Genomic DNA, 72,089 nt, shown 5'->3' with positions numbered 1-72,089 from the left:
CAATTGAACTATAGTAAATTGTCCTAAATATAATTTAGAAAGTCAATTCTGTGTGTAGAACATAAGTTAATATTGCCCAAATAACAGAATAATAGTATCATGTGAATAATATAAGTTGTATGGCTTAGAGTTTGTCATAAATCAACACTACTGGGTAAGATTGTGTAGGAAATCTTTGGCTAGAAAAACAAGTTGTTTTTCTGTTCTTCGTAGCTTGAACTAGATGTAGTTATATGGTAATTAAGGAATTCCATGAAATATGGAGCTCATGCATCCTACCTAATAGCTTCAGTTGTAGCAAGACTCAGTTGTCTGACAGAAAATATAAGTCAAGTAATTATTGGAAAATGAGTTTCTTAAATTGGGTGTTAACATCTAGTTCCTCACCTTGGTGTCATGGGACATGACCCAGTATGGGTATGTTTAATTCATGATAGTTAATTGAGGTATACCCTTGATTTGTGCATATTTCTGTGTAAGTGTCATACTTGGAAACACTTTTTCTAAACAAGATTTCTTTATCAGTTCTTGTCCCAAACCTTCTTTGAAGCTCTATATTACATTACAAATAAAAGCCTAGTTCTTATAATGGCCTATAAGGCCTTCCACAGTACAGTTTCCCACCACACAATCCCACTGCTCTCCCCTTTGCTACCTTTTCCAACCATGCAGGCTTCTTGCTAATCCTTGAACAACACCAACACAATTTGTAATAGTGGATTTTTTCCTAACTGTTCATTCTGGCTGGAAAGCTCATTTCTCAGACAGATGTTTGGCTAACAGCCTCATTTCCTTAGGTCACTGCTCAAATTTTTGCTTCTCAATTATGCCTACACTGGCCAGCTTATTTCATGTGGTAATCTGCTTCCTCCAGTACCACCAGTATCCCTGAGTCTTCAAGAATACTATATCATTTACTGTTTATTCTATTTATTATTTATTTGCTGGCTCCTTCCCCTAGTATATAAGCTCCTTAAGCAAAGATATTTGTCTATTTTGTTTCAAGAAGCCTCAACAAATCTCAATAAATTATTCAGCCGACTTCCACCTCAGGCAATGCAAAATATAGTTAAGTTCTATGAAAATGTCAAGCAAATACCATTTTATACAAACTTGCAGAAAAGAGTAAGAGTCACATATTGTAAAGTGGTTCAGGCACTAGGCAGTTAAAAAAGCAACAACTATCCAGTAAAACGAGAAATGTAAAGATGATATAACATTAGAAAACTTATTACTGTAATTTACGTCAACAAAGCAAGGTATAATCATTCCCTTCATTCTCTTCCTTACTACACGCTTGACAACTGCAGCTATACCCTTCTCTAGTTTTTCTATGTAACCTTGGTAGATTGATCTTAAAATTCCCAATATTGCTCTATGTCTTTTCTCTGAGCTACTATGACATTGCATGACCCCAAGTTCTTTATTTTTTCTTTTTACTTTTCTTTATTATTTATGTCTTGTGGCCACTGGACCTCTTCCAAGGACTTTCGTGAGCTTTAGAGTGTCATGAGCTCAGCACTTGGTTCTTTCTCTTTGCTCTCTTCTCCAATCATGGACCATTAGTCATTTTTCTCAAGTTCTAAATCTACTTTTCCAACTTCCTGGGGTACTGTAAAGAAAACTATGGTCAGGTATGGTAGCTCACACCTGTAATTACGACACTTTCCAGGGCCAAGGAAGGAGAATCGTTTGAGGCCAGGTGTTTAAGACCAGCCTGGGCAACATAGTGATACCGTGTTTTTACAAATTTAAAACAAGAAATTAGCTGGTTGTGGTGACATGTGCCTGCAGTCCTAGGTACTTGCGAAGCTGAGGCAAGAGGATTGCTTAAACACAGGAGTTCGACGTTACAGTGAGCTATGATCACCTCACGGCACTCCAGTCTGGGTAACAGAATGAGACTGTGTTATTAAAAGAAAAACATTATGATTTAGAGTCAAGCTAAAGAAAGAACTGGAAAGAAAAGAAAAGATTAAAGTTAACTCCAGGTTTTCCAGCATTGGAAAAAGCTTGGATAAGTAATGAGATTAAGTACAGAACTGTTGATGATCTAAAGAAGAGTCTTTTTTGGAGGGAATAGGATGATATCATCTTTGGATGAATTATTTAATTTTATGATTTTTTCATTAGAAAGTCCTTGAGTAATATTGTAACAAGAAATGTATATCAGACAAGAGGCTATAGATGGAAATAAAATTTGAAAGTCATCCATTAAGTGGTAATGAAGATATAGGAGAGGATGACATGATCAACCCAGTGGTGCCAAGGGTAATGTCATGAAGACACTCCATGTCTCCATGGAGGCAAGGGAAAGAGGAGGAGTCAGTAAAAGGGAAAGTGGACCAGAGAAGAACAGTTATGGGTATTAATGAAGTTCATCTGCAAAGAGGAACTGTTTATATAGCCAGAAGCCCTGGAAGGGAATTTCAAGAAAGATTAAACATGTCACATTTTTAAAGTATCAATAATATGATAACCGAGAAAAGAATTTTAAGTTTATAGATAGTAACAATCCTTTTTGTAGAAAAACATTGAGCTCCTGTATTTCAGGTTACAATGGTATGCCAATTCTTCACAGGAAGTAACTGAATACATCAAGTAGTATCTTCAAGTTATATAGCTGGTAGAAAACTCAAGACTAGAAATCAGAGCTGAAACAAAGTAAAAAATTCTCACTTTGGTATAATTTCATGTTTCTGAAAAAAAAAATCAAGTCATACAGTGCATTAAAACTTTTTTGATATCTCTATTGATAGAAATCTCATAGGTATATGTGAGTGTGCATGTGTGTTTGTGTGTGTATAGCAAATCACTTTTTAATACCTTTGATGTATTAAATGCAAGGCAAAAATTATTTGGAAGATGATATGTATAGGAATAAATTATAAAAAGGAATAATTGGATTTGTTTCGTGAATAAGTTGTGTATATTATTTTTACTATTGGTCTTAAAATAAAATCTCTTAAGACCTAAGCTGCTTTACTACAAGGAAGCTATAGGTTAGAAAAACAGGCAACAACAGGTTTTATGGTCTTCAAATTTAAAAAAAAACGGATACATTTCAACCCTGTAATTTTCTCCTAGTTCTTAGTAACCTGAATTTTAGATAAAGACATTCTAATAAAATTATTTTTATTCTTTTAAAAAGATTAAAATGGGCATTTTTTTCTGTCATGCATATAATACAAATTATTTATAATACTTCTTTTTGTTTTTATTTTTAAATTGAAAGAAAACTGAATTCAAAACAAATTACCAAAGGACAAATCATTCTTTCCAATAACAGAAGATTGTTCTTATGTTCAAAACAGCAACTGATTAAACAGACTGTAAAACAGAACAGACAGCCTTCTAGTCCAATCTCCAGAAATTAGAGTCCAGAGGAGCAGGCTGACACTAGAAACACAATTCCAGCTGTGAACTATTGTGAATGAGAAACTCCTTTTGCTTCTGACACAGTAGGCTTGGCAGAGATGTAACCAGAGCTCCGTCTTGTGTCACAGGAAAGGCTCGCAAGCAGCAACACTCATCATTCCCCAATCCAGCAGGCCAGAGCCTGCGACCCATGCATAAGTTATGATAGATCTTCAGATCATAATTACAGTGTCTGAACATGGATGTATGTGTACACAAGCATATGCACACGTGCACACATTTTCTCTCACTATAGTCAAAAAATTGCAAAAAAATTTTACATATTTACATACATAAAATTATATAAAACCATGTTTTAAAATAGTAAAGAAAATTCTGTGTGATTCATATTATATCATGTTTCAAAAGTAGTCCATGTTTTAGGAAAAGAGCAATGGCTAATACTTGATGAGCTTAGTTTTGACTTTCATAGTATCATCTACATTCCATGATTACATCTAACATTTTAGGCATCATGTCAAACAATGTTGATTATCTCTGCATTTATAATACACACAGATTGCCTCTTCCGTCGAGGACAAGACTTAGGACAAATAAAAAATTCATTTTCAATGCAGCCCTATAATAACAGGTGATACATTTCAACCACTTTCTTACCAGTATTTTCAATATCCTTGTCCAACCAACTCTGAAAATCTCTAACCTTGGGTTGACTCAACTTCTTGTATTTTTTTTTAATTGTACTTTAGGTTCTGGAGTACATGTGCAGATCAGGCAGGATTGTTGCATAGGTACATACACGGTAAGGTGGTTTGCTGCCTTCATCCTCTCATCACCTATATCTGGTATTTCTCCCCTCATTTTCCCTCCCCACCATCCCGATCCCCTGCTGTCCCACCTCTTACCCCTCCAACTGACCATAGTGTGTGATGCTCCCCTCCCTGTGTCCATGTGTTCTAATTGTTCAACACCTGCCTATGAGTTATAACATGTGGTGTTTGGTTTTCTGTTCTTGTGTCAGTTTGCTGAGAATGATGGTTTCCAGATTCATCCATGTCCCTATGAAGGACACAAACTCATCATTTTTATGGCTGCATAGTATTCCACGGTATATATGTGTGACACTTTTCTTTATCCAGTCTATCATTGATGGACATTTGGGTTGGTTCCAGGTCTTTGCTATTGTAAACAGTGCTGCAATGAACATAGGTGTGCATGTGTCTTTATAATAGAACAATTCATAATTCTTTGGGTATATACTCAGTAACGGGATTTCTGGGTCAAATGGAATTTCTATTTCTAGGTCCTTGAGGAATCACCACACTGTCTTCCACAATGGTTGAACTAATTTACACTCCCACCAGCAATGTAAAACTGTTGCTATTTCTCCACATCCTCTCCAGGATCTGTTGTCTCCAGATTTTTTAATGATTGCCATTCTAACTGGTGTGAGATGGTATCTCAATGTGGTTTTGATTTGCATTTCTCTAGTGACCAGTGATGATGAGCAACTTTTCATGTTTGTTGGCCTCATGTTATTTGATGTCTTCTTTTGAAAAGTGTCTGTTCATATCCTTTACTCGCTCTTGAATGGGTTTGTTTGTTTGTTTGTTTGTTTGTTTGTTTGTTTGTTTTCTTATAAATCTGTTTTAGTTCTTTGTAGAACCTGGAAATTAGCCTTTTGTCAGATGGGTAGATTGCAAAAAATTTCCCAATCTGTTGGTTGCCAATTCACTCTGATGATTGTTTCCTTTGCTGTGCAGAAGCTCTGGAGTTTAATTAGATCCCATTTGTCTATTTTGGCTCTTGTTGCCATTGCTTTTGGTGTTTTAGCCATGAAGTCCTTGTGTATGCTTATGTCCTGAGTGGTTCTGCCTAAGTTTTCTTCTAGAGTTTCTATGGTGTTAGGTCTTATGTTTAGATCTTTAATCCACCTGGAGTTAATTTTAGTGTAAGGTGTCAGGAGGAGATCCAGTTTCTGCTTTCTGCACATTGCTAGCCAGTTTTCCCAACAACTTCTTTTTTCTACACCTTGTTGCTGCACACTCCTGGAGAAGAGGCTTGGTCCCTGATCACCCCACAGCCATTATTCAAATGTTCTCTGCTCAGCTTCCCTTCTCACTACCCAAAATGGGACCTCCATGCCTTCACTACACTTCTCAGAATCTTAAAGCCCTCCTATGCCAACCACTGTTCTTCCACCAATTTGCAAGAAAATATACAAGTCTACCAATCATAAGCTATTCTAACTATACTTTAGGGCTACTGCTATCTTTGCCCTCTTGGCACTGTCTTTCTTGGCTGTCTCAGTGAGATTTCTCCTGCCTAAGGCTCACCTACTACCACTAGGAAAGCCCATATTCTCTTCTGACACTTCAACAATTACTTCTCTTCTCTCTCCTTTGATTTTTTTTTTTTGCCCTTATCCTATGAAACCACTTAAGTTATTACAGTTTCCTAAAAATTAGCCCCTTATTCTGTGTCTTCATCTAATCTTTATCATATCTGTCTTTCTGAAAATAATAGAGCATTTAAAAAATTTTAGCCAGATGAGTTATCCACTTCTTTAACTTTTATTTGCTCCATTTTTGAATGCTACTGTCTCCCAGATCTCTTTCTGACTCTGAATGTGACTTCGTTGAACGCCTTTACTGACTTTTCTTCCTCTCCACATTACTGAAAACGTATTGCTCCTAAACTCTTTGCTGTGGATCATTCAGAGACATAGTTCTCCATCTCATGGGACCAGCCATATGAATTGTGTCTCAAAACTGTGCTGCAAATGAAAGAGGAACAAATTTATTCATTAGCTCCCATCTCGCATTGGTCAAGGATTCTGCCACAATGCAATCACTTTCCCACGTCTCTGGTAAAACAGTCATGGACTTCAGGAAGAGTCCTATATCATGCCTTTTTCCAGAGAATTGTCTGTGCTAGGAGGCAAAGGGTTCAACTAGAAAAGAGATTGAGATTTGAGGTTTGGAGATGTGATTCTTCCATTTTTAGTACTTATCGTAATTATAAGAACAATGCAATAATTCATTTTACTCTCCCATTAATTGAGCTTGAGCATGCGCGTGCACACACACACACACACAAGCACTCAAAAAGGAATTAAATGAAAGTTAAAGAAGTGGATAACTCATCTGGCTAAAAATTTTAATTGTGTGTGTGTGTGTATCCTATGCTTAACTCCATGCCTATAACATAGTAAATGGTCAAGTAAATATATTTCTGATAATGAGGTGGGTTAAGTAGCATTTTGTACTTGTTAAAAAACTGGTTTGGAAATTTAACAAACACAATTTTGTACTCTTATTTCAGTCCTATTGTGTGATCTTGGTAAGTTTTTGAACACTCACGGTTCTCTTTTCTTATAAGTACTATGTGAAGAATACAAAATATAATGAATATTCATAGATTATTTTGAGTTTTAAATGATACAGGGTATGCTAATCTAGTTATACAAGGCTCTGTGCATAGTAAGTCTTCAGTTTTTTTTAATATTATTTTTATCTAAATTTTTGTAATTATTGTACCTAGATTTAATCTTAATTATTGTACAAGTGATAGATATACTGGTTCTAAAAGATCAAAGAGTACATTAGATTTTTAATGAAAAATAGAAACCCTTATTCCACCATTCTTCACTTCCCAATTCCATTAGTCTTTGCTATTTATTCCATTATTCAATTTTATATTTCTAAATTATATATTTAAACTGCTACTTTATAATTTAATTTTCAATGTTAATAAGCTGAGGAGGAGTTAGCATTCAAAACATAATTTTACCATCCATAACTTTTATCTCTTGTTATCCTCTTTAAAAAAAGTTATGTCATAGTTTACAAAATATATTTCTGTAGTTTTTTTTTTTCGTCCTTTCCAGTGTGTTTGCAAATTTTAAATTATCTCTGATTTTTATATAAGCCAAAAGGGCTAGGACATTCAGTATATGAAAATACTGAGTTAGATAATTGTTTAAGATATGATTGTTTATTATTAAAAATTTAGACTATTTGAGGTCAGGCACAGTGGCTCTCACCTGTAATCCCAGCACTTTGGGAGGCCAAGGTGGGTGAATGAATCTCCAGAAGTCAGGAGTTCGAGACCAGCCTTGTCACCACAGTGAAACCCCGCATTTATAAAAAAAAAGAAAAAAAAAATTATCCAGGTGTGGTGGCACAGGCCTGTGATCCCAGCTACTCAGGAGGCTGAGGCACAAAAATTGCTTGAGCCCAGGAGGCAAAGTTTGCAGTGAGTCAAGATTGTGCCGTTGCACCCCAGCCTGGGTGACAGAGCAAGACTCTATCTCAAAAAAAATGTAGCAACATTATGCATATTTGAGCTTTGAATGTTTTTAAAAATGGAAACGAATAACAAAGGTGCCATTCAGAATGAATAATTATCTGCAGTGTTTTCTGATGTGACATCACACATTTCCTTTTTCCTTTTTATCTCAAAAAAAATTCAAGAATTTCTAAATACCTCTCATGTTCCCTAGTTGTTAACTCTGCTATATATGCTTTTTCTTTCACTTTCTCTTAACATGGGTATATGTATGCATCCAAAATATATACATATGCTATGCAGGTAGGTATGTAGTTATTGACAGAACCATTTGAGAGTAGGTTGCAGATCTAATTACCCTTCACCTGTAAATATTTCAGCATATATCTCCATAAAACAGACATATTACATGGTCATAGTATACATATAAAATTAAATAAATTTAAAAATGTTGCAATACTTATCTAACATGAAATTCCTATTCAGATTTTACCAGTTGCCTCAATAATATCTTTTATAACCATTTCCCACACACACAAAAAAATGTAACACAAGATCACGCATTGCTTCTAATCAAGAAGCACAGATTGTCAGTTTACTCTCTTATTGGGTCCTTCAGATTTTTCCTGTGTACAGGAGTTTTTAAACCGACCTTTCTTCCTTCCTCCCTTTCTTCCTTCCTTCCTCCCTCCCTCCCTCTCTTTCTTTCTTTTCTTCTTTTCTTCTTTCCTCCTTCCCTCCCTCCTTCCCTTCCTTCCTTCCTTCATTCCTTCCTTCCTTTTCTAATAAATATTTTTTTGTAAACACAGGAAAAGTTTTTAAAAAGCAACAGGTACTTCTCAGAGCTGTCAGAGCCTAGCTTTCAGTATAATCAGTTTTTCTTGATTATGAATTTCATACTGAAAATAAATAACATACATTTAGTGTGGAAATAAAATAAAGGAAACACATTATAGTAAATCTAATAGTAAACATGCCAAATTGTTTAATTTGGAGATTTTTGAAAGAAGTTTGTCCCCTGTGTTGTTAAGTTATATATACAACTTGTTTAGGCAAAGAGCCTTTGTATATCTATGCCATATTCTACGTGTTGCTTAAAAAATAGGTGTGACATTTTCCTCTATAGTCCCCCAGTGAATTACACTGTGACTGACAGCTACTTTTAAAGATGAGCACATATTTCTTTCTTGAGCGTCTCGTTTCACGGAAATGCCACATAATTTTAATACAATTTAATCAGAAAGGGGCTAGCTGGGTTGACTTCATTATGCATTCACACATTCAATCACACCAACATCACTTTTCAAATACCATCTCTTACAAATGGATGCTGTTAACTTTCTCAACAGTAAAGGCAGGCATGTGATTTCTACCCATCAGTGGTGACTTAATAAATCACCCAACACATTACAGTTTCACGCCAACTTAGCACCTTCATCAGGGAATGAAATTAGCAGAGCAAATCCTGGCTAATTGTGAAAGATGCTAATTACCCACTCACCCTGTAAAATAAGGCATGAATGATGTGTGGTGAGCCCTGAACACAGTCATGAACGCTTGGAAATGCAACACTTAAATAAAGCTTGAAACTGCTTATGCAGAGAGAAATGGAGACCAGACAGAGAGCAAAAATATACAGCCAGTAGAGGGAGGAATAAAAGTGCAGAAAATTTTTTTAAATCTAATTTTAGAACTGTAGCAAGAGGACTTGGATGACTCCAGATATTCATTATGGAGCCTTTACTTCTAGGTCTTGAATGCAAAGCCCCATCTGATCATTACTGGGAACAAGTTCTCACTGGGTAATAGCTCTTCACAGCTGGACATGGGATAGCTATAAAAGAATTGACCTACATTCAGTTAATCCTGGGGGAAGAGGAGTCCACACTACAGACTGGCAGTAATTAGCTCCCCTGCTGGTGGTCTCTGCTAAGACTAGTAGCCAAACAGGTCACGGAGTGTGAATCCTGAGCAGGCATTTCAGAGGCTGCCAGTTCCCTTCTGATCTTGCCTGAGATGAGCTAGTGGAAGGGTGATGGGAGGATTTAGCCCTGTCACTGTCATTGTGGTCCCCAGTCTTTGGATGAGACACTGTGTTTCCTGAACTTGTCAATTTGTCACCTTTCAGAAGCATGAGGCTTATGGTAAGAGGGGAAGCATGTCTTTTTCTAATAATGTTGTTTAGGTGTGTGTTTAAAAAAAAAAAACAAGAAAAACTGCTACAAGATGTACAATCTTTCTGTACTCTTTCTCTCTTCTGAAGACCTGAGCAATCACTTAAGACTTCAGTACTACCAAAATCCAATCAAATAAGCAAAACCTACACTCCTGTCAGTTTGTCTCTTAAGACCCACACAGTAAATTTGCTTATGAAAGGCAATTATCACTTTACATTCAATAAAATTTCCCTGATTAATGGCTTGTGAAAGCCACTAAGGTGATTATTCCATTTACAATTGCAAAGGTAACCCTGAGAGAGTTTGTGTTATGGTTAATTTGTGTAATGATGCAAAGGTGATAAATTTCAAATCCCCAGAGAGGCAATATGGGGATTCCTCAAAAGATGAATTCAGTGACATAGTCTATATCAATATTAACAGGGAAGGGGAGGGAAGGAGATGGGAGGGGAGGAGAGGGGAGAGGAAGGAGAGGGAAAGGAGGGGAGTCAGGGAGAGGAGGGGAGGGGAGTCAGGGAGAGTGGAAGGGAAAATGGGAAGGTGAAAGGGGTGGAGGAAGGAGGAGGGAAGGGAAAAGGAAAAGGAAAAGGAAAGGGAAAAGGAAAGGAGAGGAGAGGAGTGGAAAGGAAAGGAAAGGAAAAGAAAGGAATAGAGAGAGAAAGAAAAGGAAAAGAGGGGAAGAAAGGAAGGGGAGAGAAAGAAAAAGAGAAAGAACAAATTGAATATTCAACAACTTTTGAATTATTTCTTTTAATAGAAAAGCATAATTTTAATAATGAAAATGTGTTTGTAGCATCACTTATAGAAATCCTGTATAATTTTCTTAATCACAGAAAAAATAAAGTAGAAAACTTTTGTTTTTAGGTATTTTAAATTTTTTTTCTAATAATAAATAAGAAGAAATTAATGACAAGTTCATGAGACCTACTCACTTCATTTCATTATTATTGTTCCCTGAATGGTTTAAATGTTTTTATTTATTCTTTACTGAGGTCAGTTGCTTCAACACAAATCTCAAGCCTCAACATCTCATGATCAGAGAAGGAACGTCATACAGGATCTCTAATAAAAAATGTTGCACATAGACAATCACCACATCCATTATTTTGTATAAAAAATAACTATTTGAGCCACTTAATAACACACAAAGAAAGATTATGACCCACTCTATGTTGGATCTTTCCCTATTAACAACCTGTACCCTTTAAAATAAAAATAATAATAACTAAATGTTTTAAATGGTAATCCTTTTCCAAAAAAAGAAAAAGTTTTCTCTATGGATCTCAACATTTAAGACATACTGTACACAAAGTATACGTTCCAGGGAAACTGAATTTTCTCTCTAAAATGCCCTGCATTTTACATACTATGTCATGTTGTCAATATTTCACTGTGGTACAAGCATAGTCTCCCCAGATTTTGAACTTGTTAAAATTCTCCTACTCCTCGAAACCTGTACAGAGAAGTAGATACTAATTTCCCGCAGCCCTGATCATTCTTTATGAAGTAACATAGATTTACTCTGAACTTCAAGAGAATTAGCTACTTTTATATTTTAACCAAATTTTCATTGTTTCCTTATATTTCTTCACCTCCTTCTAAAGAGTCTTACCATAGAAGCTTAAACTCTGTTAACACTCCCACACCTCACAAAAAGTGTTTACTAAAAATTGTAAAATAAATATATCCCTATGCTCTGTGAATTTGTTGAGAGTAAGCTTATACCAAAAAATCACTCAGCTGTTTAAGCAGACACTATTACCTGTTGAATGTAGAGAGAAATCCAGCTGGAACAATAGAAGTTGGAGAGTCAGGATTATGGAACCATGGACATCAAGAGAAGATGGCAGTTTGATGGTCAATTACAGTAACTTCATTTTGTAAATGGAAAAAGTAGTTTCAGAGAAAGGTGAAACAAAATTACACAGATGTGCAAATGGCAAACCAAGGACTTGAACCCAAGTGTTTATTTAATCAAAATCCTTTGACTGCCTCAAATGAAATGAAATGCCGTGATATACATACTTAGATTTCCAGAATAGGTGACAATCTATATTATTAAAAATCAAGCACTGACTAAACAAACATAGGGACATTAAGCTTAATGGGGCACAGAGGCAGGAAGCAAGAATATACATAAATAATGCAAGAGCAAGTAGTCTGTGGGCCAAGTGAGATGATATTTTGAAAATCTTAGAAGAGTTCTTATAAAAAAAAATCAACAATTTTATTTGGATTCCTTATGTCAGAGAGAAATTGAGTTGAACAATGGATGGGCAGTCACTAGAAAAGGACATATGTAGGTAGGTGAGGGTGAGGGTGCCAAAAATCACAAATTCAAAGAGTTAAATAATAAAACCATTGGCACCCAAAGTGTGTTTCTGTTGATTAAGCTGGATTGTGAAGTTCCTGGCAATGGGGATATTTGCTCTATGTTCTTCCAAATGCCTCCAGAACATAGTACGTTTTTAGGAAATTATTATTAATATGTGATTAAACCCATTAGAAGGGTAAGGGTTAAAAAAATCTCATCTAAAAATCTTTTTTAAAAAAAAAAACATCATTTTAAAAATTTCTTAAAGTTTAAAAAAATGTAAAAAAGAGCACACAACCTTTTCAAATGGTGGAGGGTATGCCGAACTCTGGGTGTGCCACTTTGCCAGTTACTCACCTCAGTATGCCAAATACTATCTTCAGTAACCCAGAGGGCTGATATGTACGTGAATTTATACTTTCACAGCATGTAAAGCTGCCATTTTTCCCAGATTAAAAAAAAATCTGCCTGGGACACCTTAGGGGGTCTCACAGGTATTGTAATAGCATTAAAATTGCTTTGATGTTTTAAAAAAATACATTTTCATAACCTTATTTAATGTCATGATTTGTTTGCCTCCTAAAAGATGTTGTTGTGAACATGCAAGCAAACAGGAGCAAATATTATCTAAACTACAAACTTCCTAAGAAAGCCAAATTGCCAAGTATATTCATGCAGTGCCATACAAAAGATATCATATTAAAATTAAGGATGTCAGTTATAATTGGTGATAATGTTGTAATTGATTGATTACTGATTAATTATTTGTAATGTTCTTGTTGCTGAAATACCTGCCTTGATAGAATATTGTGCATGTTAACATAACAGATTGTGCCAGATTTGGTTCATGCCTTATTAATTCTTTCATGTTTGTTTGTTTGTTTTTAATTTACTGTAAAAGCTGAATACTCATATAATTTACAAAGTTATCTGACTTTATATTTTCTTTAGGTAGCTCTGGAAAAAACTTAGTAGTAGAATTGAAAATACAATTTGGGGAATTAGGTAGAAGGGTGAATCTGTTCTCAACTTCCCATTAACCATAATTATTATTAGAGAAAGAAAGCATTTAATCTGCTATTCACAGCTGTAGCCTTCAGCCTGCCTCTGATCTCCCTCTGTCTTACGCAAACTGAGACTGCTTTGTATTTGGTTCCTAGAAGACACTAAAATGGCTATTTGTAGATCTACTTGTGATTTCTTGTTCTGACAAGAACCAGAGCAGCAGCAGTGGTGTCCTTCTCACCGTCAGTATCCCTGTCAGGGAAAGAAGGGTGCCAGCAGGGAGCAGTCTGCTCAGGCCTCTTTTGGCACCAGCAATCCTGGTGCTGACAGCTTCTTGGCTCACTGAACATTTTCAACACTCACCACAGAGTCCAGACCCTGAGGGCCTAAATAGGCTGCACCTACATTTTTTCTTCTGATTTAGCATTAAGTAATGTGTGCATAAAATAATTTAGCAAATGTTCTATAACCATTTAAGCTACTACAATAAATATCTTCAGATATAAAAATAACATTTCGACAGTCATCTGATGGGTAACTTTTTTCCCTAGAAATTCTGCCCTGATGGAAGAGCAGTGGTGCAATAGGTATGTCAAATCCTGCAGGTAACTTTTTTTTTTTTTTTTAATTTTTTATTGGATTTTAGGTTTTGGGGTACATGAGCAGAGCATGCCTGCAGGTAACTTTAAATGATCACACTTAGTTCCTGTCTTAGATTAAAATTCATGTCTATTTCAAGCACACAGCTATAGAGCTCTTAGTTATTAGACACATAGGTACATAGAAAATTTACTTGACTTTGAAATGAATACTTGAGAAATAGGTTGCTGTTTTTCCTCTCAGCTTTGGTCTTCACAAGACAGCTCGTAACATTGAAGATCCTTAAAAGCATTGATGGGTTAAGGGTTGTTAGTCTAGGTCAGAGAAAAGGTTGTTTAACTCAGTAAGCCTGGACACATAATCTTAATACTTTGCTTTTGCTTCCAGGAAGATTCAGGGCTTTATTGAGGGAGATTCAAATGCCGAGTTGTTTAGTGGATATATAACCTTGTAAAATCTCAGGCTCTTAACACAATGCAATCACCATCATCCATTCAATCTTGAAGGAGCTAATGGCTTCTTCTTCAAGTGAGGGGTGACCCTCTTGGGTAACTATATATATTTTGTTTCAAGATCAATAATGTGCTGTTTCTCTGTATCTAACAGTTATTGATACATATCCAACTGATTCTGTTTCATAGCCTTCTGTTTATTTTGGAATGCTAGTTATATTTTTGAAAACTTTATTCAGTCTTTTTTTAATTCCCTTTTACCATATTCTTTTATTTATGTTATCTCAAGAGTGATATCTTGTTGGGATGGTTCCATGAAATTAATGTTTCTTACTGCAACCATATTTTTTTTTGGAAGGAATTTCTTGGCCAGCTGATTGTTTTCTCTTCATGCTCACTTCTCCATCTTTGTTTGGTCTGTGCTTGCTTTTCTAGGACCCCAGGTCCCAGAACCGGTTTTCAGGTGAGAACCAGTTCTTATATGTCTGGTTCTGTATTGTGCTAAGAAAATATAACCAATACATTTTTCAGAGTCAGTGGGTAGCTTGGCCCAGACCCTGGTTGAGGGATTGTGATTACCCTTCCGTGACACTCCTGGGTTATTACTCATTACAGGCAACAGATCCTAGTCAGAGTCAAAGCAGTTTCCACTTCCCATTTACAAACAGGTGGTTTTCACTAAGTGCTCTGCTCCCTGGCAGTGGGTGGGGCACTGTTAGAGCTGCTTCCCCTGGGAGTTGAACTTACAGATAACATTTCCAGCTGTCATTTCCAACAGTGAAGCCCTATTGCCTTGCCTCCTCACGTGGCTACTTTGTTTTCATTCCATTTCTTCACCCCAGGTAAATTTAACCTGTTTCCAGGCATGAGCATGTTTTTATAAGTATGCACTAAAAATGTTTTGTCTGTCATGCTGTGTTCTTTGGGTATGGGGATACAGTGTTAACTAATTGTAACATATTTACCTCTCAAAAGCCTTTTTTAAAATCTATGTTTATGTAATCTTGAACAGCTTCATAATAAGCTATGTCTAATACAAAGTCCAAAAGAAGGAATATAGACTATATTAGCTCAGAACACACACACACACACATACACACACACCCACACACACCACTTAGCGTGTAGTTTCTACTCTCAAATGTGAAGAAAATATGAAGTTAATTTTTAGCATCAGTAACATTTTAGAGTTGAGAGAAAAAGAGAGCATGCTCATGGTTTAAGGGACTCAGACTTGAATATGTAATTCCTGGGGGTATAATATATCAACAAAAACGTGCTCAGCATGCTAATTAACCTTAGCCTGTAAAATATCTTATGCTACAAAATCTCTTACTCCATAAAATCCCTTGGTCTGTAAAAATTATATTAATGCAACATCAATTAATATTTGACACAAAAGTTGAATTTTTAAAAGATATTATGTTTCATTAAAAAACTTCATTGCTCAAATACAAAAATAAGCTTAAATTGGTAACATTAATATTCAGAATAAGCAATAGCATGAACCGTATTACTTGCTGGTTTATTCAGCTTGAAATTCTAGAAGCCAAATGAGGCAATAGACCTATTCGGTAATAGGTAGAATATTTTTTCCTCCATTGGAAATAATCCATTTATTTTAATTATTTACATATTAATCTTATTAATGCTAGTAATATTATATAAGCCTAAATATTCTTATGGCCAAACTCTCAAAATTTGTCATGATTGCTTTTCAATGTGAATGTAGTCATATGCATAAAAATAAATTTGAACCATTCATCTAGTGAGCCAACAAATATTTGTGTAGATGTTCTCTGTACAGAGAATAGCTAAGTTTTAAGTAGAACACACACCAAGTCACACATTTTTCTATAGTAACCCACTGTATTTTTGTCTACACAGCATCCCTTTCTTTGAAAGTTTTTTTCTTCCATATACCACCTGCTATATCAATTTGCAATGAGTAGAGGGATTCTCACACAAGTTGTTTTTATATATGTCAGCCAACAATGAGAATTTGACCAATGACCAATAAACACTCACTGAATTTAAGTAACTAGAGGAAACCTCCATCCTTCTGAGTTATTCCATTTTGGGGACTCTCAACATTCTCTTCTAATACCCTCAGCCACCAGGCCCTCACCTCTCCCTCTTCTCTCTCTCCTTAAATTTTTGTATTCTACTCTTAATAACACCTTTGGGACGTGTGGGTGACTTAAAGATGTGCACTTAGGTTTTCTGTTTGGTCATATGGCATCTACCATCATTCTACATGTATAAGGTAGTATCCTGCCAAGATTGACTCTAACAGAAAATGTCAGAGATTTTATGTGTCAATATTTCATCTAGTCCTTTTCTGAGACCTCCTTTTTCTCCTGTGAGACATTTTCTCAAAGCAGAGTAGTCTTCAATTGTCAAGAAAATGTTACTGTTGTTTCCAATTCTATCCAGTTTTCAATTCACTCTCAATTTTCTTTGTATGCTTATTTAACATTAAAACACATTTTTATAAAGGGGAGTTGTGTCAAGTTTATTAAAACTTGTGACATGTTTGTTATGTTTCTTAAAAGCCCTTTCTTCTTATTTAAAATACCCAGATTAACATATCCACATTCAGTTTAATCTCCTTGCTTTAATGATCCTAAATCTTTATGTATTAGCAACACTAGTTCCTTCCCCAGGTTGAAGGGTAAAGGTGGGGTGCTAAGAGTAACAGAGATCTTTGAGTTGACAACAGTAGCATTTTGCTGGCTATTGAAGACTACTCTACTTTGAGTAGATGTCTTAAAGGAGAAATAAGAAGACTCAAAATTTGAATTAAATTCACTTTCAACTTCATTATAAGATTATATGTTCTTATAATTATTCATCTCTCTCAAAAGCACTTGTAATAAATATTTTCTGTTCCCAAATCCTTACTAATTCATTATCCTGCCATTTCTCTCCCTTTTAGTTGCCATGCTGAAAGAAGTAAGTTAAAATTGCATGCAAATATGTCACTTCAGTAACTAAATTTTAAATACTCTGTTAGGAAATAATGAATACACTAATAGTAAAAACCCAAATCAAAGAACAATAAGAGCTTTCTGTAAAATCAAATATACAAAATGATGTAAAATTAAGATGTTCATGTAGTCAGTGTGGGCACTTTTAAAACCCTATTGAGAGATTAAATATCTTAAGTATTAAACTGTTTTATAAACTGTATAACAAATGAGTACACAACAAAAGGGTAAATTTTGTTAAGCAAAACAAATTTCACATGCTTGCAATAAACACAGTTAACAGCCATGTGATATGGTTTGGATGTGTGTCCCTTCCAAATCTCATGTTGAAATGTGATCCCCCGGTGCTAAAAGTGAAGTCTAGTGGGAGGTGTTTGAATCATAGAGGTGAGTACCTCATGAATGGCTTGGTGACCTCCCCATGGTAATGAGTGAGTTCCCATTCTGTTTATTCACCTGAACTGGTTGTTTAAAAAAGCCTGGTACCTGCTTCTCTCTCTTGCTCACTCTCTTCCCATGTGACTTGCCTGCTCCCTCTTTGCCTTCCACCATGAGTAAAAGCTTCCTGAGGCCTCACCAAAAGCTGAGTAGATTGGCATCACACTTGTACAGCCTGCAGAATGATGAGCCAAATAATTTATTTATAAATTACCCGGTCTCAGGTATTCCTTTATAGCAATGTAAAACAGAATAATACACCATATATCTCCAATTTTATGTATTTTAATTTATGTATTTTGGTCAATGCCTTACTTATTAAATAAGTAGTTTGACCTCTGTCAAAATGCTGGTGTCTAGACTGAAAAATGTTTAATATTGAGAAATAAAAATCCATAAGATAAGATTAGTGTTTTGCAGTAGAAAGACTGTGAACAGAGAACTTAAAAATACAACAACTGGGTTTGAATCCTACCTCGAGAATTTCATAGCTATGTGGTCTTGGGTAAGTAAACATTTTTCCTAATAAAATGAACCCACCACAAAGTTGTTGTGAGAGTAAAGGTCAAGCTATTAGTTGGATATTTGACACCAAAAGATACACAATGATAGATTATATCAGATTCCTTATTACTGCCATAAAAATGATTCCAATAATGTATGCTATTTCTCTATTCCTTCAATCAAAACTCAGATATTGAAATGTTCTGAATATATACGTTGCTCACAAAAGCATTTTGCAAAGCTGTTATGTATTCAAGATCAGAGAGCAAAGCCTTTAAACTGTTGGAATATTTATAAAGGCAGTCTTTAACACTAAATGTAAACTAGTGAGTCTCCACTTTACCATCTAATTCAGAAATGATACACATGTTTTTTGAATTACCTATAATGAAGAGTAAAATCCATGTTAGAAAGTTAGTAACTAGGAAAACCTCTCTGAACATACAGAAAAAACTTAGATGATGAAGTGAAAAATGAAAAGTCACATAATTTTTATTACCATTCTATTAAAAATAGATATGCAATGTCATTAGAGGACTGTCTCCTTAATAATTAGGCGTAGATAAGTTTCCTTTTTTTTCTTTTTAATTTTGAAGCAACATCTTTAAAGAGCAAAAAATTGAGGTTTTAAAATGGTAAATTAAATTCATTTTGCATACATAAAAATCATATTTAAGGTAAAGTATTTTAGAATTAGTTTCCCTAAAATAAGTGGGCTTCCTGTAACAAACTGTACGTCTATAACCAGAAAATAATTAGAAACAAGTTCTGGGTTAACTGGTCATGATAATAACATAGATCTCCACAGGCATAAAAGAACCATGACAAATCAGAAGTTTAATATCCTTCTATCCAGAATAAAGTTCACCTTTTCCAAGTTCTTTGACTATAAATCCTCTGAAGAGGCAGTTTACACATAGCACAGGTGTTAAATATAGTCTAGTCCTTTGGGTATTTACATTTAGCATCAGATATGCTCATTAGCCTAAGAAGAGAACAAAAGCCTTGGCTGCGTATGTGTTAGTGAGAAGAAAAGATGTTCAGGAGGGTATTCTAGCCGGAGTCAAGGTTAATATTCCTTGGCTTCTATTACTCTAAGGACTGCCAAATCTAGTGGGGAATATGACCTGCCACTGTGTCATCACCTCACATCTGCTAGTTGCTGACAATAACCCATTTTGGGGCTAAGTATCCTGACAAATAGCACTTTCTCATGATTTATTTTTGGCATATCTTCAAGTATTCATGAACACTGCCAGAAAAATATCAGTTGTTCCTATAGGAATTCTTAGAATGGAAATTAATTATTTCCTTACTTATGGTTGTTATGTACTGACAGAAGGTAATGAAGCAGAAAAATTCACAGGCAAAATAAGCTCTTACTGATGAAATATTTGTAAAATGTTAATCATGATTTCATAATGCGCCATTAGACAAGAAACAATCAGAAGAATTGAAACCTAAATAAGAGGCAACAGAAAAAAAATCCTTGCATGTGTTTTATATAGAAAGATTAAAGTTAATGTTAATATAAAGTTACTTCTTGGTTATTCTTTATTTAGACCTTGTATAAAAAAATAAAATCTGTTGGCATTTTGCTAAGCAGGAATTGTCACGTGCCTAAAACTTAGATCTCAAGAGAAAAGGAGGCAAAAACTTCTAACTTCTGATTTGACCCATTCAGTTGTTCAAATTTTTAAATCAAAAATATAATATCTCAATCTGTTATGTGAAAAATAGTAATTTACAGTAAGCTATAAAAATTTAAACATTTAAATATGAGAATTCCTTTGTTAAATATATCTGTGATTTGAGGGTCATTTAGAAAGGAATAATTTTTGTAAAAAATTAAATAGACTTTGAAGGTTTGAATTACATGGCTAAAGTATCTGAAAAGTTGGGTGGAATTTCCCTCCCCAACTTAAAACCTCAATAATTATACTTCGATTTGAGGCAAAATTAGGATTTACGTTATATCAATTCTTTTTGAAATCAAACATCATAATTTTGTGGCTGTGTATTGTTGAGTGACAACGGCACTCACCAAATATTCCATCTGCATTGCCATACCTTGCACCCACTTCCCTGCAGTTAATGAAACCACTGACCATCTCCAACCATTAGCTGTGAACAAATGTGATATGAGTTACTTCTGGGCCTACAAATAAAAATAAACTAGTAAGCAACAATATAGCAGCTTCCCCCAAAGCCATAGTGATTCAGGAGCCCACATATTCCAAATGATGAGCCTAAATTACTGCCTTAGTCACTTTGTGTGTATATGTTTCATTTAATGCTCACAGATATCCTGCGAGTAACGTTATAATATGTGTTTTATCAAGTAGAAAACTGAGGATAAAGTTGGTTAAGTCACTGGCATAATGGATATAGTGGTTAAGAATATATGTCCTGAGATCTGAGAGAAAATCATTCGAGTCTTATCTCTACCATTTATTCTTATGTGATCTTGGCCTTGTTATTTAATTCCCTAAAGTCTCACACCCTTCATCAGAAAAATGAGAATTGTGTTAGTACTTCCTAGTAGAATTATTGTGAGAATTAAGTGATAAAACACATGTTGAGCTCTTTGCATATTTTAAATACTCAATACTGGAAAGCTGTTTTTCTTCTATTATCATAAACCCCTAATCTTTAACATTTTTTAATAATTAGGTCAGGAGATATGGAACATCAGTTTTAAGTGAGCATATTCATATTATAGAGAATCCAGTGCAAACACTTTCTCAGCATATTGTAAAGATACTAGTTTCTTACACGAATACCATTCTTTCTATGGTTTATTTTTTTTTAAATGTGGTCAGCCAATACACATTACCACTCTTTTTTTTTTTTTTTTTTTTTTTTTTTTGAGACAGAGTCTTGCTCTGTTGCCCAGACTGGAGTGCAGTGGCACAATCTGGGCTCACTGCAGCCTCTGCCTCCCAGGATCAAGTAATTCTCCTGCCATAGCCTCCTAAGTAGCTGGGACTACAGGCGCCCGCCACCATGCCTGACTAATTTTTGTATTTTTTGTAGTGACAGGGTTTCAACATATTGGCCAAGCTGGTCTTGATCTCCTGACCTTGTGATCTGCCCACCTCAGCCTCCCAAAGCACTGAGATTATAGGTGTGAGCCAACCACTCTAATCCTAAAGTTAAAGCATTGCAGAACTAGAAGCTCTGCGTTTCATAGCAAATTATTTAGAAAATTTTTAGTTTCTATCCACTTGTCAGTCTTAAGCTGAACACACTTTAAGGCGGGAAGATAGAGGTGTGAGAGACGTTCCATCGTTAAGATTCCTTAAATTTCAAGAAGTCTTTGACATTATTTGTCCCTAAGAATTAAAGGAATGATAAAGATAATGTTTCAAAAATGAATATCTAAAACTGCCAATAGCCTAAATCTCTCAATGTCATTTAAAAAATCTCCTCAGAAATAAGGTTCAGATTCTTTAGCATATGCATATTTTGATTTACTCTCTGTTTTTAGGATCACCTCATCCTGTTCTAGTTTTAGTTCTGATAAAGTATATTCAGTTTCCCAAACTATCCTTATTCACTTTTTCCCTGGTCACCACACTTGCTGGGCTATGACACATTTTTTCATTGCAGACCTGGAAATTATTGTTTCCTAGGATAGGAATACAATTCTATTAAGAACAGTCATTTTCAGGGACAAGGAGAGGAATTGTTTGGAAGATGAACCTTCCTACTCCATAGAAAGAGACCCAGCAGAGACAAGCAGATCTGAGAGACTGAGAATGAGAAAGAGAAATAACATTTGAGCACCTGCATCTAGTCACATATGAAGTCAAAATCATCTCATATGACATCCTCTACACATAAGTTAAAAAATGTGACTTCTTCTGACTTCTTTTCATTTGCAGCTATACTGATTCACATGGATTTTACATTTTGGTCAAAATTTCCCTAAATATCCTTAAGGTGGAAACTAAATTTAGTGTGCATAAAATTCCCTAAAGAGGCTTATTAATGACAGATTTGTGGCTCTATTCCTAGAACTTCTGATTTAACAGTTTTGAAAAAGAACCCAGAACTTTTTATTTTTTAACCAATACCTTATTGTCTCTTATGCATCTGAAGGCTTTAATGCCATAAGAAAAACCAGCTAGAAGGAGTAAGAAATTATATGTTTTGGTAGTGCTTAGAAAACATCAACAATAATGCCTCATACAAATATTAGGGCTCCTTCTTATACCCACAAGTATACACACAGTAAGTAACATTTTCTCTGCTTAGTCAGATTACTGAAAAGATAAAATTAATGACCATATTCTTATAGAAGCATCATCCTACTCAATAATCACTGGTGTCTTTCCTCAACACTCGATATCCTTGCATACTAACAAATGATCACTGAAATTAAGGGCCTCATATTGTACTAGGTTCAGGACAGCTGTTCCAGAATCTTCTAACATGAACTTATAATACTTCTCACTGCTGATGGCTGCCATGGCCTATGCCATTGCACCATCTGCTCAGCTCTCACTCACCAGCAGCTGCTATTGTTGCTTTGGCACCATCTGCCTGGCTATCTCTTCATCCCATCTGTACTACTCGTTGGCACTGCTAAAATTACAACACATTTCGCCCTTTATTCCTAAACAGAGGAATTCCTGAGTCATTTCTCCTTTTAGATTTAGGGAAGCCCTTTGTGGAAAATCTATAAGACTCACTTTAAAAAATCTCTTTTCTCTCACAATTAAAAATTTCACACTATTAATGATTTCTTTTAATCTATAGGGAACTCTGTCTTGATTGACATAAAAAAACCACAGAGCTTCATAAACACAATTATAATGATAACTGATGTTTGATAATGTGTCTCCTGTAAAAAATTTTTAATATATATCCAAAAATAGAACAAACTTTTAGAGACTTTAGCAATTTACATGTAAAAACCAATCTGGTAACTATACGCTTGTCAAATATTTGATCAAACAAACAAGTTTGAGGAAAATATTCATACTATCAATGAGAAATATAACATTTGAAAGACATTCATTTGTAACTCAGCTTGTGAAATAAAAATGAATATAAGTGATGGAAATATAAGACCCAGAATGACTGATTGAAAGTTGTTATTTAGAAGAGTTAAACCTTCTCCCCACCACCCTTCTTCGGTGTCTTCCTTTACTTATGCAGGCAGATGACTCCTCCTCTTAAGAAAGTAGGAAAGTTAAAAATTGAAGAAACTAAAGAAGAGCTTTGAAATTAGAAACCAAAATTGAAGCAGAGGGCAATGAAAAATTGCAAGAAAAAAATGATAACTTATTGCTGAATCAGAATTCTCAGTTCTAACCTTCCACTCTGCTCCTATAATACCAGCAACCAGGTCTTCAAATCTTTGCTAATTTAAATTAAAGAAATTTTTCCTGGTCAGGGGTGAGGGGCTCCAAATTTTGACATCTGAAGTGCTCAAATAATTTTTTCATAAAAACAGAAAACCATGATTTTATATAAATATAACATGTACATATCAAATGTGTCAAATAAAAAACAAAGCCAGATTTAGTATAGACATTTATTTGAAAGGAGTATTGCATAGGAAGAAAGGGGCTATTGCAACAGGAAAGAGAGACCAGAACTAAGTCTGAACTAAATTATGCAGGAGCAGAAGGCTGAAGGTTTTTAAAGACTGGGATGACTGGTGGAAAAATATTTTTAAAATGTTAGAGTGCAGTCACAGGGCATCTGTGTTTGCTAATTGGCTTTATCCAATGGAAAAATAAATTTCTCATATCTTTATGACAGGAGGAAGTTTTAAAACTTGGAGCAAGGTACCTACCAGAGTTAGGTTCCAACCTTTTCACAGAAAATGAAAGATAGGGTTACTATCTTCTTTGAAATAAACAAAAACAATTCTGGTAAGATAGAGATTTTTTTCTGTGTAGGCAAATTTTGTAGAATCTAAAGGATAATCTTTCATATTGAAGGGGAAGAAATTAGCCAAAACACAAAGGCATAAGCCCATCAGTAATAAGCCAAACTGTAAAATTTTTAATATGTGTTATGGCTTCTATTTAGATACAGCTAAGATAAAATCATCCTTCTTTAGATGTTCATTGCTATATATGTTTTCATATTCTAGAAGAAGCTAATACTTTGAGATAAAATTATTCTGTATCTCCTTGGGAAGAAAGAGCGCACACACATATTTCTGCTCATTATATCAACTCCACTAGCAATATTAACTATTAACTTTGAACAAGAATGATCTAACTTACATAGTACATTAAAAAATCACGGGTAAATAAATGGGAATTGATTCATGCAAATATTATAAAATATTAACCAAGTACATGTAACTGTCAATGTTGAATTTTATCTCAGCCCTGTGTTCCTAGAAAGCAGCAACAACAAAGAGGTCCCCCACCCTTGTGATAATGTGCTTCATGGCTAAGAACCATCATCTCTCACATATTTTGAAGTAAAATACTTCTCCCTCCTTATTCATGACTTTCATATGCTTGTAGATTACTCCTTCGTTTGCCAGCTTCTATTAAATCCGATTCTTCTTTTTCTTTTGGGACGTTTCTCATTAATTAGCAATCTCCCTGTTACAATCAAGTAAATAAGATCATCTCCCAAATTGTCCTGTGCATTTTTTCTTTTAAGCAGCACAACATTCTACAGCCATACACATTCTTTTATAATAATTTATTAATATATTCTGGAAGCAAAAAAAGACATTTTATAGTCAAAGGTAAATATCAAAGCTTTCTTGTTTATAAACTCACAGACAAGCACATAGAGAGCTTGTATTATAGCTTCAGCTCTACAGCTTCAAGCACAGATTACAAATAAATGCACACACACAAAAATCACACATTTCTTCCCAGGGAGCATAAAATTATTCATTTAATTGAGCTCAAAATAGACAAATATATGAAAAATATTAACAAACTGAATTCTTCATCATCTCTCATGGGTGATAGAACACACTTCTGTCTTCCATCAGCCGTAGTCATGAAATGATCAGATGATAAAGCCAAACTATTCCTAGTTATTGCTACTAATGGGGAATAATTTAGTGGTTGGTAACGAACAAAAACAAAAACACAAAATCAAAAAAGATGAAAAAGTTTAGAATAAAAGATAGTCAGCAAAACTAAGGTTCTGTTGTCACTTGGAATTTTAACCAGGAGCCAAAAAAAAAAAAAAAAAAGACATCTCTGGGCTTTAGCATCCTGTTAGATACCCTTATTTATCAATACACTTTACCTGTCAGAGCCAGATAAAATGTATTGATATACAGCTTATACAAAATATAAACCACATCAATGTCTGATTAATCTATGGTAACGTTTACCAGTTTATAAGACCTGACATCATGTACTTCCAATGAGTGTCTGTAGGGCTTCACTGATAAAAGTGAGCTGATAGCCAAGGACCAGCAAATGTTTTAGCATCAAAATAAAAGGTACCAAAGTCAGCACATAGGTAGAAATATTATACACTAAGCAGAGGTAGTTCAGTTTACATCTTTTGAAGAGAGAAAAATGACTACATGTTCTTAGATAAATACACTCATTGTATTACCACTCCTGTCAGAAATAGCTGTTACATGATTTACTCAACAAAACAAATGCTGATGTTCCAAATAAGGTTTAAGAGGTAAAGAAGGCAAATGAGCACAAAAGAGTTAGGCAGAACATATTCTGAGGGAAATTATCTGCTGACCAATAATATAAAATATATCATAAAAGCTATGAAGAACTGCTGGAGGATACTATGTAGGAGAAAATAAAGTATAAAGTGCTTTCACAAATATTGGCATTGCTGAAACTTAACACACCATAGATTTACTTGAGGATTTTCTGATGTTCATCATAACTTTTTAAATAACAAAATCCTTACAATAAGCTACATATTATTTAATTCCAGTTCCTTCTTTTCTAGAAATTAAAGTTCATTATTCTACATTCTAGAGTTTTAAGGTCTAGAGTTACTTGTTCCAGTGCCATGTAATCCATACAAGGTATGTCTTTGTTTTACTAAGTAAGGTTGATTAAGGATGATGAAAGAGAAGATGGGGAAGTACAAAAGAATATGCCTATGATAGCTCCAGTTTTGTAGGTTTTCCTATCTAACTGCATATCTATAGGAAAAGAATCATTTTCCTTGTGACTGTTCAGATGTTATCCATTTACCCACCTGTTTTGTGCAATAAGAATGTACAAAGTTCATGGATTACTTGGCAGAGGCTTAAGGAATTTTGTTTGTTTTTCCATTTTTAAATTAGCACTTTCAAATGCATCTCTTTGTTGTTGTTTTATTCTGATTCTCTAAGTGACCTGTGTCTTCCTCTTGTTATCTCTCCTTTAAATGTTTTCTCCACTTGTTCTCCATTACTCCTTGAAAATCAATTCTGGAACACTTGACCTTCTTGTTTATTTCATTCAAGCATCCTCTGTTTGTGAAATATAAAGGATGACTTTTTATACCCAAATTGTTGCTGTATCTGAAGTGAGGAGGACTGAACTTGTCTTCAATAGAAAATGGTGACATTTTAAAATTTAAATAAGCCCAGTGTTGTGTTGGGAGAGTTATATTCTTGAGTTCACTTTAGTCTCATTCTCCTTTTGTCTGTTGGAAATGGATGTCATAACATCTGACCTAAAGTATTCCAGGAACTGGAAAGGTAAGGAGACAGTAGGAAGGTAGTATAAAAGAAAACTTGCATGTATTACATAATAACATAATACTTGTTAAAAAAAAGACACTAAAATTAACACCAGATAGATTACGGATTTAAACATAAGGCTTAATACCATAAAAATCCTAGAAGAAAACCTAGGCAAAACCATTCAGAACATAGGCATACACAAGGACTTCATGACTAAAATACCAAAAGCAATGGCAACAAAAGCCAAAATAGACAAATGGGATCTAATTAAACTGAAGAGCTTCTGTACAGCAAAAGAAACAATCATGAGAGTGAACTGGCAACCAACAGAATGGGAAAAAATTTTTGCAATCTACCCATGAGACAAAGGGCTAATATCCAGAATCTACAAAGAACTAAAACAGATTTACAAGAAACAAACAAACAAACCCATCCGAAAGTGGGCAAAGAGTATGAACAGGCACTTTTCAAAAGAAGACATCTATGAGGCCAACAAACATATGAAAAAATGCTCATCATCACCGGTCATTAGCAAAATGAAAATCAAAACCACATTGAGATACCATCTCACGCCAGTTAGAATGGTGATCATTAAAAAATCTGGAGACAAGGCTGGGTGCAGTGGCTCATGCCTATAATCCCAGCACTTTGGGAGGCCGAGGCTGGTGGATCACGAGGTCAAGAGATCAAGACCATCTGGTCAACATGGTGAAACCCCATCTCTACTAAAAACACAAAAATTAGCTGGGCATAGTGACGCATGCCTGTAGTCCCAGCTACTTGGGAGGCTAAGGCAGGAGAATTGCTTGAACCCAGGAGGTGGAGATGGCAGTGAACCAAGATCGCCCCATTGCACTTCAGCCTGCATAACAAGAGCAAAACTCCATCTCAAATAAAACGAGAAAAAAAAATATGGAAACAACAGATGTTGGAGAGGATGTGGTGAAGTAGGAACAATTTTACACTGTTGGGGGGAGTGTAAATTAGTTCAACCATTATAGAAGACAGTGTGGCGATTCCTCAAGGACCTAGAAATAGAAATTCCATTTGACCCGTTACTGGATATATACCCAGACGATTATATATAGTCTATTATAAAGACACATGCATACCTATGTTCATTGTGGCACTGTTTATAATAGCAAAGACCTGAAACCAACCCAAACGCCCATCCATGAGAGACTGGACAAAGAAAATGTGCCACATATACACCATGGAATAGTATGCAGCCATAAAGAACGATGAGTTCATGTCCTTTGTAGAGACATGAGTCATTCTGGAAACCATCATTCTCAGCAAACTGACACAAGAACAGAAAATCAAACGCTGCATGTTGTCACTCATAGGTAGGTGTTGAACAATGAAAACACGTGGACAGAGGGAGGGGAGCATCACACACTGGGGTCTGTTTGGGGAGGGCTAGGGGAGGGACAGTGGGGGGTAGGGTGGGGAGGGATAACATGGGGAGAAATGCCAGGTACAGGTGATGGGGGGGACGGAGGCAGCAAAACACCTTGCCATGTATGTACCTATGCAACAATCCTGCATGATCTGCACATGTACCCCAGACCCTAAAGTACATTAAAAAAAAGACAAGGAAAACTTTATTCAATACTATTGTAATAAGTGTTAAAATTATATTGCAATAGGAAAGACAGGTTAAATTCAACTCCACTGAAACAAAACGCTGGAAGATTTTAAAACACTGGAGCCAGCTACTGGAAAAGTACTGTAGGACACTGAGGGTATCTTGGTCCATGTGAGTAGGTCATCCATGTTTACTGATTGTTAGGTGAGGTTAAACTTCTCTTCCACAGGTTTAAAAGACAGTCTCTAGGTTCTATATGATCACAATTCAAACTGATGGTTCCAAAGTTTTTGAGAAAGATGTTCCTGGGTTATATAAGATTTACACCTCAAAGGGCCAGAGAAAAAATTTACAGTTGCAAGTTTTCCCAAGTACATGCTCTAAGAAAAGGTAGATCAGAAGCCTATAATCAGGAAGAATCCTGTCTAAAAAGCAGGCAAACTGAGGGAAACATTAAAGCAGTCAATAACATTCTAAGAAATGAGTACTTAAAATCCTGTGCCCAAATGTGCTATAATAATAAAAAGAAGTGTTTTTTTTCATCCTCACTTTTCATTTTTTTCTTTCTTCAGTAAATCTTTACTGTACACCTTTTATTTTTTAAGTATCTTGTTTGAGAACCATGAAGTACACACACATTAAAAAGGAATGTAAACTGTCAACAGTGTGAATTAAGCCCTAGAAATTAAGACTTTTGTTCAGATCTATCAAATACCAGGGCAAATTTTTGCTAAACAATATTCAGATGAAAAATTGATCCAGAATGGTAGATTCATTGGCAGAAATAGGGTTCTTGGAGAAACTATCAATAATTTCTCCACATAATTACATTCATTTTACTAAGAAATTATAAGAAAGTCAAAGAAAGGTGGGCACCAATTCCTGCACATAAGAGCTGCTTTTTAGAATGAGCAAAATATAGTGAGTCCTTGAACAACCACAGGAATTGGAGGCATCAACTCCTTGTGCAGTCAAAAATCCATGCGTAAGTTTAGCTCCCCAAAACTTAACTTCTTATAACCTATAATTGACTGGAAGTCATATGGACAACATAAACAGTCAATTATATGTTGTATATTATATGTATGTTTTACTGTATTCTTACAATAAAGCTAGGAGAAAGAAAATTTTATTTTTAAAAATTGTAAGAAAGAAAATATATCTGCTATTCAATAGTGGAAATGGATTATCCTAATAGCCTTCACCCCAGTTGTCTTCACTTTTAATATGCTGAGGTGTAGGAGTAACAGAAAGTATTGGTCTTTCTGTCTCAAGAATGGCAGAGGCAAAGAAAATTCATGTGTAAGTGGATCCACACAGTTCAAATCTATGTTGTTTAAGGGTCAAGTGTAATAATGCTTCATTAGTAACTCATTTTTAAATTAACATTAGGACCTCCAGTACTTCGTTTTAATTGAGAGCCCTTGTATTTAGGATTTATTACTTGAAGAACAAAAAAATGGCAAGTTTTAACAGCTATTAGCGTTTTTTGTTTAGTTGTTTTATTTTCTCTTGTTCACAGTAACTAATCAGACTATTTGATATTTTTAGATAGTTGATCTGTCAGGAACAGCAGAGTCCTTAGATTATCAAAATTCGATTTAATAAACAAATAACAAACACACACATAATAATTAGATAGTATTTATATTATTCTGCCATTTAGTTGGTTTTACAAGCATGATAATTTTTAATTGCAACCATGGTGACTCTATATTGAGGCAGTTCTCACTACATAATAGAAAAGCTAAATAAAAACTTAAGATGAAAACAACAACCAAAAAAACCTGCAAAAACAAAATCTAACTTGGATAAGGCAGGAGGGAGTCATGGAATACCTCACCTTCGAGACTGGATCTTGAGGGCCTGGAGATGAAAGCAGACCATAAGGCAACTGTCAAAAATTAGATTTGGATCATATGGAAAATCTCTAAAAATGGTGGTGTAGCAGGTTAAGTAAGCAGTGGACACTGCAAAGGTTTATTTATCAATCGTATAATTAGATCACTTTGGGCAGCCAGACCAAATAAATATGTCTCTTTACAATAAAGGAAAAACTCCCTCCTGTAACAATCTAGACTGAAGATTTTTCCTTTTTGTCCAGAGCAGATCGTCTGACGGTAGGTGGGTAGAAAATGAGAATAGGAGAACCATGCTGGTATATATAGGACAACTGGATCTAGGAAAAATTATGGAAGCAGTAACTGAACTAAGTTTGAATGTGACCCAGCAATATGATTTCTATACTCAGTAGGAAAATGTGCACATGTGTCCCAGAGAAGTATACAAGAATTTGTAAGGCAATTATTAAAAATTATAGAATTACACAAAATTATCTAACGCTAATAAAAATGTTCATTGCCAGTTAGTCGAATAAAGTGATACATTTGTAAAATGGAATTATTATTCAAAAATGAAAACATAAATTGTGTACCACTGAATCACCAAATTTCACAAATGCAATGTTGAGCAAAAGAAACTAGCTATAAAAAATACTGTATTACTTCATTCATACATAATTCAAAAGCATTCACAAATTATCTGTGCTTTTAGGAAGAAAAATGTGGTTGGAACAAGAGGGGATTCTTAAGTGTTATTAACAGTCTCCTTGACGTTGGTGGCTATGTGTTTATTAATATCTTAAGACTGGTGTAAGATGTCATGCCAAACTAGATTGATTACAACAACTAATTTTTTTTTCTTCACAAGTCTGGAGGCCAGAAGTCTGAAGTTAAGGTGTCAGCAGGGCTGTGCTCCCTCTGAAGGCTCTAGGGGAGAATCCTTCTTTTGCCTCTTCCACCTGTGTTCTATTGTTTCTTGGCTTGCGGTTGCACAATTTCAAGATAGTCTCTGTCTCTGTCTTTCCATTTTCTGTCCTTTATATAAATTTGCTATGAATTTAAGGCCCACCACCCAGATATACAGGATGATAATATCTCAAAATATTTTGCTTAATTGTATTTGCAAGAACCCTTTTCCAAATAAGATCACATTTATAGTTTCTGGGTATTAGGATATGAGCTTTTCTTTTTGAAGCCACCACTCAACCCACTCATGTGAGAATATTTATTTTGTAAATAGTCATTAAACTGTATATCTGTGTTTGTGTACCCTCCTCCTCATGAATTTTACTTCTTAAAAAATATTTAAATGATTAATGCCTCTTATATTTTATAAGCTTTCCAGTTAATTATGGAAATCTTGTTTGATTTGGCATATATTGGACATTATAATGAGGAAAGAATATTGGTTTCCTCATGACTCCAAATTTTTTAGCCACAGAGTATACAATAAATTCACAAGCAGATTTGTAATATAAAACATATATATGTTATGTTTAATGTAATTATTTTTTTATTTTTCTTACTTTTTAAATTATTTATGTATTTTTTTCCATAAGTTATTGAGGTACAGGTGGTATTTGGTTACATGACTAAGTTCTTAAGTGGTGATTGGTGAGATTTGGTGCAGCCTTCACCAGAGCATTACACTGGTGCACTGCACCATATCTGTAGTCTTTTATCCCTCACTCCCCTCCTACTCTTACTCCCAAGCCCCCGAAGTCCAGATAAGATTGGAAACTTCTCCCACAAACAGACCTTCAGCTTCTCCAGGGGATGAGTGTGTTCAGAAGAGGAGGGTCTCCCTTTTCCACTCCAATAGAGCACTCACAATTTTGGAGGTGTCTCCCAGGTCCTGCAGGAGTAATTCACTTCTTTCAGAGGGTCTATGGGTCCTCTTAGGATTCCTAATTTGTCCTTGCAGTCTATCTAGAGCTAAAATTCACAATTCGAGCCTCTACGTGCTACTCTGTCTGGAGTTGCAATCTAGTCCTGTCTCCCTTCTGCCCTGATGCAAGTCCTCCTTTTAATAGAGATATTTTAAATAAAACAGGCTCACAAAAATTAACACTGCAGAAATTAACAACACAAACAAAAATTTTCATAAAAATAAAAATTGTGAAAATAATAATAATACATGACACTTTTGAAAACATTTTTACATTTAGACAAGGGTTTTTGTTTGTTTGTTTGAGATGGAGTTTTGCTATTATCTCCCAAGCTAAAGTGCAATAGCATGATCTCGGCTCACTGCAACCTCCATCTCGCAGGTTTAAGTGATTCTCCTGCCCTCTGTGTAGCTGGGATAACAGGTGCTTGCCACCACACCCAGCTATTTTGTATTTTTAGTAGAGAAGGGTTTCACTGTGTTGGCCAGGCTGGTCTCAAATTCCTGACCTCCAGTGATTGACCCACCTGGCCTCCCAAAGTGCTAGGATTACAGGGGTGAGCCACTGCATCCAGCTCAGACAAGGGCATTTTAATGTACTTAGCTTTAAGCAGCTTCATCAACCCCCTTCCTCAAACATACACAATTCCTGCACTGGAAAGGCTACAGTGAAATGCCTTGCTTTGTGTTAAATATAAGCACAATTATGAAAACATATAAAGACAGGGAGACAGACAGGGAGACTTCCTGAAGCAATGGGCCCTAATCATTAACCTAATCCAAGTATGCGTCACCAAATATAAGTTGCTAATTATGTTTTTCTGATCATAAAATATACTAAACATCTTTATATCTCACTTTGCTGTGTATGGATTAAGTATCCCTAATCCGAAGATCTGAAATCTGAAATGTTCCAAAATATATAACTTTTTGAGTGCCATGACACCAAAAGTGGAAAATTCCACCCTTGATTTCATGTGACCAATTATATTCAAAATGTAGGCACACAAAACACAATTTATTCTGTAACCCCAAGGGGAAAAGACTCACTTGGCTCCTTAAGCTCCAATATTTTTTTTTCTGCACATGCCCAGATTCATCCACACCAGTACACACACAAAGGGTAATAAAATGGCATGTGTGCAGGTTGGATGCACTAACAACAGGTTCCACACAGTGCCTTACAACTCAAGTAAATTTGGCTGGGTCTCACAAGCAGCTGAAGTTTCGAAATTAAAACACATAAATGTGCATAATTATCTGCATGAACAGCTTTCTTGACCTTGACTTTGGGTCGATTTTGGCCAAAATCCAGGGTATATATTTTCTTACCTTCCAATCTGTAGGAGTTCATGGGCTAGTTGTGTTTCTATACCTGAGGCCACAGCTTCTTGCAAGGCAGCCCTTTCCACACAACTCTCTCCCTTTCCAACCTGCAATAACTCCTCCTCTCTCTTAGGCATTCAGGATAGGAGTGATGAATTTACTATTTATCATTCTGGTTCCTCTATTGTCCATACTGTTATTATTATACCCCACCTTCAACTTTGGAAATTCCCTTTATTAAACTCTACCTCAATTACCCAGTTTGAGTACGTCATCTTTTTCTGTTGGCATCCCAGAGGATGCAAATTCCAAATTAACTGTATCTAAATCTCTGTAGTCATTTTTGAAAAAGATTCATGTGATTGCTATACTTGGTATTGGTTAGGAAGTTTGTTTGCTTTTGTGACAGTGTAATTTATTTATCTATCTTTTTTTCAGTCTGTTTGAGCTATAATAAAAAAATAGACTGGGTAATGAATAAAAAACAAAAATTTATTTCTCACAGCTCTGGAGTCTAAGAAGTCCAAGATCAAGGTGTTGTCAGATTTGAAGTCAGATAAGGGACCTGTTCCTCATACATGGGACCTTCTAGCTGCAACCTCGCAAGGCCAAAATGGCACGAGCACTCCCTTCAACCTTATTTGGGTTTAGTGCCATGGGATTACTGCCCTTATAAGTGAGTTTGAAAGAAATAGAACCCTCTTGACTTAGTCATTTCCCAAAAGGCCCAAACTCGTAATACAATCACATTAGGTATTAGATTCCAACGTATGAACTTTGGGGGAATACCAACATTTAGACCATGGTACCTTCCTTTTCCATTTAAGTTTTTGGCATAATTTTTAAACACTTTTGCTCCTGGGGAAGAAAGGATACACTGTTTTTGTACTTCCAGCTTTATACTGACATCTTCTGATAACTCAAGAGGAATTGCAGGACTTTCCTATAGAAAAAACTGAATTTAAAGTTAAAAAGAGGTTGGGATAGGACTGTCTGATGGCAGCTTCCAGGATAGCTGCAATAATCTGTGCCTCCTGGTAGTTATGCTCTTGTGTGGTCTTATTTTTAATCAAATTAGAGCTAGATTCTATGACCAAATAGAATTAAAACTGTGTGACTTCTCACTTCTTCTCGTAAAAGGCATTGCAGCCTCTCCTGTGTTCTTGGATCATTTGCTCAGGAGTAGAGAGCTGCCCAGTTGTAAGGATAGTCAGAAGTCCTGTGGAAAGGCCAATCTAGAGAGCAACTAGGGCTTCCAACCAACAAAAAGAACCAACTTGCAAGTCATATAAGTAAATCAATTTGGAAGCAGAAAAGTGCTCAGAGACATAAGTGTCTGCAGCCTCAACTGACAACTGATTGCAATTAATGAGACACTACAAACTAAATATGTTCAATCAAGTCATCCTTGAATCACCAATTCCCAGAAAGTGAGAGACCACTCTTATTGCTTTAAATCATTGAGCCTTTATTTGAAGTAGCTAACTAAAACAAAGTTGAATAAAAGGATAAACGTATATGGACTTTCATTCTGATTATGAAAGCTATAAATTGTAGAACAAGAGGGGGAAATTTTCAAAGGGCTACTAACCTCACAGGATTCTTACAAAGTTACTGCAGATAATTTCCTACTATGCTATAAAGATTAAACAGAAGGAGAACAATCTATGAAAATAGGAGATTTATGAACAGAAACAGCAACTGGCACCCACGTTTGGGATTCAGATGCAAATCAGTTTATTCTTTGCTTTCCAACACTTCCCAATTTCTTTAAAAACCATATTTGAAACTGGGTAGCTACTCTATATGAAGACATCAGTGCTATAAATACAGACAGCGTTGTGTTAGGTAAAGCAATGCCAGAAATTGACAGTACCAACAGATACAACCAGAGCAATTAAGTTTCCATAAACACTTGACTTAATGTTGAATTAACACTCTCCTTTATAAACAGCAGTTTAGCAGGAAATAAATGATAATCATACATTTCCAGTATATAAACCATGCTGGTTTGGTGAAGTAACAGAATTCTTTTCCAGCTTTCTTTTTACAATGTATTTCATTGGAGAAAGTTGCTCAATAATTTGTAAGTTTTAATTCCAAGATCATGTAAAATTATTTAAAGTCAACTAAAGTTAAAGATAACCTATCTTATCTGTAAAAGAGTTTACAGATAAGCTTTTTTATGTTTTTAGTTTAATACTATCTCCCTCAACCAAAAAAATAAATTCTTCTGGCTATAAGTGAGCAATTTTTTAGTAATGTTTAGTTCTCCTTTCCTTCAGACTGTTTTCTGGACATTCATTATATACCTTGGCAAGAGCAGAAAATTCTGTCTTAAGAGTCTCTGATCTTTCTTTTAATTTTTATTTTCTAAACACCAACCCAAAACTAGCACTAAATAATTTATGACTACACACTTCTTGCCTTATTTTCACTCTTTGCTTTTAGATTTTCAAATGACCTTTCTCAAGCAAGACATGAGAAAATATTTTTATTAAATAATAATATATACTTTCTTCCAAAGAACAAAGACTTAATTCATAATTTCAGAAAGATGCCAGTGAGCTATATAGAGGCTTCTATATAAGCAGCCATGACTCACACATACAAACATTTGCCAATTTTTCAGAATAATAAAATGATTCAAAAACATTTGATATATCTAGTTCCAAAGTAAATTTTCTATTCTCATATGTAATTTCTGTCTGTATGATATTTCTTTCTTTTCTCTATTGTCCTATTTATTTCTAAATGTCCTATTTTATTTCTCATTATGTGACACAAATGACATATGGAATTTTTTGTGTTTTATAATTTAGTGTTCAGTATAACACTGTTCAGTATTTCTAGACCTCTCAAGGTAGTTAGTTGCTTCCACATTGTTTCTGGACAAATCTCTATTAGCATTCTCCCAAACTGCAGATAGTTTTCCTGTTACCCAGGAAGTTCTTAGGAAAGTGGACTATTTAACTTTTCATTCCCAGAACCTCTCCAAGTATATGACACATTATAGAATGGTTACTATAAATGTACTGCACATGCTGTATGCCAGGCACTAAATTGCAAACTCCGTAAGACTGTATAGTTTACATGTTTCATTATTTTATGTATCCTGAGCGTCTAGAAAAGAGCATAAATCATCTTAAGACCTCAATAAATAATTACCGAATGAATTTAACAAAGCTGAGAAGTTGCTACCTTTTTCTGGACCAGCAGTCATTTTCCTGTACAGTAACCTTTGTTATCTGATTGTGGCTCTACTGAATCATGCAGCTAATCTTTGCAGCTTGTTCCCAAGGTGAAAGTTTAAAATTGGTGAGGTCCATTGATGATGTTACCTGGGTTACAAACTAGAAATGTCCCCACAATCATGATTTATAATCTTCAGAGACTCTAGATTTGTTCTGATTTTCATGTATTCATGCCTAGTGCCCACTGTAATCCCTTGATCTGTTATAGGCATTTACCTTGTACTGACTGCCTCATTGAACAAATCTCCCCTGTGGACTACCATTTAAAAGCAAGAGTACTCTGCAAAGGGAAAGGCTGGGTTCTTATCAGGACACAAATTTACAAGCTGCGTGAATTTGGGTAAGTTATATAATCTTTGTCAGATTCGTTATTTGAAAATGAGATTCATAAGTGACTACCCAATAACATTGTTATAATATTAAATAAGCTTACATACAAAACTTTATTCTAATACTATTGTTCACTAAAAGTAAATGTTAGTTATTTCCATGCTTTTAATAAAGGGATATATAAGCTAAAATATACTATACAAATACAAAGTAATGTTACATGTTGAGTTCATTCTCATTATCTTCTTGAGGAGGGCTTAGAAGAAACATTTTTTCATGTAGGGACAATTACCATGTGGTTATATAGATCTGAAAATGACAAGGGGGGCATTTCTATTTCATAAAATATTGAAAACAATGCCAAAAGAATTAGTCAGTAAAAAGGGGCCATAGTCAAATAGGTATTCGTTCTCTTTTATAACAACATTTTATTTTGGGGAGTTGCAAGGCATTTAATGGGTAATGGTGATAAAAGATTTGTTTTACAAAGACTGTAAGTCAGCCTCTATCAGAAGTAGGGAAGCATGAGGGAGAAACTGAGAACTGAGTGGTGGGTGCAGGGGACAAGATTTTAAGCTGTCCAAACTCCTTTCTGCCGTCTTTCCACCTGCCAGTCTCCAATCTTGCTTCAAGTCTCTAGAGTCTTCATGTTAGATCTTGGACTTGTAAATCACACAACTTTGTGCCCCGCCTGACCTCAACCTTCCTCAACAACTTCCTTTGGACATTTCCTGCTCCCTCGCTCCCTTTCCAGTTTCTATCTCCATCCTATTAATGCTTTGTATTATCTGAATTAGTCTCCCCAAAACTGCTTATGGAAATTCTTACGTTTAGTAGTACACACCAAAGCTACCACCAACTGCCTTCCTCTCATTTTTACAAAGACGTTTTACATATAACACAATGAACCAAGTTGACTATAATGAAAGAAAATCATCAGACAAGAGAATTTGAAAGAAATGTGACTGCACGCTTCAAATAATATCAGATGATTATCAAGCCACTGGAATTTAACTCTTACAAATATGATAGTTTTTACATTTAGATCTGTAAAAATCCACTGGAATTTAACTCTTACAAATATGATAGTTTTTACATTTAGATCTGTAAAAATAAGGTGGTACTCACATTTGTGTTTGTTTTTTGTTTGTTTGTTTGTTTGAGACAGAGTCTCGCTCTGTTGCCCAGGCTGGAGTGTAATGGTACTATCTCAGCTCACTGTAACCTCTGCCTCCCAGGTTAAAGCAATCCTCCTGCCTCAGTCCCCCTAGTAGCTGGGATTACAGGAACGTGCCACCATGCCTGGCTAATTTTTGTATTTTTAGTAGAGAGGGGGTTTTGTTATGTTGGCCGGGCTGGTCTTGAACTCATGACTACAGGTGATCCACCTACCTCGGCCTCCCAAAGTGCTGGGATTACAGGAGTGAACCACTGTACTCAGCTGGTACTCACGTTTAAATCTCTGATTCAAGTGAAAATAATTTTTGTTTTAATGGAAGGTAGCAATCAGAATCTGTATGTTTTTATCCATTAGATATTCCACTGACTTCATGATTTTTATAAAAGTGATCATTCTTTCCCCATTCAATTGCATTTGAGACTGTCATCAATCAAGTAACTATGTGAATTTGTTTCTGTATTCCATAATATTCCATGTGTCCATTTATCTGTATTTGTGTTACTAGTACTCTGTCTTCATGACTTCAATACTATAGTGAATTTTAATACTTGGTACTGTAAATCCTAAAACTTTGTTCTCCAATATTTTGCCAATGTTAAATCTATCTTCTAGAAGAAAATACCTTTTATAACTCATTACTTTTGGATAATTAAAATTTCTTAAATAGACTACACACAAACACATGCATAAGCACTAATACAAGAAAATAAAGATTAGCTAGATTTATTTGAATTAGAAACTTTTTTAACAAAGCCTGCAACTAAGATGTTCATAAAATAAGCCATAGGCTAAGGAAATATATTTGTAAAATATTTAACAATTGCCTTATCAAAAACATATAGAGAATTCATACAAACCAATAGAAAAAATACCGTCAACCTAATTATAACAATGGGCAAAACATTCAACAGAGATTACACAAAAGATGGGATCTAAGTGGCTTATAAACACATGAAAAGAAGCTCAATATCTTGTTATTAAACAAATATAAGTTAAAAACTGCAATGAAATAGTATTACACAACATAGATAAAATTGAAAAAAGTTGAGAATACAAATAATAGGTGAGTATATGAAGCTGATGTGAGAATGAATTGATAAAACTCATTTGGAAAACTATTTGACAATACCTACAAAACATGTATTTACTATATGGCCCAATAATTCCACTCTAGGGTATATGTCCAAACATGCACATACACATACACACACACACAGTGAATAACAACAGTGTTTGCTAAAAGACGTACAGATAAAATGTTCATAGAACTTTTATTCATAATAGTTTCAAACTGAAAATAATCAAAATTCTTATAAATAATAGAATGATTAAATGAATTATACTGTATGTATACAGTGGAATATTCTGCAGCTATTAGCAAATACAAACTTCTTCACATGCAACATGGATGAATCTCATAATCATAATAATGAGTAGTGAGAGAGGTTAGACATTAAAAATACATATTCCACTTATTCAAAGTTCTAAAACTGATAAAACTAATCCTAGTTATATCAAGATAGTTTTCTTATTCTTTGGGGCTTCAGACTCAAAGGGGCCCAAAGGACCCTCTTGAGTGTTGGAAATCATCTATATATTGATTTTGGTAGTGGTTACACTAGTATATACATAGTTATAAATTAATCAAACTATATGCTTAAGACTAGCACACAGTGCTATATGTAAGTTGTAACTCATCTTCACTGAGATGAGGAAGATTAAAAATAAGATGTATTTCTTGTAGAACTCATGTCTTAATTGTTTGGTTAAGGCAAGGAAGGGACTGTTCTTCATGTAAGTGCTTTCTGAGAAGGTCATGGTCTAACAATTGAATACTTGAGAGTGCATTCCCCAGGGCATGCCATAGGGCAGTACCCAGTTGTCCTCAGTCTTTTCCCTCATCTTTGATCTTTCCCCTCACAAAATACTAACTTTTATTTTTTTAAGATCTACAAATTTGTCAATAAGAAACACAATCTGAAACTAAAGTGTAAAGAAATACATTTAAATAGTGTATCAAGTGGCTGGTATTATTATCTAAAAATAGTTTAAGAGTATTGACTTAAGATTGTCTTTTGTGCACATGCTAATTGTGTTAAGAAGAAATTGATGCTAAAGCCAACAAAGTGATGATTCTTCTGTAATACTTCTGTTCAGAAGAGCTACCTTTACCTGAGTTCAACCAGCTATGTAATTCCTTGGTTGAAATGGACTTGGGCTTAGTACAACCTTTGGGACTTACCTCAGTCTGGATCTACAGGGTCTTTTACTCTGGACCCATTTATATTTCCACACTCACAACCTCTGATCCAGCTCTGAGTCATGCTCTACAATTCTAATCTCTATGTGTGCATCTTTCTTACATCAGCAGGATTTGCTATTTGCCAAATCTTCTGTCTGTTTCCTGCAGTTCCCTTCAGCCCTACCCAATTTTGAGCTATACCTCCTAGAATTATCCCAGGCCCCAAAATCTGTACTATTATACTTCTGGGACAACAGAGATACCTTCATAATTGCCTATATTCAGTCCTCATTCTAAAATACTTAATTTACTTCTGATATTGAATTATTAACTTCTACTGTCATGTTTTGACTCAGTTCCCCAAGTGACTATTTAGACCTCAAACAAACAAAAATGACCCTTCTGTTTTTTCGTAGTTTCTGGTTCTCTGAGAAGGTATAACTTTGAGTATATACATTTTACCTATTCATTGATCTCAAGCCAAAACTTGGGCTTAAAAATCTAAGGTCCTTTGTTTGCAGTTTCCCTTAGTATAGTTGCCCTAAATGTTGATCAAACAGAATTCTTTGGACATGCCAACATGCTAAGGTAACCATAATCCCAGCTGACACCAATTATCCCATAATCATTTGTAAGAGATTAGGATAAGTTTTCTTCTGGATGCTTTTAATACTTGCTCAGAAAATAAGTTCTCGCATTAAGTCACCTAGATTTAGTATTATATCAAATTTCTTACGCATCTTATATTATACGACAAAGAATTTTTTTCATGTTTTTGACAAAAAAATTTAAATCTCTATGTAAAATTTGCAAATTATATGTATGCGTGTATATATACTTTCTAATAATGTCAATGATAGTATTTTTCAAAGATATTCTATTAGAATTAATTAGAGTCCCTTTATAAAATATAGTATGCCTTCAACTTTGGATTTTGAAGTACAAACCTTTCTGAAAAGAACAACAGCCGTTAACTCTAAAGAATTGTCGCATGTAGTCCTATGAATTTCATCTGTCTTCAACATGTTAGATTCATTATAAAGAAAACAAAGTTGATTTTCACAGAATGGATTTGGCAATCTTGTAGATAATAGTATAAACTAGATAAAATATTTTAACTTCAGGATCGGTATGACTTTTATTTTAGCACACTGTATTGAATTAATAGGTTGAGTATGCGGTCAGAGTATGAGGTTGTGTCTGTGGCTCCCAATACCTGAAATAGCTAATTGTTGCAACTGTAAAAGAGTAAATTTATTTATTACATATTTCTTAATCAATTATTATGTATTAGATACACTTAGAAGTAAAATTAGATGTATATTATTATTTTTCAAATCCACAGGTAGTAATTGATTTTCAGTCCTGAGGCTCAAACTCTGCAATAATTCTTAAAAAAAAAAAACTTAGTAAAAATGATAAGGGCATTTGTGTCAAAATAGTCACAATAGCATTGCTTAGGAAAAAAATATTACCAGATTTAAAATAAAACTTCAGCCAAAATCACAAGTAACTTACAAATATTTTCAGAATATTTATAATGAATATGTAATAACAATGGAAATTCTGGGAAAAGCAAGATAATATTTTATATAAATTATGTTTTCATATGTAAATTCAACTAAGTATTGGTATTGTATACAAGGAAAAAAGGATACTTGAAAGACAAAATCTAAATTATCAGTATCAATTTTTAGCTGGTGGAAAACGAATTTGGAAGGGTGTTTCTTGAGTTTTTCATAACAGCTTTTTTGAGGTACACTTTAGGTACATGTAAGTGTACAATCATGAAAACATCATAACAATCAAGATAATGAGGACATATCACCCCAAAAACTGTCCTTCAGAAAATGCAAAAACAGCAATTGTAGACAGCCTCATAATGAAGACTGATATGTATAATACTTCAGTGTGTATGTATATATATTCTGTATATTTATGTGTATTTACATATATGCAATGTATAATGTAGGTAGAAATAAATATGTAAGTATATATATGCATGTGCATGTGTATATATGTGAGTATATATATGTGTGTGACTATATGTCAGTCTACTTTGTGTCAGAAGCTCCTTTTCTACTGAAATATAATATGTGTATATATTAATGGGGCGCATGGGATATTTTGCTACATTCAAAGACTGTGTAATGTTCAAGTATGAATATTTGGGGCATTCCTCACCTGGAGTAGCCTCACCTTGAATTGTTTTGGGAACAAATTAAGTCCTTGCCTCTTGTTATTTGGAAATACACAATACATTGTTGCTAACTATAGTCACCCTACTCTGCTATGAAATGTTAGAATTTATTTATTCTATCTAACCGTATGTTTGTACCCATTAACCAACCTCTCTTTATCCATTCCCACGTGAACCAAACTCCACACAACTCTTCCCAGTCTTCCTCATTATACTCTTATCTCCATGAGATCAACTTCTTTTTAGCTTCCATATGAGTGAGAACACACAATATTTGTCTTCTGACATCTAGCTTATTCACCTAAACTAATGACCTCCAGTTCTAGCCATGTTACTGTAAATGATGTTATTTCATTCTTTTTTTATGGCTGATAGCCTTCTATTGTGTATATATGCCATATTTTCTTAGTCCACTCAGCCATTAACGAATACTTAGATTGATTCCTTATCTTGGTTCTTGCAGATAGTGCTGAAATAAACATAAAAGTACAGGTATTCCTCTGATATACTGATTTATTTTCTTTCGGATAAATATCCAGTAATAGAATTGCTAGATTGTATGGTACCTCTACTTGTAGCTTTTTGAGGAATCTCCATAATGTTTTCCATAGTGGCTACTCTCACCAACAGCATGTAAGAGCTCTTTTTTCATCACATCGTAACCAGCTTCGGTAATTCTTTTGTCTTAATAATAGTCATTCTAACTGGGGCAAGATGATATCTCATTGTTGTTTAATTTGCATTTCCCTGATGATTAGTGATGTTGAACATTCTTTTCATATATTCTTTGGCCATTTGTATGTCTTCTTTTGAGAAATGTCTACTCATGTCCTTTTCCCACTTTTTACTAGGATTATTTGTTTTTTCAGTTTAGTTGTTTGAGTTTCTTACGTATTCTGGATATTAGTCCAGCATATTTGCAAATGTTTATTCCCATTAAACACATTGCCATTCACCCTGTTGATTGTTTTCTTTACTATGAAGTTTTTTAGTTTAACATAGTCCCATTTGCCTCTTCTTGTTTCTGTTGTCCGTGCTTTTGAGATCTTAATAATAAAAGCTTTGCCTAGATCAATGTTCTGAAGTGTTTTTCTATTTTTTGTCTAATAATTTTATAGTTCCAGGTTTTGTGTTTAAGTCTTTAATCTATTTTAAGTTTATTTTTCCATATGGTGAAAGATGAGTGTCCACTTTCATGTTTATGCATATGAGTATCCAATTTTTTAGTACCATTTATTGAAGAGGATATCTTCTTTCTGATGAATGTTCTTGGTGTCTTTATCAAAATCACTTGACTGTATATATGTGGGTTTATTTCTTGGTTCTCTCTTCTGTTCTATTGGTCTATGTATCTGTTTTTCTAGTAATACCATGATTTTTATTTACTGGAGCCTTGTAATATATTTCGAACTCCGGGAGTATGATAACTAGTTTTGTTCTATTTGCTCAGAATTGCTTTGGTTATTTAAGCTATTTTTGGTTCCTTATGATTTTAGGAATTTATTCTGTTTCTATGGAAAATGACATTGGCATTTTGATGAGAATTGTAATGACTCTGTAGATTGCTTTAGACATTATGGTTATATTAACAAAATTAATTCTTCTAATTCATAAGCATGGGATTATTTTCAATATTTTGTGTACTTGTCAATTTCTTTTATAAGAAGTTTTATAATTTTCATTGTAGAAGTTTTTCTCCTCTTTTGTAAACTTTATCTTTAGGTATATTATTTGAAACACTATTAATTTTTGCATGTTGATTTTGTATCTTGCAAAGTTATTGAACTTATCAGATCTAAGAATTTGGTAGTCTTTAGGTTTTCTAGAAATAATATCATCTGCAAAGAGTGACAATTTGACTTTCTCTTTTCCAATTTAAATGTCTTTTATTTCTTTCTCTTGTGTGATTTCTCCGGCTAGAACTTCCCAGCACTATGTTAAATAGGAGCGCTGAACATGGACAACGTTGTCTTGTTTTAGACCTTAGAGGAAAGACATTCAGCTTTTTCCCGTTCAGTGTAATGTTATATGTGAATTTGTCATATACGGCTTTTATTATGTTGAGTTACATTCTTTTTTTTTCTTTTCTTTTCTTTTCTTTTTCTGAGATGGAGTCTTGCTCTCTCGCCCAGGCTGGAATGCAATGGCATGATCTTGGCTAACTGCAACCTCCACCTCCCGGGTTCAAGTGATTCTCCCACCTCTGCCCCCCCCCGCCCCCCACCCCCCAAGTAGCTGGAACTACAGGCACGTATGCCACCAAGCCTGGCCAATTTTTTGTATTTTTAGTAGAGACGGGGTTTCACTATGTTGGCCAGGCTGGTCTTGAACTCCTGACCTTAAGTGATCTGCCCACCTCAGCCTCCCAAATTGCTGGAATTATAGGTATGAGCCACCACACATGGCCAAGTTATGTTCTTTCAGTTCTTAGTTTGTTGAGAGTTTTTGTCAGGAAGAGATGTTAAATTTTATCAAATGATTTTGCGGAGTCTATTGAGATTACCACATGGTTATTTTCCTTTAATTTGTTAATGTAATGTGTCACATTTATTGATTTGCATATGCCAAAGCATCCTTGCATCCCTAGTATAATCATGGTGCATTATCTTTTTCAAGTGCTGTTGGATTTAGTTTGTTAGTATTTTGTTAAGGAACTTGGCTTCTATGTTCATCAGGAATATTGGCCTATAGGTTTCTTTTTCGTTGCAGCCTTGTCTGGTTTTGGTATCAGAGTAACACCAGCCTCTTAGAATAAATTGGGGCAACTTTTCTTGAATTTTTTTGGAATAGTTTGAGAAGAACAGATATTAGTTCATCTTTGAAAATTTGGTGTAATTTAGCAGTAAAATCATCTGATCCTGGACTTTGCTTATTGGTAAAGTTTTTATTACAGTTCAATCTCATTACTCATTATTGGTCTGCTCTGGTTTCTATTTCTTTCTGATTCAATCTTGGTAGATTTATGTCTCCAGGAATTTATTATTTTCTCTAAAATTTTCAGTTTGTCAGTGTATAGTTATCCGTGGTTATCTCATGATTGTCTCTATTTCTGTAGTGACAATTGTAGTATCTTCTTTTCAATTTCTGATTTTGCTTATTTGGGTTTCCTCTTTTTTATCCTGGTCACTCAACCTACTCGTTTACCAGTTTTGTTTCCTTTTCAAAAAATTAACTTTCCATTTTGTTGATCCTTTGTATTATTTTTAAGTCTCTATTTTGTTTAGCTCTGCTCTAAACTTTTTGATTTCTTCTGCCAGTTTTGGGTTTGATTTGTCCTTATTTTTTTTAGTTCTTGAGATGCATTGTTAGATTGTTTTTTAAAATCTTTCTTGTGTTTGAGATAAGTGTTTATTACTATAAACTTGCCTTTAACACTGCTTTTGCTCTGTCCCCATTAGTTTGGGTATGTTATGTTTCCATTTTTATTTTTTTCAAAAAATTGTTTGATCTCCTCCTTAATTTCTTTCTTAGTCCGGTGGTCATTCAGGAGCCTGTTTAATTTCCATGTTTTGTACAGTTTCCAAAGTTCCTCTTGTTATTGATTTCTCATTTTATTTCATTGTAGTTAAGAGAAGATATTTGATATCATTTCAATTTTTAAAAATTTGTTGAGACTTGTTTTGTTTTCTAACTTATGGTCCATCCTAGAGAGTGTTTCATGTGCTGATAGGAGGAATGTGCACTTTGTAGCTATTGAATACAATGTTCTGCAAATGTCTGTTAGGTTCATTTCATTGAATGTACAATTTAAATCCAATGTTTCTTTGTTAATTTCTGCCTAGATTATCTGTCTAATGTTGACAGTGGGGTGTTGAAGTCCCCACTATTGTCATATTGGAGTTTATATCTCCCTTTAGAGCTAATAATATTTGCTTTATCTATCTGGGTGCTCCATTGTTGGGTGCACATGTTTAGATTTGTTACATTCTCTTGCTGAATTGATCCCTTTATCATTACATAATGACCTTTTTTGTCTGCTTTTGCTGTTTTTGACTTTAAAAATCAGACTTAAAGTCTGATTTATCATATATAGCTAAAGATATTCCTGCTTGGTTTTGGTCTTCATTTGTACAGAATATCTTTTGATATCCCTTTACCTTCAATCTATATCTATCTTTACAGGAGAGAGAGCTTTTTTATAGACAGAATACAGCTGGGTCATAATTTAATTCATTCAACAAATATATATTTTTAAGTGGAAAATTTAATCCATGTGCATTCAATGTTTTTATTGATATCTCCTTTTATTAGTTGATTTCTATTTGTTTTGTATATTTTTGGTTTCCTTTTTCTCTTATTGTTTTTCATTGTGGTTAGGTGGTCTTATGTAGTGATAACATTTGAGTTCTTTCTCTTCCTTATTTGTATTTGCTCTACCAGTGGGTTTAATACTTTTGTGTGTTTTCATGATGGTAGATATCTTTTCACTTCCATGTGTAGGACTCTTAAGCATTCCTGGTAGAGCCAGTCTAATTAATGGTAGTAAATTCCCTCAGCTTTTGCTTATCTGGACAATACTTTTTTTTCATCTTTCATTTATGAAGGACAACTTTCTTGGTTACAGTATCCATGGGTGGAAGTTGTTTCTTTTTTTTTTTTTTTTCTTTAAGCACTTGTTAAATGTATAATCTCTGGGAGCAACAGCTAGCTGTAGCAGATGCTACAGGTGAGAAATGTCAATGCAGTTCCGGATGTGGATATGTAAGGACTGTTGGCCCCTGTGCAGGATGCAGCTGGGTTGGAAATAGACTGTCAATAAAACACCTTTCCATAGCTGCCTAGGACTCAAGAGTGTGTAAAACCCATGGGACCTACCATGAACAATCCTCTGGAACTATGCCTTTGTGCAGTCTCCAGGCAACTCTCTGTTAGTCTCAGGGGTCTGTGAGGGCCTAGGGGCATCCCAATGGCTAGGATGCAGAAGTCCATGGTGAAAATGTGCCCTAGTGGGGGTCACTCACTTACCCTTTGCATGCATTAAGGAGCCTTTCCAGGCTCCCAGCCTATCCCAACTGAGCACACTGCCATGTTTTTCTCTCTTTCCTTGGTTTAGGTGTTTCTTCTCTGTTGAATACGAGATGGTCTATTTGAATTTTAATTATCTATTTCTTATTTTGGTACTTCTTTATAGAGAAGGCAAGTGCCAGATGCTTAGTCTGCTATTTTAAAGGCCCTCCCCTCAGAATCTACCATTTAGTTTACTTTTTTTTCAATTACTTCAGGGTTAAAATTATCTGCTTTACTAGATTTTTTGAGGATTAGTAAGAGAAAGGGACATTTCATCACCTATGTCACCATATTATAATAAATCCTGACATGAAAGGTTATGTTAATATTTGGAGGGAGAAAGAAAGGAAAGGAAATAGATGAAAAAGAGTGATAAAGGTGAGATTGCTTACATGTGCTTGTTTCTGAAAGAATTGATTTAGAGAGTTCTCTCTCATATTAAGCATGTCTGGCAGTAAGCAGGGGATGTGTGAGAGCAATGGTGAACTACATCATTGGGTGAAAAAGCATGAGTAATTGCACTGTATTATTCTGCACAAATTTGTTACCTTGCTCTTTAAAAGTGTTTGGTTTTATAAAATAAAAACCAAACTTAGCCTGTTTTGCATCTCACACAGCAGAATTAATTCAGAAATAAACTTAGCAGATGGTGAAAAGAAGGTGCCAACCGAATTTAATCGTCTATATTTATTAATATCTTAGAGTTAGCTAGCTATGTTAACTAAAAATAAAGAAGGTACATTTGCTCTGATTTTTCTGACTCATAATGACAGCCATGCTTAGCAAGGTGATCAGATATTATAGAATATCTCTAAGTCACTTACATAAATTAGTTGTAACAAATTATTCCTCTACTTTGTAGCTGATGGAGAGTTTAAATCAAATCTTTCTGTGTTCTTATATTAGTTTCTTCTCGCTATTATAACAAGTTACCAGAAATTCAATGTTCTAAAATAAATAGAGGTTTATTATCCTATTGTTCCAGAGATCAGAAATTCAAATAAGTTTCACTGGGCTAAAATCAGGTTGTCAACAGGGAAACTCTAAGGGCAGAATCTGTTTCTTTACCTTTTTCTATGTCCAGAAGCCATCTATATTCCTTAGCTCAGAGTATCTTCCTTGTCTTCAAATTCAGTATGACTGGTCAAGTCTGTCTCGTGCTCATCACTGACGTTGACTCTTCTGACTTCCTCTTCGACATTAAATACCCTTATGATTATATTGGGTCCACCCAGATATTTCAGGACAGTCTCCCTACTTTAATGTTAGCTGATTAGCAGTTTGAATTCCATATGCTACCTTAATTACCTTATGTCACACAATATAACATATTCAAAGGTCCAGGGATTAAAACAATTTATATTTTTGAGAGTCTATTATACTTCTAACAACAGTCCTGTCTTCCTATATGGGTCCCACATTAAACCTTGTTCAGATCCTGAAGGTTTCTTTTGGAAAAAAAAAGTGCAAACACATATAAAAGTGGTTCAAATAAGGTTTATACAAGATGTTATCCTATGAGTTAAGAATAATCTAAAATTGTGTTATTTTTTCTTTTCAGGGATGGCAATTAAACACCTCGTGTTTTTGGTTGCTGCTGCTTGCTTACTGCCTATGTTGGCCATGAAAGTATGTGAGGGTTGTATGTTTCATAATTACTTTCTAAATAAAGCTAAGAGTTAACACTTAAATCTAATTCACTATGTTAGATGCACTGTTGTAAGGCCACTACACCCATTACTCACTCTGTTTCCACAATAGCCCTCTTAGGCAAGTGCTCATCTTAATACCATATTATTAAGAAAAGAACCAAAGAAAGGGAAGGGTGAGTCATATGGCTAATACCTGAGAAGTAGAACATCGCAGGGCCTGAAATTATACTTAATCAGTTAGGTCCATATCTATTTCACTGCAGCCCCTCTGGATAATACAAGCAAAAAAGCACAGATAAACTATATAAGTTTTTACTATAATAAGAATTTAAAATGTCAAAATTAAATATAAAATGGAAAGGTGCCAACAGCACAGAGTGACGTGAGGAGCCGTAAGTGATGGTATCAAGATATATGACCTGAATCTCACTCATTCTTAAAAACAACAATTTTAACTGTCACAAAACAGAAGTAAAACTCTTAGTGATATAATATTTTATGATCAGAGAATAATATCCACCTTTAAATAACTTGAATGATATAAAGAAAATAATATATATTTTAATTTACTCAAAACTTTATGACAAATTGAAATAAATAACTTTGGTATAGAAAATGAGTGGCTTTTATATTTTCATAGCCCAGGTAAGAGAAGTAAGAAATAAAAGGCACTTAGTTTTATGGTTAAAAAAAAATCCTTAGGCATTAGGCTATTCGGGTGTTGGTTTGGTGTTTGGATCCTATTACTCACTCCTCTTCCCCAAAGAGAGACTAGGTGGAGCTCATGTTTAATGTCCAGTAATCCTCCAGTAAGCTGGAATTAGAGTCCTCAGTAAGACTTCTTCCTTTCCTCTGATTATCTGATCATTTTACTTCCCCACCGTGAAAGGGTGATTTTTATGCTTCATAAGGAAAAAGCTAACCTGAAGCATAGCAACCACTCCAGAGGAGGGGACAAAGGCAAACAGTCAGAAACCTATATTTACCATCAAGACCTAGTACTAGGCTGTCTAGACCACTTAGGCCCAGTTCTGGGAAACAGCCTAGCCCAGATTGCCATGTGAAAGAAGAAATTAGTATCACTAGTTAAAAGTCCAGAGCAAAGAGGAGATAGGTAGAACTCCTCTCATCCAAGAGAAACCATACCCAATTCACTTTTGACCAAGAATATAAAAGAAAAAGTGGAAAGCATTGACAAAACAACATGTTTATGTCCTATAACAGAGAATTATTAGAATATTTTCATTCATTTTATAGACAGCTTGGTCATAAAATAAAGGCCTAAGAATTTTAAATTTAAAGCAGATGATAAATTAAGTACCCAACACAAATTTATTACACAAACTTTAAATGAGTCCCAGTTAAAGTAAATAATGTGTTGAATCTGCCCACAAAAACATAGTCTTCTGCTTTCTCTTTTCAGACTCCAGTAGAAAGCAAATAAACTAACCACCAGACCTGAATGGTATTTTAAACTTCCAATAGTGTCAGAGTTTTCTGGGATATTAATCATCTAATTTAACATAAATTGCTTTTACTATTGATATAGGTAGTTTTCCATGACAATCTGGTAGATATTACCCAAAAAGTTTTTTAAGGAAAACTATAGAGAATTATGATCAGGTAACAGGCAGACTGAATCTTGTCTGAGTTAATTAGAGATTTCTCTGAGCACACAGTAGACCTGGGATCTGAAGAATAAGTCGGTCTTGCAAGCTCACAAGGTGTGCTATCAAACGTACAGGCATGGGCAAATATTCTAAGGCAGGAGGGAAATAGGCACATTCAGGTAACAACAACCAAAAAAAATCAGTGTGTCTACAGCAGAGATAAGGGTGTATATGTATTTATATCCTAAATAGAGGCTGAAAAATAAACAGAGTATTCAAAGGCCTTGTTAAAGATTTAGTTCCCCTTTTTATGAATGGTAAACTGTTTTTAAATTTTTTATTCTGAATGATGACTGGAGAATGAATTATGAAACGATGCATCAAGGAGTGGGAGAGAGAATATAGACGTAGTAAAGCATTAGTGGATTCAGGGAGGCCAGTGGAAAGCAGGCAGTAGCCACAATCAGTCCAAGTGAAGGAAGCAGAGAAGTCTGAAAGGAAAGAAAAAAATAGAGTGTTTTGTTCCTTACACTGGAAGAAAGAGTATTTCTACACTGAAAGCTTTGTCATAGGAGTCAGCTGCCAATAAACCAAGTAGAATAAAGTCAGCAAAACAATATTGGATATGCAAATTGAGCTTGTCAGACACCTTAAAAGGAGAATTTTTAATGTAGGGTTTCCCACCTTGAACCTTATTGCCATTTTCTATGGGACAATTATTTGGTGTAGTGTGGGGCTATCCTGTGCCTCGTAGGAATTTAGCAGTAGCACCCTTGCTCTCTATTCACAAGATGGCAGGAGCACTCTCCCCCTCTCACGCCCATCAGGACAACACCAAATTTCTCCAGACATTGCCTAATGCCTAAGCAACGGGGGAGGTGGATCACCTGTGACAGAGAATATATTATTGAAAAAACGGGGGAAGTAAATGCAAGAGTCTATTACTTGGGTAATTATAGACAACCAGATTTGGCAACGTTTTCCAGAATATTGATAGGGAAAGAGTAGAGACAGAGATCAATAGTTGAATGCGAAAGTGAGGTAAATGAAGAGATGTTCGCTTATTTAAGATATAAGCAGCGTGTAGCCAGGCATGGTGGTACACACCTGTAATCCCAGCTACTTGGGAGGCTTAGGCAGGAGAATGGCTTGAGCCTGGAGACAGAAGCTGCAGTGAGCCAAGATCGTGCTACTGCACTTCAGCCTGGGCAACAGAGCCAGATTTCTTCTCAGAAAAAAAAAAAAAAAAAAAGATCTAAGCTGCAGAATCATAAATGAACACCACTGGGAAGGGCCAAAAGGAAAGAGTGACTGTCAACAAACACAAAATGAAAAGAAAATAAATAATGTAAGATTTGGGGGATGATAGAAGAAAATGGATTTAATAAGACTGTTGGAAAGTTGAACCTTACAAAGATTAGAAAGAGTGACCCATTCTCTAGTACCACAGAAGAGGAGGAAAGAAAGGGACTGATACAGGTAGATTAGTAGACTGGGTAAGGCAGTTGAAGCAGCTGCCTCTGATGGCTTCTCTTTACTGAGGGAAGAAGGAGGTTTCACAACCTATTGAGAGAAGGTAGTTGTGAATAGGGGAGAGTGCAAAAGTTCTACAATAATGTGGAGCGGGAGAGTGAGCTAACAAAACAATTCATTAGAATTGATTAGAAGAATTAAGGGACTATTTGGGATCAGTCATACTGATTTAGGGTCATGCAGATATGTGTTGTTTTGTGAGACATTTTCCTAGCAATGCTCAGCTGACAGAGCAGGCAGGAGAATTGTCAGTCTCACCCAAAGTTGGGGTGTTTTAGATAGATATTTCTAGATGAGGGTGTGTGGGCTAAAGATTCAATATTGTAAAGGGAGAGTTGCTGAAATTAGAGAACACGGATAGAGAAGAAAGAACAGACAAAAGAGGACTAGTAGAGAAAAGGAAGAATGAGAAGCCTCTATTATAAGTACAGTCAAAACGGCTGATCTTGGCAACTTGGAAGAACAGGAAATTCTGATCAGGCAGGGAAATGCTTGACCAGCATTTTGGGAGGTATGGTATTTGGGATGATCATGAGATATAGTTGATCACCATTAAAGTGAGGATAAAGCAGATCGAAGAAGAAGTCTACGGAAGGAAGATTTTAAGGGCCTATGACATCAAAGGGTTAGAGTCATCCATGTGGATGTTAAAGTTGACTTCAGAAATTTGGGTAGAAAAGATGAATTCATTTCAGGAAACCCAATTTCCAGGAGTGAGAGGAAGTAAGAAAACAATTCATGATAGGATGTTAAATAAATGTTCAGGAATGAGGTATGAGAGGCATGTCATGAGTTTTTCTGGAGCAGAGGTTTTCAGAGGAGCGAGGAGAGTTACCACCTGGAAATAGTGTGCGGAATCATGTGGGTCCTCAGCCTCTCCTCCAGTCCAAATCAGAGTGACTTGCAGCATGAGAAAAAAAAAAATGACACCACGTGAGTACGTCCACAGAGGCAGTCTCTAAAGGGGCCTTCTAAATTCCATACTTATGTTTCCTCCCCATACCCTAAGCTATTCATATAAAATAAATAACAGTGAATACTTCTATATTTGTGTAAGTTTGGTGCTAGATCTTACCCATTCATCAATTGTGCTGATGTTCATGTGGTAGTTAAGGAAGCAACAGACACCCGTCACATTATAGTACATTAGTTTTGCCGCATTTTTTAAAAAATGAAGTACATGTGATATCACACACACACACACACAAAGATGTTCTTTATAGCAATTAATGCTAACCTAAATACTTTGGCCATATATTTTTCTTCTTAGTGAGTTTCAGAATAAAAAAAATAAATAAATGAAAAGAACAGTCACAAATTCAAGATTGTGGGCTGAATTCGAATTCCATGTTATACCGTCTCACACATATGGTATTGAGAGCATTGATGCTTTTCATATGAACGGGAAGGAGACACAGAATTTGTATTGAAAACATTTCCAGCTTTGTCCTCGATAATGAATCTCTTAGTTTGAGTTCTCCCAGACACACACCACTAGACCAGGGTTCAAGTACAAGTAGTTTATTTGAGAAGCAAAGAGTAAGTTTGTTGTAGGGTGGGAAGTGTGGAGACTAAACCAGAGAAGTGAGTAAGTAAAAGGTGTGACTTTGAGACATTCCCTTTTTGGATCTTATTGCCCAGTTAAAAATGCTTCAACATGGCCCAAAGTATGAACCTGGAAAACCCCTAATCACAGGGGTTTTCTGAGGACTAATGTAATGTCAACCTGACGTTCAGAAATCTTCAAAACTAGCACTGGAGAAATTGAATCCAATATACTGAGACATTATAAATTCAAAAATGCTATAAATCACTGTTTACTTAATATTAAACTATAAAACTGCAAAATATATGTGACAAATTCCACTTAAAAGAAGTAACACTAATTAATTAATAATTTTCTGGTAACAGAAGAAATCAGCTAGAGAGCAATTTAATAAGCTCCTCACTGAATTGGCAAATGTACAAGAAGAGATCGTTACTGTACACAACAGCCTCAGAAGAGGAGTAGTTCCACCAGCCAGCAACATGCTGAAGATGGTAAGATTAAACAATAGCAACATCCATAATGGCAATAATAGTAACGGTGTTTACTGAGTTTTTATTAAGTTCTATGCACTTTTAAAATGCTAAAAGTTTTATCTTCACAACAAATCTTTTACGTAAAGAAACAGAGGCCCAGAGACGGGAGGTAATTTTCTGATAATTATGTGGTTAGTCAGTGACAGACCTCAGCCAGTCGAGCTTCACCCCTCTCTGCCCTCTGCCCTCAGACAGTGCTTCTCCACCTTTTTAATGTGCTCAAGAATCACCTGAAGAATTTAGTAAAGCACACCTTCCTGGGCCTCCTTCTCGGATACCCTGATTCGGACATCTGACTTGGATACCACAGTAAGCTCCCAACTGAAGCAGCCAGTATGCATGACAAATATTCATTAACAAGTTACCTATGCATTTCATAGCTGTCTTCATTGGGCAGTAGTCCCGAGGCTAAGACACTCAGCGGAGAGTTAAAATGTCCAGATCTCTAGTTACTTGATGTGGCCAGGTAAATAAATATTGGCAAATTTATCCCCCACTTTCATTGCATTCCATAAAGAGGCAGCGAAATTCTTTCCGTTATAAACCTGGTATGCTCTGAGGCAAGACAAATCTCAGATGTTTAGGTGATTACCCTCACATTTGTTATCCAGCAGCACCACTAAGTTTAATGAGCATCCTCAGCCGGCTTCCTTGAACCCTGGACTGGCATATAACAACAAGGGTTAGATATAGTGCAGGCTCTGGAGGGTGATTCTAAGGAACACCTTTCTCTTGCAAATGACGAAGAGGATGAAATAAGGAAACAGATAACTGATTTTGAAATTTATCTCTTAATCACTTTAAAATCCAAAGGGGTATTTGAACTAAAAATAAAATTCAATAGCTTTCTTAGGCTACATGGTGTTGCAGCAAACATGCGTATTGTGTTTATTACTGATAGACATTTTTCTAATACCTTGTTCTATTAACTCATTTCATTCTCCCAACACAATTTTCTTCATTTTACAGATTATAACACTGAATCTAAGGAAAATTGAGTAGCTTACTCAAAATCATAAGTACTAGAGCCCAGATTAAAATGCAAGTGGGCCAGATCCAAGAATCTGGAGAAGTAGAGTCCAAATTCCTTGACTGCCAGCTGAGCAAATAAGTTTACCTGGGAGATACAAACAAGGGTAAAGTGAAAAACGTAGTCTCCGATTGGAGACTGGAGATAAAAGGCACATTCAGAAGAAACACTGGAAATAATATAAGAATATATGTATTCAAGTGCTAAGGTACAAAGGTATGAGATACCAACAAGATGATAAAAGTCAGTGTACCAATAAAACAGAGCAATATTTCACAGAAAATATGAGAGTTCAGCTGCTCCATAAACAATGCATAGGACATGCATAGGATTGGACTGATAGAAGAGGCAACGGCAAATTTAAGGAACAATAGGACTGAAGAGTTAAACACAATTACAGGCAGAGATCTTCTTAAAAAAATGTTTCTGAACATAATATTAGAACCTGATTAAGTAGAGCCACTTGTTTAAAGCTGGAATCCAGACCTTTGGTACCATCATAAATAGCAGCTTTAATTTTAATTTTCAACATGTCACAAAAAGAAGTATCTCACCAACATTAATCAAAAGTAATGTCCTATACAGCTTCTTCAAAGTACAAACAGTCCAGTTCTGGCAAGTTTTCTTCACTAGTGAGTGTGATGGTATTTCCCATGCCCAGAGAGCCTATACACTGGTCAACGTGTGGTGTCATCTCTGCTCCATCAGTTAGACATAGCCATGACTAAAATAAGTCTTTTTTTTTTTTTTTTTTTTTTTTTGGCTTGAAACTATCAAAACCTGTAAAACCACGCTTTTACTCCGTGCTAGGTACTGTTATTCATCCCATGGTTTAGTCAATTCAACCTCAAGGGTAATTCTAAATATCTACCACAAGATGGCAGCATATACATGTAATAATTATATTTCACATGCTCAGGACAATACTGAAAATGAGAGTCCTCCAAACATTCTAAAGAGTAGCGGAATATTTACATAAAAACCTACCGTAAAAACAACTCTACAACTTCTGTTGGCCATGTGTTATATGCTCATATAAGGGTATTCTTTTAAATGGATATATTTGTTGCTGAACACCAGGGGTTCAGCCAAGGTCTGGTTTCTTGCAGCACAGAAAGCCAATCAGTACATGAGTATTACCAATTACCGGGGAAGAAATGCTTTACTGCAGGTGATGTCAGTCTAACTGTCAAATTCTTCCCTCTCCCTAACTAACCAAAGTTAAAGGTTCATATAGCGTGGACAGAAAAACAGAAGGGACAAGGAAAAGGAGTTGGCCAACAGGCAGCAGCTGTGTCTTCTTGTGCAGGTGGGATGATCAGGAAAGTCTCACTTCCCTGCTATCATCTGGGGGGCCTGACGGTGGGTTTCCTGGAAAGGGAACTCAGATAAGACAAATGTTCGTAAGCTCAGTTCTTCCTAAAAGTTGGGCAGTTTCATACACACCACAACAACAGAAGAGTGTTAGGGAGATCATTTGTCACTGATGCAGAATTTCTCCCTTCCTGCATTTGGAGAACAGCTGTTATTTAGTCATATCTAACCAAATGCTTCAACTAGGCACAGCTGATGCACACTGAGAAGCCAGTACTCTGAAGCCAGCCTAAATGGATCCAAATTCTCTTTTTGCCAATTATTTATAGTGTGACCCCTAAAAGTTCCTAATGTCTCTGTGCCTTAGTTCCCTTATTTACAAATAGACATAATATTACCTCTTTTGTAGAGTTGCTGTGAGATTAAAGTGAAAAAAGATACACACAGAATTAGTGACAGATTCTAGCATGTGGAGTTAGCTTTTATTTTTGTGATTCATCATTTTAGATGTAGATATGACTGTGAACTTGCTTCTAATCACAGCCATCATTTATTGAATATGTAAAATTTAGCACATCTCAATTGTATTCCTTGGATTATCACATTTGAACAAACCTTTGGGCATAAATTACAGGTAACAGTTTCCAGATGGATAAACTGAGATTCAAAGAGATAAAATAATATGTCTGAGTTTAAACTACAAATAAATTACTAGGCTGGATTTGTAACTCTGGTCTGTGTTCCTGGAAGCATTTACTTAAATTCTCTACTACAGCTGAGAGAGAAACTATCTCTGAATGTTATTACCAAGTTTTGAATTTGTGAATTCAAGGACCAACATAATAAATGAACATTGTTTTCTTTCTCTTTCTACTAGGATATTTAACAGTAATCTCATTATTTACATTTTTTCTTTACACAATTAAAGATATTATATCTCATGGATTATTAGAAACAAAAAGTTAGAATCTTATGAAAATGTTAATTAGAACATGTGCTTTTTTTTTCTTTCCACTGTAGAATTGGAGTGAGGAGGCTGCTCAAAATGCCAGAATGTTTTCAAGGTATTGTGATATGACAGAGAGTAACCCGCTTGAGAGGAGACTTCCAAGTAAGTGTGCATCTGTATGATCTGCCTTTGGACCCAGAAAACAGCAGTAAATCAGGGATTAAGTAACTTGATGAGAGTAAATTAAGTCATCTAGATTTCTTTATTTGCACTGTGTCATACACGGCAGTGAATTGTGAACTACGACAGTATTTTAATTCATTAATTCTTTTAAGGTTTATATGTTTACATTTTCAGATTCCAAGTTCTTACCATCAGGAAAAATGAATCAAAACTCTCAGTATGGCAGAGTAGAGTACACAGCTAGAGATGTAGGTCTTTCTGAGTAGTCACCTCAGCTACTCAACAGTAGCACCATGGGGATCTGTTCCATTATTTGGAACAATAATGTAGTTGAGAAATAAGTTATATGCAACCCTGCTGAGCTGGCCATAAGACAATTTCAGGTGCTCAAAAATGAGCCCATCTTAAAGCATATAAATTATATAAATTAGGTAACTTACTGCTAGTTTCCAGGAAATTTAAAAAAAATAGTACTTCTGTGTTAGGCTGTTTGGGTGTTTCTATAAAGAAATGCCTGAACCTGGGTAATTTATTAAGAAGAGATTTAATTACCGCATGACTCTGCAGGCTGTAGAGGATGCGTGGCACCCACATCTGCTTGGCTTTTGGTGAGACCTTAGGAAGCTTACAATCATGGCACAAGGTGAAGGAGGAGCAAGTGTCTCACATGGTGAGGGAGGAAGCAAACATAGAGAGTCGGGGGGTGCCACACACTTTTAAACAACAAGATCTTGTGAGATCTCACTCACCTAGAGGACAGCACCAACCTATATGAGGAATCCACCACCTTGATGTAAAGATCTCCAGCCAGGCCCACCTTCAACACTGGAATTACATCTCAGCATGAGATTTGGAGGGGACACCCAAACTATATTGCCTTCCTTCACGAATAAACATTATATTCTAACATGATAATCTTTTTTTAATTACGATGTTTTAAAAGTGCTAATTCACATTTATATCCACAGATTATTTGGAATCTTAGTCCAATGCTTTCAAGCAGGGAACTAGCAACATGGTTCTTGCCTGCCTTAGGAAAAGGCAGATACTCCTGAATACCATGTTCGACCAAAAGCCCACACTGTAAATGAATGGCTAAATTTCAAAAATGTCTATTCAACAGCTTCGTATTATGAATACCTGTGTGTAGCTTCCATTAAGCCATAGACCCTCTTAAAACTCAGGCTTCTCTGATTTGGTTTTACCTATCTCCAACAGCTTGGAAGCAGCAGAGAATGAAATGTTGATTGATTTGATTTCAAAACTTGTTCACTATCTACTATCAACTTTTCACCACACTTGAGTACCACATGCTCAGTCATCAATGAGGAAGAAGGCTTTCGGCAGGGATACAACTGATTTTACTGCCTCTCAGAAGATGTTATCAAGATGATTAGTGAACTATTCATAAAATAAAAATGAGGAAAGTCTCCTTGCATAGTATTTCCAATTTGTTCAGCATATGACCAGCCCATTTTCTCATTTCAGATACCTTTTGTGGAGAAAATATGTATATGACATCTTATCCTGTATCATGGGCAACTGTAATTGGAGTCTGGCACAGTGAGTCTAAGTATTTCAAACATGGACAGTGGACGTCAGCGGATGATGGCGTAACGACTGACCACTACACTCAGGTAACCTGTGTGCTGGGAAGCACACGCACCGTTCAAGAGATAAGCATGAATGTGGAAGCGCAAGCAAGAAACAACGGAATGTCATTCTACCTTCTCATGGCAATTTTTACTCAATTTACCAAGTTCCTCTTACAATTTGAAATAGAAGGAAGTGTTCTGGTCAAAATATGGCTTAGAGAAGATGCCTAACCTCTTTGTTTCCTTCTATACTCACTAGATTTTCCAGAAAGTCACAAAATCACAAGACATCAATCTCATTTGACATTTGTAGTGTGTGTAAAAAGTGAAAGTAATGGTACCTTATAATACAGAGAACCCCCTGATTGTGGTAAAATATGCATTTAAAAATTACCATTTTAACCATATTTTAATGGCTTCATTGAACATGAAGTATGAATGTTCAGAAGCAATATGTCCACTCAAATTGCTGTGCAACCCCATCAACAGATGTTTTCATTTTTCCAAACTGAAACTCTGTGCTCATTAAACAATACCTCTCCATTCCTCATCTTACTTCCCCAAACCTCTGGCAACCACCACTCTTTCTGTCTCTATGAGTTTCACTACTCAGAGTATCTCACACATTTGGAATCATACAGTAGTTGTCCTTTCGTGTCTGCTTTATTTCACTCAGCATAATATATTAAATTCATGTTCATCCATGTTGTAGCTAAACCGTATTTCACTGTATGTATAGATCACATTTTGCTTGTCTGTTCTGATGGGCTTTTGAGTTGTTTTCATTTTTTGGCTATTGTGAATAATGCTGTCTTAAACATTGGTGTGAGAATATCTGTTTGAGTGCCAGCTTTCAATTCTTTTAAGGATATGCCAAGAAGAATTACTGATCAATTCTTTTAGGGATATCCCAAGAAGAAGAATTACTGGATCATATGTGAATACTATGTTTATTATTTGAAAAACTGGAGTACTATTATATTTTCTATTGCAGCTGCACCATTTCACATTCCCACCAGCAATTTACAAAATGTGCAATTTCTTCACATCTTTGCTCTATTAATCTGCTTGGAATGCTGTAACAAAATACCACAGCTGGGAGGATTAAACAACAGAAATTTATTTTCCCACATTCTGGATACTGGAAATCTATGATCCTGATAAAACACAGTTTCTAGTGAAAGCTTTCTGCCTGGCACCTTCTCACAGTGTCCTAACACAGACTTTCCCCAGTTCAAAAGTAGAGTCAGACAGAGGCAAGGATAGAGACAGAGACAAGAGAGATTATAAGAGCAACCTATCTAGCATCTTTTTTTATAAGGACACAAATCCTACTGGAATAGGGCTCAAGTCATATGATTTTATTTAACTTTATTTCATTACAAACTCTATTGTTAAATACAGCTACAATGGATGAAAGTTATGGGTACAGAATATGAATTTTAGGGGACCAATTCAGCTCATAACATATTGCCCCTTCCCAACAAATGTATTTACACCTCACATGCAAAATACATTCATTTCATCCCAAGTGCCCTCAAATTCTTAATTTATTCCAGCATCAACTCTAAAGTTTAAAGCCCAAAGTCTTACCTAATTATTATCTGAATATTATCTAAATGCATGAGATTCAAGGTGTGGTTCATCCGGAGGTAAAATTTCTCACGTCAGTGAACCTATGAAACAAGAAAAGTTATTTGCTTCCATAATACGATCGAAAGACAGGCATCAGATAGATATTCTCATTTCAAAAGACAGAAACAGAAAATGAAGCAGTGATGGGTCCCAGGCAAGTCCAAAACCTAGCAAGAGAAATGTCAAGTGACATTAAGGCTTGATAATAATTCTCTTTGGTTTTATGCCCTGCGCTCTTGGCCAACTTGGGGGCAGTCTTTGGCTGCTATGGCTTTGTGGTCAGTCTTTTCCCTTTAGCCCAGTGAGTCAAATGACTCTCTAAAGAGGCCCTGCTAACATGGCTGTTTTCAGAGATCACCTAAAGAGACAATACTCTGAAGCTAAGCAGGAAGCAACCTTGCCCCCGGACCTGTAGTGGGAGGGGCTGCCGTCATGATCTTTCAAACATTTGGGAATTCATTCTTCCCTTTTCTTGAAGGACAAAGCATGTTTGCAATAAAATACATCTATCGTTTCATTCTGAAGAGACTAAGAAGTCTGACAGCATTTCTTCCTTCACTTAGGTCTGTTTCTCTGTCCACTTTAATTCACATTGGCAGTACCTCTGCTGTATAATCACACCTCTGTTTCTGCTGAGCTGTATGATTAAATTTGTAAACCATATCCATGGTATCTTTATCAAACAGCTGTTCAGAGACATCCTTAGGGTATTCTTTTGAAAATACTTTCTCATTTTCTGCAATATAGATGTGCTAATCATTTTGTAAATCTTCAAGTTCTGGTTATTTTTTGCATAAAGATTTCTTCAATTTATTTCTCTCCTCTTGTAGTTTACTATAAGTGGTAAGGAGAAACCAAACCACTCCTCTGACCCTTTGCTCTGAAATTTCCTCAGCTAAATATCCACGTGGTTTGCTGTTCATAACTTCTGTCTTCCACAAAACACTAGAAGACAAGGCAGCAGCCAATTTTGTTTGCTACTTTGTGACAAAGATTACCTTTCTTGCAATTTCCAGTAAAGTGTTCCTCCTTTATATGTGAGGGAGAATAGACTTTAATTTCCTTATTTCTATCAACAATTCCTTCAAGGAAATCTACATTTTTTATAGCATGCACTTGAAAACTTCCAGTCTGTACCCGTTACCCAATTCCAAGGCTGCTTCCACATTTTTAAGTATTTGTTACAGCAGCATCTCAGTTCTTGATACCGAAATCTGTTTTAGTGTGCTCAGCCTACCATAACAAAATTTCACATTCCTGAATGACTTCAACAACATATATTTATTTTTCTTGAATTTATGAAGGCTGGAAGTTCAAGATCAGAGTGTCAGCATGGTTAGTTTTTTGAAAGGATTCTTTTTCTGGCTTGCAGACTGCTTCCCCTTTCACTATGTTCTCACATGTGCCCATTGGTAAGTTTCATAAAATCTAAAATAAAATCTACTTGAAATAAAGCCTACTTAAATTTGATGTTAAAAGCCAATGAAGATAAAGCATTTTAAAAAAACAGATGCATAATCACTGAAATTAATGCAGAAACCTAAATAAAACATCAGTAAATAGCATTTTCTTTTAAGATTGATACACTTAGAAACAAAGGGTATGTGGCAAGAATCCAGGAGAATCTTAACATTGTTCAGTCATATAATTTACCTTTTCAAAAGATTAGAGGATAAAAATAAAATGAATATCTAGAAAGCTAAAAATCTAACCAATTTGTGGCCCTGATTCAAGACTTCTATTTCCTATATAAGTCAATTAACGCACAATTTTATCACAAAATTGCATTATATTATCACTGTGACATATTAACTGAATTCTGCAACCTTTGGATAATCTTGATTTGTTTCCCTCGAAGTCAATCAGCGTCACTTTCAAAATAGAACACATTTTATCAAAATGATTTATCTCATTTCCTGTTTCCAAGAAATTAGGACAATGAAATCAAACAAATTTGCTCTCATTTGCTGAAAATTTAACACAGTAGAATATGGAAACATTTTACAACCCACCAGTTATGTATTCCTTTCATGACTAGTAAATGGAGGAGCTAGGACTAGAACCCAGGTCTGAATAATAGTCCAGTGGTCTTTACACAGCTCTTAGTCTTTCATATGCACTTGAGGGATGGGAACTTCATTTCACCTGATGTTCTAAAAATCAGAAGCAGGTGAGGGCAGGGAAGGGCAAGGAACAGATGATAGGGTTCCAAGCAGAATGAACTGAACAACAAGAACATTAATTTGAAGTTGAATAAGCCCATGACAGCAGGCCTAATAGGGGAATACACTACAAGGTCTTTCCAGATAGTTTCCAACATTTTCTGTAGCCTTGTATAAACACATTAGTATGTTCATAGAAAAGTTTTGCAAAATAAAAGCACTTTTTCTAAAATCATTTGTGTCTGAAGACCTAATGGAAAAAGTTTCATTTTCAATTTTCCTTTGCTATGAGTTAAAGGAACAAATGAATAAGTTAATTTCAATAATCTTATTACCAATTAACGTATATCAAGAATATTGCAAAACAGATATTCAGCTGCCTTTTTATTAAAATTATATTTCTAGTTATATGCTCCATTAGATCCTGAGTTCAACAGGGTCTCTTATGGAAAATACACATTGGTAGAAAATGATAGGAAGAATCTGCAAACAAAGAATCTACACTATAAAAATTTTTATTACTAGAGCAATAGTTTTAGTAAAAGCTTAGGTTAGCAGCAGGCAATTAAAAGCCATTTGGTGTGGAGAGATTAACACCGATGCATGACTCTTTTTGTAAAGAGAAAGCAATGTTTCATCTAAAAGAGTCACAGCCTGGCCGGGCGCGGTGGCTCAAGCCTGTAATCCCAGCACTTTGGGAGGCCGAGGCGGGTGGATCACGAGAGATCGAGACCATTCTGGTCAACATGGTGCAACCCCGTCTCTACTAAAAATACAAAAAATTGGCTGGGCATGGTGGCGCGTGCCTGTAATCCCAGCTACTCAGGAGGCTGAGGCAGGAGAATTGCCTGAACCCAGGAGGCGGAGGTTGCCGTGAGCCGAGATCGCGCCGTTGCACTCCAGCCTGGGTAACAAGAGCGAAACTCCGTCTCAATAAATAAATAAATAATAAAAAATAATAAAAATAAAAGAGTCACAGCAAACATGTTCTCTAATCAAGAGCATGAAGAGAAATGTCAGGAAAGTCTCTAGGATTAGCTGTGAGAAAACTACCCAAGTTCGTGTAGGGCAGGGAAGGCAAGTGGGAACAATCACATTTACTGAAAACATCGCCTTTTGAACCACTTAAATATTTGAGTGTTTAATCCCACCATTCACTTGTAATGTAGAGGACATTGTTGTATCCCATTTTAAAGCTGAGAAAATGAAACTCCGAGACATAAAGCAAATTTGGAAGTACACCCTACCCAAGAAATGAATGATGGAATTTAAACCTGGGTCACTTTTCTTCAAAAGCCAACTTTACACTATGTACTCTACACTACCCCTGTTCTCTGACCAATAAGAAAAAGTTTCTTCCAAGCTTTGATTTTTATATAACCACCAAGCGGCCTTCATCATGTAAACTGATAAATTATCTTGTCCACATAAGTTTGACAAGAAGGGGAGAATGAGCCAGCACTCATGACAGCCACTCATGTTTTGTTCCAGTAAGAATGAGTCATGGAGAGTTGACATGGAGTTTTCATCATCTCTGAGTATACTGGATATGTTGGGATAAATGAGTCCTATCCATGGCCATGTACTGCCCATGTATGGAAAGGCCACATTCAAGTACCTTTTGAACATCAGCCTGTTTACAGCAAAATGATCAACACTCCTTTTTGTACCTTTACCATTTCTCTACCCATCTCTCCCATCCCAGAGAAAATGAACATTGGGATTTTTTAAAATTAGAAATTACATCTAGAAGCCCAGCTTATTCTCAAAAAGGAAAACTGACAATAAACAGAGACAATGCCAATCATCAAGTGACCCTCCCCTGTCAGCTGATTTCCTCCACCTGGTTTTCACTGTGTGTGGCTATGTGTGTGTAGGTGCATGTCTGGTATCTAGACACGAGAATCCTTTTGTCTCTATGACTTCTTGTTAAGCCATGCCCAAAGTAAACCTAAAAGCAAACATGTTTACTTTTAACCATGGATGACAATATTGAAATTATAGTCATTTCGTAAAATATCTAATCTGTAATAAACAACTCTTGATCTTTGCAGATTGTTTGGGCCTCGTCTTACCTGATTGGCTGTGCCATTGCATCATGCCGCCAGAAAGGATCACCTCAATATCTCTATGTTTGTCACTATTGTCATGAGTACGTATTATTCGTTTTTAACATATATATCCTCCTAAAGTAACCCAATCTAGTTTTTCAAACATTGGCTTTTTTGTGCACAAATGTTTCTAGCAACTTTATTCATATAGACAAGAGTTGGAAATAACCCAGATGTCCTTCAAAGATGAATGGTTAAACAAACTATAGTTTGAATCTCAGCAACTTCCTAGTTACATGAAAACATGTATTTAGTTATATATTGTTTTATTCCTTTACCTGCATTTTTCTCTTATTAAAAAAAAACTCCATTATATTTTCAGAGCAATTTACCAACAATCTTCCTACATGTCATTGATTCTTTAGGTAATTATTATATGAGACAAACAAATCTGCTTAAGCAAAGAAACAAGAACATCTACTTCAACAAGAGTATTGTCAGACCAAAAGAATAGATATGCAGTAGAGTCTTGAAATGGGAACAAATGGAAAAAGTCAAGTGTCTTTCCCTGTACTTAGCTATCAAGTCAAAAAGTCAATGTATGTCTTCTCTTTAAAATTTAAATTTACACATTACAGATTCTATCACAGATACTGGTTGCAATTTCTAGAAAATTTAATCTGATTGTTTCAGTAAGGGTCTGGTGCACCTTCTTCTCCTAACAGCTGTGATTATGAAGCAAGATTAAATAAGACAAGGATGACTGCAGAGCCCCTCTGTGTGGCTCCAGTGATAGTTATCCACAAAGGGTAAATTGTTCAGAGCTGGATAGAACTGCCTGATATTTGACTAAAAATGCCAGTTCAATATCACTTCTGCTGATGAAAGTCGGTAACAGGTCATTATGTATTTCCCTCAGCTACATGTATTTCCTAGATTAACATATAAGCCTTTCCTCCATAAAGTGAGCTCTATGCATGGTACTTAACCACTGTCTCTCATGTAGGTACAAGAAAACACGTATTTAGTTTTGCTACAGTAGGTAGCATAATACAAGATGTTCAATATAAATCAATGAACGTGATTTATTTGAAAACACACTACCATACTTCACATTTTCAATTGGGGCCCCCACTATCACTATGGACTCAGAGTGTAATATCATCATATAATAACTCTATATTAGTTATATATAAATTGTGCTGAAGGCAATAAAATCTCTTTGCTCCTACAACACATCATTTGCAAAATGTATTTGCAGAGATTGGTGGTCTGCAGTGAATTTCAACTGATTCAAAAAAGGAAAGTACAAAACATGGAAATCTATGACAGGAGAATTTTCTTGGTTAAGGATTAGTCCAAGTTGCTGACTAAATTTCTTACAGAATTTAGTACTAACCTCCTTTTCAAAGTGAAATTTTAGCAGCTCAGATAAACAAATATCAGATTCTAAAAGGCTTTTTAAAACCAGAACATTTACTTTTTTAAGTTATGTTAATTAAGAAGCAGAAATTATCTATGTTGTGTTTTTAGAATTGTCTTTTCTTTTTGTTTTTTTCTCTTGAGATAGGATCTTGTTCTGTCACCCAGGCTGGAGTACAGAGGTGTCAACATGGCTCACTGCAGCACTGGCCTTCTGAGTTCCAGCTATCCTCCCACCTCCCCACCTCAGCCTTCCAAGTAGCTGGAAATACAGGCATGCATCACCAGGCCTGACTTTTTTTCCCCCCCAGGCTTATCTCAAACTTTTGGGCTCAAGCAATCCTCCCACCTTGCCCTCCCAAAGTGCTGGAATTAAAGAATTACAGGGATAAGCCATTGAGCCCTTCCTGTCTTTTCTAAAGTTTCAAATTAGTCCAGAACTAGAACTTCTCATCTACTCTCTTTCCCACACCCCAGCACTTTAGTTTTATCCATGCTGATGTACTTTCCTCTTATATATAAACCATCTGTTTCAACAAAAGACATTAACATGCAAAAAGTTTCTCATGACATAGTGAAAGATGGAGTTAGAACCTCTCTAGTTTGCCTCACTTGAGATTTTCTTCTTAACACTGGTAAGAATCATGCCCTTTTAAGTGATGGTTTACAGAGTCCTTATAGGTATTAATGAAGAATAGCGTTCTATTGTAATTGTCTCTAAAGCCCTCTTGCTTGTACTTGGGAGTATCCAAAGTTTCCAAGTACTGTTAGGACTCGACTGTCCAAAGAGATGTGCACATTGCCTGAAAAATATTTTTATGTCACTCACATTTATTGGTTCTATGTGCTAAAAAAATTATAGCTATAAGACCAGAAATCTTATACCTGTCTTAAAAATTATCACTGTTCTTTACAAGAATGTTTACACAATTTGTTTTTAAAATTGGTTGTACATTGTAAAATGTTATATGCATTTTTCACAGATTGGTTTTATGAAATCACTTTTTTTTATTCTTTAAGGGGAAATGATCCTGACACAAAGAATGAACCTTATAAGACGGGCGTTCCATGTGCAGACTGCCCAAATAACTGTGAAGACAAACTTTGCAGTAAGTTTTACACATTCTGTTTGTTTGCATTTAACACATACACCCTTTAAATTAAGCATTGAAAAATATTGCACTTTTCTACGACTTTCATCTCACTCATACCACAGAAAATATGCAAATTATTTCTGCTTAACCCTCCCCAATTGCCAGAGTGACTCAGACCATTGATTTAACTTATGGCAAAGGAAGTTACGATGCCTAGGTCTGAGAACTTGACTTCCCACACAATAGATTAAAATACTTAATTAGAGTCAAACAAAAAAAAATGTTGAGGTAAGTGTAGATTTTTCTCTGCTCTCTAAAAAGTTCTTGGCCCCCCCTTATTGCATCCCATAATTTTGCCCCATTGCTTTCTGTTTACTGGTGTTCTCCAATTGCCTGCTACTCCATGACTACCCAAGTTGCAGTTTTTCCAGAGTGATCCTTATTCTTCTGTGCTTCCTGTGAAACACCTAAGACGTTAGCTGATGCTCACATTATTCCTTACAGCCTCTTTTTGTTTTTTAATTTCTTGAGTAAATCTTACCTAAAGTGAAGTATTAGCCAAATGGGTGTCATTTATGTTTATTTCCTTAGGTAGCAAATTTCGTTTTTTAGAGCCTACCTGCAAACATAATTTCTTAATTCTTAGGAATAATCTTAACATAAATTATATTAGCACTAAGTTTATGGAGAGAACATAAACCTAAGAAAAATATTCTGTGACCTCCAACTTGAAAGGCCAGAGGCTTATTTTTCTTTACCTTACCAGGTTACTCTATTTGCTTTTAGAGTAAGAAAGAAAATGGATTCTTCTTCCTTCTTATATCTTTCTCTCATTTCTCTTTTCTTTTACTCTTTTATATATACATTTTTGAGAGAGAGTTTCACTCTGTTGCCCAGGCTGGAGTGCAGTGGTACAATCTTGGCTCACTACAACCTCCACCTTCCAGGTTCAAGCCATTCTCCTGCCTGAGCCTCCCGAGTAGCTGGGACTAAGAGCATGCACCACCATGCCCAACTAATTCTTTGTATTTTTAGTAGAGACAGGTTTTCACCATGTTAGCCAGGCTGGTCTCAAACTCCTGACCTCGCAATCTGCCCTCCTTGGCCTCCCAAAGTACTGGGATTACAGGTGTAAGCCACCGTGCTCTGCCACTCTTTTTTATTTACTTCTCTATCTGTATCCCTCTCTCTTTCTCTGTATCCACTTCACTTTTTATACCCTATTTCTGAAAAAAAAATTTAGTTGGGAGAGAGATTCACCTCCAACTAAAAAAAAAAAATCGAACAATTATCTATGCCTTAGGGAAAAAGGGGATGGCAATTGAGTAGATTTTTTAAATCTGGTTGAGAAAAGCAATGTATGCAGTGATATAACAATTTAACCAAAGTAAAAGAAGAGTAGGAAAGAGAGAAATATTACTCAAGAAGATTGATTCTATCACATAGAAGATGTATATCATAAGCTTTTCTTCACTTATAAGTGTATGAGAAAGTGAGCACTATTAAAGAAATATATGAACTCAAGAATTGAACATATTGGGCACAAACAATGCTAAAAATATAAGACCTGGATATGCAGATAATTCATTTAGTGTAATTCAAATAACAGTGATAAAAACAATAATTCTTAGTTATAATATTAGGAAAAGTATATAAATTAAGAACAATGGATAAAAGAAAACAACGGATTAAAACGCTTTATAGATTCAAAGAAAAAAATGTTACCTCTAAAGAAAAAATATCCACTAATAGCATATTTCACCAGAATACTACATAAGAGAATAAACTAGGATAATGGTGGGTAACTGATTTTTTTTTTAAAAAAAAGTAGTAATGACTTTGGCAAATTTCTAATTGTAGGAAAAAGAAGCAGAGATACACTATCAAATATACAATTGTTCAGGCAGTAATATAACATTCACATTTCATCTCCTTGTTTCACCTTGATAAATCTATTGTAGTTATTCTCCGAGTTGCTGAAAGGTGAATCAGTTTAATAATTTAGAAACAGGAAAATGTATATAGCATAGAAGGGTATTGATTACAATAATAAACAATAAAACATATATGTAAATTTAAAATTTAAAAGATCATTATAAATTTCATGCAATGATCAAAGTTTACAATTGAAAGAGAAGAGATGCAATGGAAAAAATTAAGTTGACCACCAAGTTGCCAAGATTTGATATTCAAGACTGCATAATAAAGTTGGAAAATCTTTAAGGAGAGAGGGAATTAAATTACTGTTATTCTTACCTTTATATAGAGACAAATAGATACATTTGTTAGTTGTGATAGAGACCAGGTTAAAAAATATTTTAGTAAGTTTTTTGGTGCTATTACCACAAATTAAAAATGTTGGGTATCTTCATACTGATTGGAGAATTTTGTGTGCATTTCTGTATGTACCAGAATGCAGCTGTATGTGCATCCATGGGATAGAGCAAGGTGAGAAAAAAATCACTAGAATGTTAATCAAAATAACCTCTGGGTGGATGGAGAGATTATACATGCCATCCTATATGTGCTTTTTATTCCATTTTTTCATTGGCTATATATTACTTCTAATAATCTAAAGCAAATCTTTAACCATTAGATAATGCAGCATTAATTAGACAAAAAGTGTGAATATTTTATATTGCAATTGCATAATCAATACTTTCGAAATAACAGTGTGATTAAAAAGATGATTCCTCTCCAATCTGATTATATTGAATTTAAAACATTGTGATAAAGCCTTTTTTATACAAAGACAAAAATTTTACCTTTTTCTTTCACACATGACCTTAACTCATCACCTGTTTTGCATTCAGATTTAGTTAGCTTATGCTAATCAAATTTAGTTAGCTATCATTAATAAAAATTTATCTTTATGCCTTTAATAAGATGGTCTCTTTCCTTAGCAAATGAGTTTTTTAAAAGACAATGTTGTAAAACCATATTATTTTCTTTCAGCTAACCCTTGCCTCTACTACGATGAATACTATGACTGTGATGAACAAGTCCATTATCTTGGATGCAACCACTCAACCACTATCATGTTCTGTAAAGCCACTTGTCTGTGTGACACAGAGATAAAATAGGTCTTTGTTATTTGCAACTGTTCTGTGCTGTGATGATGAGGAGATGTCTGTTGTATCATGTCTTTTGCATAGTTTAGTAGCTTCTGCTAAATTTTATTTGACTTTAATCATGCTGGAGGTCTTAACTCCTCTCCTGATACATCCTGAAGTAACATTTTTTAAAACTTTCTTAGTGTTGGGGTAAAAAGTCAAGTCCAACGCCTACCTTAAATTAAATCATATGATTTATAGTTCTTAAGTTGGTATAATTCAACTTACAGTATAACTGGGTCCCTCAAGAGTAACCTGGTCTAAAGTAGGTCTTATGTCATTGAACTCCCACCCTGCTTTCCCCACGTTTTCAGCCACTCTGATTTTCTTCCCTGCACAACTAACATTCAGTAATCATTCCTTACTTTTGAAATTTTACCTCTACTTTAAATCAGTCATTAAAGGCATCCACAAAGCAAACAGAGTCCAGTCTCATCTTGCAAGGTAAATATCACTTAATTCGAGGCCGTTTAAATGTCTCATCATTTTATTGACACATCTATATACACCCTTGTGAAGCATGAAACAATAAAAAACTTCATGTGCCATTAATTTAACAATATATGTATTCCTTGTTGATTACATACAAGATGCATGTTTATATATAGAGAGAGAATATAGTTTCATTTCATTTCAAAGACAGTATAAAAGATGTATAGAAAATAGTATAAGAAATAAATAAGTCCCTAAAGATATACCAGTCATATATTATTATTGCCAGATGAGCATGAATAGCTTCTGTTTGGAGATCCAGGAAAGCCTTAAGGGCAGAATGAGGAACATCTTCTGGGTAAACAGGGTTGCAAAGTCTTTCAACACAATGGAACAGCACAGTTAAGGCCAACTAACATAAAATGCACTGAAGTCTTAGCAAATATTGAAGGGCCTGACATGACCCCAAGTTTTAATATTATATCAAATTTATACCCAGCTCTACCTACTTTTATATTTCTTTACTCATTTCAATAGTGTTTGGGGCGGGGGGGGGAACATAACACGCACTTTCCCAA

At 35.2% G+C, this 72,089-nt stretch overlaps 1 protein-coding gene across 1 annotated transcript; it reads left to right on the top strand.

Annotated features, from left to right (window-relative positions):
* The first annotated feature begins 49,212 nt into the window (after window positions 1–49,212).
* Window positions 49,213–71,593, top strand: CRISP1 (cysteine rich secretory protein 1). Its single transcript, XM_002746635.5, has 7 exons — window positions 49,213–49,283; window positions 54,361–54,489; window positions 57,896–57,986; window positions 59,496–59,644; window positions 65,454–65,551; window positions 67,893–67,981; window positions 70,922–71,593. The coding sequence occupies exons 1-7, from the start codon at window positions 49,218–49,220 to the stop codon at window positions 71,047–71,049; spliced, it is 750 nt and encodes a 249-aa protein (XP_002746681.3). The 5' UTR covers window positions 49,213–49,217; the 3' UTR covers window positions 71,050–71,593.
* The last annotated feature ends 496 nt before the right edge of the window (window positions 71,594–72,089 follow it).

Source organism: Callithrix jacchus, chromosome 4 (genome assembly GCF_049354715.1).
Source record: "Callithrix jacchus isolate 240 chromosome 4, calJac240_pri, whole genome shotgun sequence".
Classification (NCBI taxonomy): Eukaryota; Metazoa; Chordata; class Mammalia; order Primates; family Cebidae; genus Callithrix; species Callithrix jacchus.
This window is presented reverse-complemented; position numbering and strand designations above follow the sequence as displayed.

What these genes read in the sequence shown, in the direction of transcription:
- CRISP1 (XM_002746635.5), top strand. Translation starts at nt 49,218, where the DNA reads ATGGCAATTAAACACCTCGTGTTTTTGGTTGCTGCTGCTTGCTTACTG. An exon ending in TGCCTATGTTGGCCATGAAA is followed by an intron (nt 49,284 to 54,360) that starts GTATGTGAGGGT and finishes TTCTGGTAACAG; the next exon opens with AAGAAATCAGCTAGAGAGCA. An exon ending in CGACTGACCACTACACTCAG is followed by an intron (nt 59,645 to 65,453) that starts GTAACCTGTGTG and finishes TGATCTTTGCAG; the next exon opens with ATTGTTTGGGCCTCGTCTTA.